The sequence below is a fragment of the Lepisma saccharinum genome, chromosome 5, assembly GCF_977018435.1.
Source record: "Lepisma saccharinum chromosome 5, izLepSacc3.1, whole genome shotgun sequence".
Taxonomy (NCBI): Eukaryota; Metazoa; Arthropoda; class Insecta; order Zygentoma; family Lepismatidae; genus Lepisma; species Lepisma saccharinum.
In genome coordinates, this window is record NC_139233.1 from 34,193,683 (window position 1) to 34,265,771 (window position 72,089).

The 72,089-nt window shown below is 37.8% G+C and overlaps 2 protein-coding genes across 2 annotated transcripts; both read left to right on the forward strand.

Annotated features, from left to right (window-relative positions):
- Positions 1-6,052: 6,052 nt before the first annotated feature.
- Positions 6,053-15,083, forward strand: LOC145988318 (uncharacterized). Its single transcript, XM_083123179.1, has 4 exons — positions 6,053-6,098; positions 7,971-8,044; positions 12,560-12,780; positions 14,873-15,083. The coding sequence occupies exons 1-3, from the start codon at positions 6,087-6,089 to the stop codon at positions 12,777-12,779; spliced, it is 306 nt and encodes a 101-aa protein (XP_082979305.1). The 5' UTR covers positions 6,053-6,086; the 3' UTR covers position 12,780; positions 14,873-15,083.
- A 29,801-nt stretch (positions 15,084-44,884) lies between these two features.
- Positions 44,885-60,507, forward strand: LOC145987983 (uncharacterized). The gene is made up of 4 exons (XM_083122823.1): positions 44,885-45,112; positions 49,935-50,030; positions 58,564-58,678; positions 60,309-60,507. Exons 1-4 carry the CDS (start codon positions 45,034-45,036, stop codon positions 60,505-60,507), a joined length of 489 nt encoding a protein of 162 aa, XP_082978949.1. The 5' UTR covers positions 44,885-45,033.
- Positions 60,508-72,089: the final 11,582 nt, after the last annotated feature.

Sequence of the window (72,089 nt, forward strand, 5' to 3'; positions counted from 1 at the left end):
CTAGCACCCTCTGTAAATGTATTTTAACAGGTAATAACGGACAAAATTATATAAAGAACAGTATCTTGTATTACTTCTCTGCTATTGAAAATTTCCTACAAACCTCTAGCCACAATACAAGAGTAAGCAGTTGATTTTTCACAAACAAGGAGCTTTGCCACCAAAGCCTCTATTCTGACGTCAAATGAGGAGACGGAGATCCAGGCCCTAAAGGCTTTTACAAACATCGCCTACAACTTTCACTTCTTCTTTGATTACTTTTCCTTTGACGAAATCAGGGCGCCCGAAAAAAAAAGTGTAACGATACCAAAGAAAGATAAACAAGACAGGACTGCGCTTACCGTGCCAGCTGCCTGTGTAATTGCAATGCTTCAAGGTAATCACCATTGGCTCTTGTGAGAGTTTTGTTCTGCTCCGCTGGAAACTTAACAGAAATAGTAGAAAAAGGCAAACACCCAAATGTAATATCGAGAGGCCTAAGAAAGCTTTCAGCCCGAAGCAACACGTGAGAGGCGACAAAAGACACTTGTCGCTTGGAAACGAATCCTCAGTAATGAAGGTAACTTTTAGAACCGAAGCGACACAAGCTGCTTGTTGTCTCGACTGTTTTCTCAATAGTGTGCATCGTGTTGCTTTGGTCTGTTGTTCGAGCATGCGCGGTGAATTCTTGACTGGAACCTCCGTGTCGCATGTCACTTGTCGCTTCCATCTGAAAGCTCCATGAAATCCACGTGTCGCTTGTTGCTTCGGACTGAAAGCTCCCTAAAATCCTCGTGTCGCTTGGTGCTTCGGACTGAAAGCCCCCTGAAATCCTCGTGTCGCTTGTTGCCTCGGACTGGAGGCTCCCTGAAATCCCGTGTTGCTTGTCGCTTCGGTCTGAAAGCTGTCCAAGGTTCCAGACCAAGGCAACAAGCTACACGCATCACTTGGTTGATTCATTTCCTTTATTTTAATTCGCTTTTCTGCAGATTTTTGCTAATCGCGAGGATGGTGATGATGTGATGAAATTGATGAATGGACACTCACAAACACCCATGCTCAGGCCGGCACGCATCACTAGGAAGTGAACTTTCAGATATTAATGCAAATGTGCGTACCTGTGTGACACAACAAGCAGTAATTGTCGCTTTGACTGGGCCGTTTTCTCAATATCGTACATCGTGTCGTTTCGGTCTGTTGGTCGCGCATGCGTAATGAACGATTTTCTGTAGACTCGATGGGGGCCGTGTCACTTGTCATTTCAGTGTAAAATGGAGCTTTCAGGCCAAGGCGACACGGTGATTTCACACGAAAGTGACAAGCGACCTCCCCCCCCCCCCCTCCGCTCTATAAAAAACAGTCACTGAAAACTTCCTTACTGCACGCTCTTAGCTCTGTTATTGCAATTATAATCGTAATTTCAATACAAGATCACATGCTCTGTTAAGATATAAAAATCAAAGGAAGTACTTAAAGAGGAGTATTATATTATTTATTTATTTATTTATTTATTTCGTCTTCTTTTACATGGCGAAGTTAAGGCTGTGGAGCATTTTCTTCCACTTGACCATGTTTACAAAAAAAAATGAATATGAAATAATTAAAATATTGAAAAAAGAAAGAAAAAAATATAAAAATTACAGAGAAATAAAAAATACAAAGAAAAATTACGTACAAGAAAGGTAATCTAACCTATTGATACGGGCACACACACTCACACTCACACATTATGACTAGGGCTGGGAAGTTGATGAAATATCATCTTTTTTCTCAGCCTTTAAAACAAAACATGATATCAGTCCGTTTCCCTTCAGTTAGAACAAGAGAACATAGTTTTAATTTTGCATTTTTTTTTTTTTTTTTTTTTTTGCATTTTCGGCCTTTTTTGCATTTATGTCATTTTCAGTATTTCTTTTAACGTTTTTGTTGCATTTCTCTTAATTTTTGAGGTTTCCTTATTTCTTCCACTGTTTAAATGCATTTGCTAGCATAACTTACATATTTAAATTTCCTGACATAGTATGTTTTGGAAGTTCGCTATTAATCGGAAATACGGTCAATGCAAAATCACAATATTAGTTGTAACTGAAATGTTTGGCAACGGAGTAAATAATACTTTGTGTGGAACCTAATTTGAGGTTCCCTTCCTGGCCACTATTATCACTTTCTTCTGACATTTTGAATTAGCCTTATCTAGGACGCCAGGGGTCCCGGGTTCCAATCCCGGCCTGGGCATGGATGTTTGTGAGTGTCCATTCATCAATTTCATCATATCATCATTCATCACCATCTTCGCTAATTAGCCAATAGTGGCACAAAAAGCGAAGTAAAATAAAGCAAATCAACAATAACAACAATATTAATAAATTAGTCTTAAAAATAATTATAAATCTGATGTACGTGAGACACAATTGTATTTTCAGATGCTGACCGATTAGTGTCTCGTGCAAGGCGACTTGGAAAAGAGGTGAATGACTCATACAGAAAAACATACGCGTAGTGTGTATGTAACTTTGAAGCAAAAATAAAGAAAACTACATTAACATTTAATTGCCTTTCCACCTTTGCTTCGGGAGTTGGAACCACCAAACAATGGGTTTCATCGAATTATTCAACTACTCGTGTAGTTTTTGAAAAAAAATCAAGCTTTGATTTTAAGATTGAAAATTATTTTTCATTATTTTTTAAAAAAATGTTAAGTCATTTTTAATAATTTTACGGTCATCAACTTTCGAGCCCTAATTATGACAGTATGAAGCAAGTGAAAAGGGACGATGTTCAGATCTGCTTTGGTATTCAAATGGTATTCGATCAATCTTGAGCTAATACGTTTCAAGAAGACGCTCTCCACACATTTACACTACTACCCTGCTAATTCAACATACTTTGTTCTTTCTCTTTTTAATATGTGGTCAGATTAACGACGGGGTATTTAAATCACTGGGCCCCCGAGTGCCCTCCACGTAACTCACTCAACGATCTGTTTGATTTTTTTGTTGTTGTTGTTTGTATTTTTTGTATGTGTGTTCTCAATAAAGTGTTCACCAAAAGTAGGCCCTATATAAATACTTTGCAATTTTTTATATGAATGAATTTGCAATGACCATCAAGGGGCTACAAGTTTTTTCAAAATGTCAAAAACATGACGGCTTCCTAGACTATTACGTGCCTAATGACCACTCCCGTTCCTTTCCACCTATAAAAGAAAGTGAAAGTCACTTCGTGCCAAAGCACTTGCAAAAAAGATGAGAAACCTTTCAGAAATCACTGCAAATACGAGAAGAGGAGAACAAACAGGGCTCTGTACTCAGAAATCCCGAATGAAAACTTGTATGTGCCCTACAGATTATGCTTTCGTAATGACAACAAGAACGTGAGTAAATGTTGAATCTTCCTACTGTGACAATCGGGTGCAGGATGAAAGTAAGTGAATCTAGGTTAACTGCAATGACAAGGATAGTTGATGATTATATGAAGTAGATATGAAAACAAGTCAAAAGAAATATCCCTGTCCAGTGTTTAAAATCTGTTTCATTGTGCGTTATGCTAGTCACTAGAGCACGAGAGCGGAATGGTGTCTTCCAAAAATGTACGAAAATTTATGTATAAAGTAAAATAAAAAGTAAAGTGCTCCCCTGTGTTTATGCAAGCGTATAGGGGGTGTGAAGTTAGGGCTGGTGGCTCTGAATTAGGTGAAGGGCTAGTAGGAAGAAAATGAGGTAATAGAGAAAATTAAATCAGTAGTTACACATACTTATTAGAAAATGGGTTTTCTAATAAGTGTATAACTATTAATCTAATTTTCTCTATTAGCTCCTTTCTTCCTACTAGCCCCTCACTTAAATCAGAGTCAAGAGCCGTCACTGCTTTTAACCATGCATACCTATTATCTAGCCTAATATACATTTAACAAGCAGTCCCCATATATACGACACACTGAGTTTCTATATATTCTATCCAAATGTTAGTTTGTATGTGAACATAGTATTTTTTATACTGCTGGATTTGTATTAACTCACTTTCCGAGGTAATCACAATGAAAATAACAATACTAATTGCATATTTTTATTAGGGAAAATCACAAGCAATACTATTAGGCAGATTCTCGTCGTCCCAAAATGATCAATATATTGAATAATTTATAAAGATGACAATATTGTTGGGTAACAAGTACTTCTTTATTTCTGTTTAAGTCTTTTCACTACTTTTAGGCTACTCGCGACGATAAATATGAGTGATGATGATATGAGACTGATGAACAGTCTCAAAGAAATATCCATGCCCAGGCCAGGTCTTGAACCCAGAACTTCGGGTGATGAGATTGTAAATCTAACTTCCATAGCCTTCGACCAAGAAGCATCATCAACTTGTCTGTCACAATAATATACACAGAATATCTTTGTATCTTGTATGTTTGTTATTTAGCATCGCTTTTCTGCCACTTTTGAATAATCACACTGTTAAAACGACTTCGCCAAAACTGAATAACAATTTAACATTTCTGATTAAATCGAATTGTCAAAAGTACAACCAGCATTTAGTCATTAAGTTCTTTCTCTAGCACTATATGTACGAGTATCCTCCCGCTTTTATTTCTACCGTACTGTTACTCCGTATGAAAAGATTCCACATTTATTTCAAGCTTACAACAGTTTACGTGATTTGCCTGTCCATATACGGTTCACAAATACGTATATGTGACATGTTATAATCATAAAAAGAAGATTAATTATATTTCATAAATTATGAGAATGCCAAAAAAGTTGATTTTACTTGATTGATTTCTTGCACTTTTGGCTAATCGCGACGGTGAAGATGAGTAATGACATGATGAAACTGATGAATTAACACTGACAAGGAACAGCCATGTACAGGCTAGGGTTCGAACCCGAGACCCCTGGCGTCGTAGCGCGCTGTGATAACCACCCGTATGTGGGTTTAGCGAAGCACATCTTCGCGCTAAAGCAACACGCGAGCATATTGATTTAGTTACGTTTCACTGTCAATTGTAACACTGCACTAGTATGAGGATGAGTGATGATTACATGAACTCGATAAAGGTGCACAACCGCGAGAAACACCAATTCTCTGGCCGGGACTTGAAACCAGGGACTTCGGTGGCGAGTTCAAAGGTCGACCTATTAATGGGCTCGGTCGCCGAGTCGACAATGCGTAAATAATGTTTGTTAGTATTTTATACTCCTCATGATGTACAGCACTATACTAAAGTGTTTGTGAATATTATAGTTCTAAATTAAAATAGGAATATCAGTTGAGAGTATTTGAAAATAAAATCCTTAGAAAATTAAATTAAATTAGAATAGGAATATAAATTGAGAGCATTTGAAAATAAATTTCTTAGGCAAATATTTGGATCTAAAAGGGATGAGGAGACGGGTGAGTGGAGGTTTCATAATGTACAACTGCACGATTTGTGTTCCTGTCCAGATATTATTAGAAGAATTAAATCACGAAAAATTAGGTGGGCAGGCAATGTGGCACGAATTGGAGAGGAAAGAAGAGTTAACAGGATTCTTGTTGAGAAACCTGATGGTAAGAGACCGTAGGAAGGCCAAGATGAAGATGGAGGGATAACGTTGAGATGGACCTAAAGGAAATCGGTAAGAATGGAAAAGATTGGATTGATCTTGCCCAGGGTAAGGACAGATGGAAGGCTTGTGTTGCTGCAGCCATAAACCTTCTGGTTTAGGAATGCTAGTTATTATAGTTCTAATTTTAAAACTAGTAAAAGAAATGCGTGGCTGTTCCTGCAAAATGATGATGCTCTTTCACTTTTCAATAGCCAAGGGCATTTGATCTGCCACCAAGGTAGTGCCTTTGGACAAACGGCCATCGCCTCTCCATCTGCAATTTGGCTCCTGAAATTCCCTGTAATTTGAAACGAATATCACCATTTCTTTCGCTGAAATTAACTGCGAGGTCATAATAACCGTTGTGAGACCCTGTGGAGTGTGGAGAAAGTGGTCCACAGCCTCTCCTCACGCAGCGTGACCTACAACGGCCATCCTCGTATAAAAGACAACTGGTTGAAGTTCAAGGCTACTACGAACGAGGACCCAGTGGCTGTTGGAGGCAAAGTGTTGGCCATGCGGGCGCTGGTGAGTCCTTACGTCATATTTTGTGCCTTGGGGGTGTGCATTTGTGCTTGGGTGGTAAATAATGCACCAAAAAGCAGATGGGTAGGGATCACTGGGACCAAAGTTGCCAACCTTAGATACTTGTCATAACTTGCCACTTGTCATTTTTTTAAAGAAAGAAGCCAAACTTTTTTTATGTAACTAGTGTCATGCACAGCTCTCATTATTGGAGAATTTGTCACAGCATTTAGAGCTCAATGTATATCATCCCAACCCTTGCTATACCAATGAGCTGTAAAACCTGGACTTAAATAAAATGTACATATGGATTCTTCCCAGAGGAGAAGAAGTGAAAATTGAAGAATATACAGCTCAACAGCCAACAGTGGCATTGTAGTGGCATCAGAAAAAGTATGATGACTAATAAATCTTTGTGCATATTTTGTTTGGTTATTGTAGCAAATTATATTCGTCCCTAGGAATGTATATTAATAAACATGGTTTGCAACGCTGTGAGAGTTTATGTACTTTAGTTAGTAATTATAGCGGTGCTTCGCGTTACTTCTGATACTTTAATTAAATTCGAGCTGAATGAATTATTTGCCAGGACAAAATATGTTTTCTTGTGTTGTTTTCAACTTGTTCATGTAAAATTAGACAGGGAAAACATGCACTAAATAGAACAGATGTGGTACTCATGTAGATAGTTATATGTCCTAATTGTGTGACAAAGTAACGGTAATTATAACGTGTTACCTTTTTTAGTAACTTACCTAACTGATTAATTGTAGCAGTCATAGGTGCTTAATGAAGTTTTGTAGCTAATTGTGTTTAGTGATAACGCTTTTGAAAGTTGTATAGACTATATAACAACGTAATGTAGGGAATCTATATGTACATATATAGGTAATATGCTCTATGCAAGTATTGTAAGAGTTAGCAAGTGTGATTCTAGCCTTGATATGAACTATTCAAGGAAAGATGAGACAAATACGTTGCAATTTAAAAATTGAAATTTCTTCCCCATCTTGTCTTCGAATTGATGAAGTGCCAAGTATATTAAAACTTTAGAAATTTATCGTTTTAAGAAGAGTCCGGATTATAATCATACAAATTATAATGTACTTATCTGTATCATTTCATGATTGCTTGTGGAGAGTATATATGATCATTAATTATACTCAAATATAACAGTATTGAGTATTAACGGTGTGTAATGAGGTAAAACAGTAATTCATCAGATAATTATCAATATCAATATAACTCTATTGCACGGATTTACACTGAGATGTGATTTGTGCATGGTTCTATATTGACATATCTTATAAACAATTCTTGTCTGAAAATATTTATTATAAATCTTCGACAAAATCACATTATGCTCAAAAAAACTATTCTCACGTATCGCCTTTCGTCCTGTAATAATTGATAAGCAAGGGAAGGTGGTTGGTTAATTTTGATGAGCATATTTAACGTCACTTATTGTAGCTACTCTTAGGTTAGCCGCAACTAGATGGAAAGTGATAAAAAAATGGGAGACCATCCAGCATCTGCCTTGAGTATCTGAGGAAATTCTTGGTAAATCCTGTAGCCAGACGAGAGAAGTTAATGCCAATATACATACATTTTTTCATGCTTATTTTATTTTGCTCTCAGTTGAACTATGGAAAAACTGTGGACATATTGTTTTTCTTAAAGTTCCAGTCAAGTACAAATCCATTAGTTATATTTATTTATTGATCCAGGTTGCTGCAAAATCTAGGAGCTATTTAGGATTTTTCAAACCTCTATTTACTCACACGTTGCGTAAGCGTTAGGCTCAACTAAATGCATCTCTCTCTTTAATAGTTCAAAGCAAATAGAAACACTGAGGAACTACTTTGTTTCTTTCAGCACATCCTCTGCACACTGCTGGCTGTGATCGTTGTGAGTGAAGCACTCTTCATCCCAGTCTTTTTTAAAAAGTAGTAAGTATTATACAAAATCTTTGTTGCTTTGATAGTCCATAGTCTACGTGACGAACCTATTCACCTAGCAAACAATCCTGACCTTATGCGAGTTAAAAGGGAAAGCTTTCTGTACAATTCGAAAGTTTAGAACTAATATAGTTAGTTCATAATCATTTGAAATTGTTTCAACAATCAATAGAAGGGCCTCCCCGATGGCGCAGTGGTACCGTCGTCGCCTTGTAATCAAGGGGTCCCGGGTTCGATTACCGTTGGAGGCGCATAGTGGTTCGGATCCTACTTTAAAGTGTAGGTCCAGTCCCGATTAGCCTTACTGTGCATAAAGTAGACTTAAAAACATCAACTCAATCAATCAAGAATCAATAGCAACAAATGTTCATTATTTCAGTTATATTTGTGAAAAAACTAAAACTCCGTGTCGCAACAGCCCTTGAAGGGCCAGTTTTCTGACTTTCGTGACAAATTGTCCTCACGACGCTGGGTCAACGCCGAAATGTTTGGGGCATCCACCGGGAATCGAACCCGGAACCACTCGCACCAAAGGCGAGAGGCGCTAACCACTTGGCTACGCGGAAGTCCATATTTGTGAAAAGATATGGCTAATTAATATTACTATAATTTCGTTATTATCACGTTGTGTGTGAAGATTTGTATTATTTATACGTAAATACATATAACATTACCCGCTAGTGGCACCCACGTTTTTCAAAACACCTGTGGCTGTGGTGTTGTCTTGTTACACACGATATCTTTACGAAGTTTTTGTAATATATATATTATTGCAATTTGTAAATGTTTTAAATATTCTGTGCGATTTATCTTCTGAACCTGTTCAGTTGAAATAATTGAATGATTTTGGATGTGATAACATACATTTATTTATAATTTCCTGAATTTACATTCTTTTGAAATATTCATTGAAGGGGAAATGTGGTTTATAATTCAATGTCTTATTGTCAAAGATCATTTTATCAACCACTTATTAAAAAAAAGTTTGTAAACAGTAACTATCACGAATCAAATGTCCTTCTCTCTTTCTATAGGCGATGAATTTTCTTTTGCAATACATTTAATGATAAATTAAGAATTTTATTTCTATACTATTTATTTATAAAAAAGGTAGGGAAGTAGAGCATTGAATCAAGTTGAAGAAAAATATAAAAGAAATAATATTCTATTACGCCATCTTTTATTCGAAACTAAATGAAGAAACTTTATGTCTAGTTAACCAATAGATGGCTGATAGAGACATGCCAATGTTTAGGTGATCATTGTAAACAGAATTGAGGGTGGAGCCATTAATAGAATTATAAATATGAATAGAATTATAATTCTATGTGTCAACCATAAAATATGACTTCATATCATTGTTTACAAAATTTAAGTGCGGGATAAGCCGAACGATAATTATAAATAGAAATGCATCAAGCTTCTGGTAGAAAGGAAGTAGTGAGTTTCAATAACAATCATTCATTGATCAATGAATAATCGAATGATTTAATACTTTTGCATTCGGCGTGGAAAGCCTCAACCTTCTAATGTTGATCCAATATCATGAGGTCAACTACACGCATAGGTTTAGAGCCTTGAGGTGAGAAAAATCTCGAGACGGACTTGTAATAGTCGTGACAAGAACGAGACCAAGACTTAGTAACCCAGACTCTCGGTCTCGTACAAGACTGGTTATCTGTAATAGACGATAACTGAACCTTTTCTCGTGAACCAAAATTAATTTTAGTACTATGCGGAGTCTTCACCATCCCCAATCTACCTGGACATTTACCGATAGCTCATACATTTTGTTTATCGTAATTGAGAATTGATTAATCCATGAGAACTGTGAACCTGTGAAGTGTGATTGCATAAATTCAGCACAAAATTAATTAACCTTTTTGAGGGTTCGTAGTCGTAACGTCGCGTCAAACATAAAAACGTAATTAAGAAAACTTGTTTGCTTATATTAAATATTTCGAGACTCATACGAGACCGAAACTGGACCCTCAAGATCGAAACGAGAATGAGATGGGCATTTACAACCCTAGACGAGACATACCTGTCCATACATGAGGTGAGACGTGACTGCTAAGTTTGCCAACACTGGCAGACCAAACATATTTTATCCCATAATAGTATTGCCCCCTCAAAAAATACTTCCACAGTTTGAAGTCATGTTCCTGCAACGCTCTTCTAATATTAACCAAGTTAATGTGACTGACATTAAATTATATTTGTGAAATATAGTATAATATTAGGTTGACATTCATTTTCCAGGTGGGGCCATGCCATCCTTTGTCCCCCCCTTCCGGACATCGTGATTCTTAAGGATTAAATTAAGAACAAAACTAGATTTCAGTATTCTGTTTTTAAAAAATGATATAAAGAACTTCATCATTTTCTTCCGAGGTTTTGCCTATGTCTGCGTAGACATTACGCTATCTTAGATTGCCAATGCTTTCGTGCATTTCTTGCCGTACAAAAGCAGCTCCATAAATCGACAATACTCAGCCATCTGAATAGAAAGGTCATTGTAAGGTCTCCATGGTTGGTCACTGGGGAAAGTGGTCAAGTGCTCGTTTACCTACTTTCTTCGGTGGGCGTTTCTCTCCTTTCCTTCTTTCTCCTGCCTCTCACTCTCGTTCCACATGGTTAGCGAAAGAGCGTTGTGGACTTTTCAACCAGCTAGATGCGTTTAGTATCATTAACATTTCCGTCGCTAGAAGAATGCTGGCCGAATTCGTTGACTGATTGACTCACAATCCCGCCACGAAAGGCTGGACCATATGTGTTTTTCTGTGAGACTCCATTTATCCTCAGCCCGACCCTGTGGCCGAGTGGTTAGCACATCGCGCTGCGACGCCAAGAGTCCCGGGTTCGAATCCTGGTCGGGCTTGGTTGTTTGTGAATGTCCATTCATCATTTCATCACTCATCCCCATCTTCGCAAATTAGCCAAGAGGCACAAAACGCAAAGTAAAAGGCCATATGCAGGAGATTTGACGCGCACTCTAGTTGCGAAAATGAGGATGAGTGATGAAACTGATGCAGGGGCACTCACAAAGAACACCCATGTCCAGGTCAGGATTGGAACCCGGAACTCCTGATGTAGTGCGCTGTGCTATGCTAAGCACTCCGACACGGATGTTTTCAATACAAATACAAGAATGCACTATTAATAATAATTTGAATTTACAAATAAGAAATTACTTAACAATAAAAAAGTTACTAGACAAAAATAAAACAAGAAAATCAAATCATATCGTATTGAGGCTAGATTAGTATCATGCGGCTTTGAATGCCAGAATCAAATAAGATTTATGGACACTACTACTTAAATAACATTCATCAAATATTAATTAGGAACTTTACTTTTCGTTAACTGAACCTAACATCCTATTCTGTTATTCAAAAAATATTCAATTCTTTACCTTTTTGACATTAATTTCCGTCACGACAGTTTTTTTTTTTTACAAATTTTGGCAATATTTGATACATGTAAGCTAGATAATGAGTACGTTCCACTATACATTTATTTTTATTCCGTCTTATTACTTTTTCATGTATGTAGTATTAACAATACAACATAAATTAGCTTACATATTATTATGAATAAACTTATAAATTATATTAACATATTAATTTAAACATTTATGTTATTATTTCTTTCATACCTTAATATAACTGCATAAAACAATAGTCCAATTCTGGAATATGAGAATGAAGTATAGTTCTTAGCAGCCAAGAGTTACTTTCAAAAAGTAGAATCAGATCAGAAACTTTTTTATCAGATTGCTATGTACGAAGTTTAGAAGAATTACTATGAACAGCACTATTCCGAATGGCTAACACAGTTTAAACTTGAGAAGAAAGAAGAAAATTGAAAACTGTTCTCCCCGATGGCGCAGTGGTAGCGTCGCCTCCTTGTAATCAAAGGGGTCCCGGGTTCGATACCCGGTGGAGACACATAGTGGTTCGGATTCCATTTTAAACTGTTGGTCCAGTCCCGATTAGCCTTACTGTGCACAAAGTGGACTTAAAACACCAACTCAAAACCAAAAGAAAATTGAAAAAGAAAATAAATTGTGTATAAGATGTTGTCTTTTCAATTGGATAGTGAATACTTTTTTAATAATATATCTTATAAAATTCCTATGTGAAATACGACGAATGTCTCAATACTAGTAAATCTAAAAAAGGCCAGATGTTTCATAGCTGAACTTGTGGAAAACTCCAATATGAACTTATGATAGGCTATATAATTTTGTACGATCTATTGTGCAATTTTATATTTGTATGTTCAATTGTGGAATTTTGTTTCTCATATTTTGACTTAGTGATGTACTTGGTTGTCATAGATAATACTAATAATAATAATAATTATTATTATTATCATCATTATTATTATTATTATTTCTGAGACACTTAGTCCAGACTACTCTCGAGATATATTTCTAGATATGTGCTTGATAACTAGTTGTTGACTCTAGACTAGGATAACTAATGAACACATTTCTCGCAGCATTAACAAGATCATCTCGAAGCCTACGGGGGAGTGGAAGAAGAAGCTCTCCTGGAAACCCAAATGGACGAAGGAGTGGAAAGTGGAGAGGGTGTGGAAGCCCGTCTGGAAGAGGGTGTGGAGACCCGTGTGGACGAAAGAGTGGGCTCCATTTGAGTACAAACCACCTGGTTGGGGCAACTTCCATGCAGAAGAACCACCACCTTACGCTGCTCATTAAAGTAAGAATATTTCTTCAACTTATTTATTTTTACAGTGCATAACAGACAAGTCTATTTTTCAGGTATGGTACATTACAGATATGGCGAAGGAAGACAGAGAGGATACCTGGTAGAGGCACATTGCACAGCGGTTCGGCTTCCATTTTAAATTATAGTTCCAGTCCCGATTAGCCTAGCTGTGCTAAAAAAATTCAAACAAGATAGTGGGGGGAGACAAACGTCTGCAAATTCAAGACGAAACCGAGATTTACTGTCCGAGAAGCTTTGACAAAATACAATTTGTTTTACAATTACATTTATTGAGCATACCAAGGGTTGGTCTTAGTACTTATACATAAATTCAGTGTGTTATTTCCTGTGAAGGAAAGAAAGCAGTAACTTGTTACGAACCCCTGAGGTATTATATAAATTATGTACATGTGCCATGCTCCAGGAGCCAAGAATTTACAATCAGAGAAGGAAGATGCAGAAACCAAGATGGAGATTTCCCCTGAACCCCCTTTCAAGTATCGCCATGGATAGATTATATGTATTTCTTCATGTGTAGCATTAATGTTGTCTTGTCTCGGTAACATATGTATATACTACTTTCGTAGGCTCATGTGGGATACTATAATTGAGAAGAATCACAAAATCAGTTTGAGAGTGTACAGTCGTGTACCAAAGTAATTGATCATATGAGACCGAGGCTGTCTTCTATAATATATGGACCTAACTTTCGAGACTTGCCAGATTTTTCCAGAGACTCTTGTAAAACCGAGACTTTCGGTCTCGTTCGAGACTTCAATGTGATATTTTTAAAAAATTACCATTCATTTTCTTCGCACATAGATATAGCCTTTCCATGACTAATAACATAAGATTTCGATAACTTGCACAAAAATTAATATTCTATTTAAACTATCCATTGACATTAAAATTCAATTAACATCTGTTTATTTATAGATAAACCATATACAGTAATTACGAAGTGCCAATAAGCCTGTGCTGTGTGTTGCAAGAAATCAGAATAAACATAATGTTTTTTCTTTTAGGATTTGTAGCGTCGAAACGAGGCGTCAAGCAGTAAAAGAAAATAAGAAACTTTGTTTGCCTTAATGATTTCTAAACTCTGTGAAAGTATGTGTGTTGGCACGATGTATATATTGTTTCTGCTACTTATTTCCAGACTCTAGAATCGAGACGTGACCGAGACTTGCTCTTCAACACTAAGACGAGAACTAAATAGATGTTTATAAATCGAGATCAAACTGAGGACGAGACATTCATTTACAACTCGAAACTCTGTCAAGTATATTCTCATCTTGTCTCGATACCATGCACAACCCACATTGTCAATGCCCAACTTCATCTCCAGCCTCCCGGATAACATAGTGGTAACGCCGTTCGCCTTGTAATCACTGGGTTCCGAGTTCAATACCCGATGGAGACATACAGTGGTTCGGATCCTACTTTATACTGTGGGCCCAGTCCCCATTAGCCTATATGTGCTTAAAGTAGATTTACACAAGCTTTGAGAGAATTTTAATAACATTAATTAGGCTACTTTGGCAAAGAGCTGTTCAAAAATTAAAACCAAATTATCAATAAGAAAGAGCACATTACAGTACAAAACCATCCCATCGAAACGCATATAATGCGGGGGGGGGGGGGGGATGGAAACAGTGATAGACAATTTGTCTCCGTACCTCTGAACTTGAATGTCTACCACACTATAAATATACAAAGACAGAATTGAGCTTGTCAGGTAGAGCATATCTAATATCTTTCTCTTATGAAATTCATGGATATAGCCTACTATTTTTCATGTACCCAAGTCCTTCTATTATTTTTCCTCTGGGTATTTTTACACATTACGAAGATAAAGAAGTAGATAGTGCAATTACGATTACAAATGTGCACACACAACAATAATAATATGAGTATGTTGTCTGGAGATTGCTATCATTATTTTTGGTCTATACAATTTGTTAAACATTTCTAAGTATTTTTGATACTGTAAGTAAGCAAGATGAATGTTCTAGCACCATTATGTTTGTTTTATTAATCGCTTATAAAATCGTCAATCTCAATATTTGTGTTCCTTCAATAGGTAAAAATCGTTGCCAAATAATAAACTACAAAAGCATCATCCTAAAGACTCATTCCACTCTGCAAGACGGGAGATGTTGAAAGAAGTCTACATCATTACTCATCTTCATCAAGCGTCAGCTGTGATTCCAGCATGCTCATGTTGTATATACCTCAGTTTTGTACATACGTTTATATAATTAAATATTTTTCTTAAATAAAGTAAATTATATAATAAACCTTATTTATTTATTCAGACATCCCACGTATCCATAAATTTATTTATTTGGCTTAGTTTGTTGTTAGAAACAGTTTGACGATGTGTTGTCACACTGAATTTGTTTTTCACTTGTCCTGCAAATCGTTAAAAGTTAGCGTTTATGGGTTGTGTGTGATGCGTAAATGTGTCTCCAGTGATTCTTAAACAAAAAGTGGTAAGTACAGCACCGCAAAGTAGCATGGTTTTTCTGTAAGTTGTCTTTGCTGAGAATGAGTGAAGTTTACAATTGCCAATCCTGGATTTTCTAAAAATGACAAGATTGGACAAAATGGTGATGCTTTAAGGCAGTGTGTGAAAAATCTTTCAACGCTTGCCTCTTGAGATCAAGAGAAAATGAAAGATATGATAAGTTAGATGGAATTATGTCCTTGGGAAAAGGTCGGTAGTTTTCCATTTGATAATATATATCGAAGAAAAACGACTTATGTAAAAGCAGGGTTAAATAGTAAAAAGGATATGAACAATTCGAAAATGAACTCGAGGATATATTTCTTCGAGATGATCATTATTCCATTAATATTTAATTTGCCAATTTAGGCAAGGGCCGCGGGCTGCACTTACCTTTCTAAAGATTGTTTTTCGTCTAGATCTAGAATCCTACATTATGTCATCGTTTCCGTAAAATCTCCTGGCACCTTACTTAAGAACTGTCGAAAAACTGTATGCAGATGTTACATAATAACTTGATGACAAACTTAAAGAACTCCAAAATTACACTTTATTATAGCTATATATATATTAATAAGCGTACACAGTTTGTTAACTTATTATGACTGATTATTATAATTAATTCACAGTATTTCAAATACAAAGTAATGTGCAGGTCTACTTTCAGCATAATACATTTTCATCTTCTTCGTCAAAACCCAGACATTCACCTCCAGAGCTAAATGAAGAGTAATTTGAAACCTCTTCGAAATCAGAAACTGAGTCCTCACACAACTGTACGTACATATTGGCATTTTTCTGATTGTATTCATTAGTACATTAAGAGAAAATTAAGTGTTATAATGAATAAAGAAAAATAACAACATATTCTAATTAAAATTTAATGCATTTATCTTATATTTATCGGTTTCATTCTTCCTCAAGTCGTTCATCCATCATTTTTAACTTGTATTCTATGTGCACTGCCTTGTGAGAACAAAACACCTACCAACAAGTTCGGTAGAGGAGAAAACTAGTAAATGAGGAAATATCACACCACTGATCAAAATCCAAGCAGCAGGGGTATGCATCCCTCCCCCACCCCCCTCCCAAAGCAAATGGTGTGTCCCTCCCCAGATCATGTCATAATCCCCATAAAGTATTTAATTACGACAGCGTATCTGCTACTACCTTCTTACTGAAACTCACTTCTTTAAGTGTTCCATCTTCAATTTTATCATACCGGGTGTTTCAACAGAAACGCCGTGATTTCAAATTACCCTAAATATATATTTAGTATATTCACAGTAATCATTTGTATATGTTATGATTGACAAAAGTCAAAAATTTAATTTTTGGCAACCTATAATCCACATGAAACGAAGGAGACACCTCTATACGTACGTACAAAAGGTTTTGGTATGGTGCTGTATCGAAACGTGGCTTGATTGGGCCTTTCTTTTTTTTATGGCTATGTCCCATCAGAAAATTATTTGCAAATGCTGCAGGACTACTTCAATCCTGGTCTTCGACGGAAACGTTGTCCAATTCTTCAGCAATGGTTCCAGCAAGACGGAGCTAGGCCGCATGCAACTGAACCTGTCCTGACAATCGCTACACACATTTATTTCAAAATGGTTTAGAGTGGCCTCCAACTAGCCCTGATTTAAACCCGTGTGACTATTTCTTGTAGGGTTTCCTAAAGCAGGGAGTATTCAAACGAGAAACCGTGATAACTAGATGATTTGAAAGCAAACTTCGAACAGTGTACTACACAAGTTAGTCGTGCAACCCTTGGTCAGGTATTTGACAACATGTGCAACCAGGTGAAAGAAGTGATAAATCGCCAAGTTGAACATTTCGAACATGTTTTCCATTAAACGTTTGGGTTTTCTCTAACAGATTATGTAATTATATTTTTGGGTAGTTATCATAAATATTTTAAAATGTCATTTTGAAATCACGGCGTTTCTCCTGAAACACCCGGTATCATCCCTCATCCTCGCAATTGACCAAAAGTGGCAGAAAAACGACGTTTAATAAAAATATATAAAAAATAGAAAATCAAGGAATTTCATGCTGGCCAAATCCACACACAAACAACCCTCTACTCTCATTCGTTCAGCAGAATGGCATTGTGAACTAAAGATCGTCAATTTCCTGGTTCAACTTGAGGTATTTCAGGTGCTTTATCGAAGCTACCCTTGAGCACTCAGGCTTTCTAACCCACTTCGACGCACACTTGTTCTCGTTCCTACGTATTCCTTTGCTGTTGCTTGTACACCCAACGGCAAAAGAAACAGTAGGCGAATTGTCCTTCACCATTTTCATTTTGCCTGCACAGTGGGATGATAATGAATTGAAATAAAGACGCCAATAAGCAGAGGGTAATATCTGCTTCGAAACATAATATCACTCCTTGAAACAACACAGGATGTAGAATAAAAATAGAACGAAAATAGCGGTGGACAATATGCCTACCATTATCTTTGCCGTTGACTGTACCTCTGTATCTCCGTCCCGGCGCCACTGATAGAGTGATATGTATTAATATTACCATAGCAAAAACTTCTTCACCTTCATTTGCTTTGTTTCTCGAGGGGCTTCCCAGTGTCGTAGTGGTAACATAACATAATCGCCTTGTAATCAAGGGATTCCGAGTTCGATACCCAGTGGAGTCTTATAATTCTGCAGATCCCACTTTATACTGTAGGTCTAGATCCGATTAGCCTATCTGTACATAAATTGGACTTCCGTCATCTGATGCGTCACGGCCTCGGCCATCTTTTGAAGATCTTTGCATATGGACAGTAGTGCGCGCGGAGCTGTCATTTTGTTATATTTCTGTTTCATTTGTGCCACATTGATAGAATCATTATTAATTTTGCCACCAGAGGTAAATAGAATCGGTTACGCAGTGACGTAATAAGGAAGCATCGGTGCAACCTCGCAGCCCTTCAGGCAGCGCATTTTGGATTGACCCAGAGAGAGGAAGTTGTTTTCCTCAAGGTAGACACTTTGTGAAGGTGTCCGAGTAACCACGACATGGAAGAGAAGGATAAGTACTTTCCGTAATGTTCTAAGTTCCGATCTTGCACTCACTCACTCAAGTATATTTTGTTCATCATCTTTCTCGTCTATACTACGTGAAGAAGTGACTTGACACTGACAGTCAAAAGACAGATTTAGTTCATTATTATTAATTAGTTAAAACCAGTGATGTGCGTCTACGCGTAAACAACGATAGTCTACACTCTACACGTAGACTATTTTATACACGTAGATTACGTAATCTATGTAAACAACATGGCGAAAGGTGATAAATTAGCAAAGGGCTCGGTGGAATTAGAAGAAAATTATATTGCGTATCAGTTGCTGATGTGGGAGAAGAAATTTTCATACTCTTTCTTCCAAATTCGAACAATTTCTCACCAAGGAAAAACCTAATATAGGAAATATTCTAGTGTTTTATGGGGAAAAGACCACTTTTGCCTCACGACTGCCATCTGTTGTTGTTTCTTGCATACTATTTATCTTCTTCCATAGTTGATAATAGAAGAGAAGATAAATTTGTTGTAAATAGGATTCTTTTATTTCGTTAGGAACCAATATAGTTGAAAATGTCACTTTGCTTTCATGAAACCCTTGAAAATTAATTTTAATGCACTTTAGATTGTCTACGTAGTCTATGTAAACTACAACCCAATGTAATCTATGCTTAGATTGCGTGTAGACAACGCATGTAGAGGTAAATTTATAGTCTACGGCACATCACTGGTTAAAACTAATATCCATCAAACTGGCCCAAGTGATAAGACAATGTTTATTTCAGCGAGTTCATCATCGAACAATCTTTCTTTATGTAGTCTAATTGTGCTTGCAATGAACTCGCATATTTTGGAACAGTGTTGTATCTGTACATTAGAATAGCATAGCTGCCCCATAGCTAATAAGTAGACCTTTAAGGCGGAAATCTTCCACTGCGCGCTTACATCAAGGTTCGTATGCATTAAACAAGCCACTTTAACTTGCATATGCATTATGAGGAAACTGTACGCCGTGGGACAAGAGTCCGCAGTAACTGTCACCACTTTCGTGGACGTCTCTTGAAGAATACAGTAATCTTAGGTTTCTCTCTTTGTACTCGTCAATTTTGTCGCCTTGAATCGTTCCCTGGGCACCTTTCCTCCTTGCCATATCACTCTGTTCGTCCACTTGTGCACGTTCGTTCGATAAACGCCCTTTTCCAATTTCTCCTTCCGACTGTTGGGCTTCTACGGCTGGCATTAAATCCGCTAACAGTCGTTTCCGGACCAGGGTTCCTTATCTCAAATTGATACATGTGTTCTTCTCCATCATCCCGGAAAGATTGTATCATCAGCTCGGAAACACCCTGTATATGTACTCTGTCTGGTTTGTTGGCTGGCTGTAACAAATAGACTGTGCTGTGTGTAGCATCGCAGTAAATTAATCTGCTAGTGTTGTAATCATATATAAGTTATGAATTGTAATTAGTTCTTCATGGACTTCAAAGTAAATTCAATAAGTATTTTAGGAGCAAAGAAGTATCAATGAAATATAAATATAATGTGCTAACTTAATGTAAACACCACAATCTTCGAACTTTGAATGTTGTGAAGTTTGTTTAATTTAATTGACTAGTTGATACTGGAAGGTATATTTCAAAACCCTACGAGAAAGGTTTCATTAGAATATACAACTTCTATCGTAATATAGGGGTAATGCAACTTTATGCTAGTGTGTCCGCAAAGTGGTACGTATATCAACTTGAAGTAACATATGTTATACACTCACATTCACTGCCACGGGTTACATGTGCTACATTTTCCAACAGTGCCAATGTTATTATCTTATTCTTTTAAGAGAAAACATTATTTTCCCAAATCTTCAGCAGTTACTAGCATCTAAACTTGCGAAGTGGTATACCGTGTTTGTGTAGTCGCCATTTTTAAAGATGCGATTTCAAGGATCGTGTGAGACCCTTTTTGCTGCCTTCGCGAACTGAAGAGGTAAAAAATCTTATGGTAGTTTCGAGTCGGAGGTGGGTAGGGAAGTGGGGACCTACTTAACGACCGTGTGAGACTGGCTTAAGAGCAGGGTTGGCAAAATTTGTGTTTTTTTTAAAAAAAAGAACAAAACAAACTGTTGTTTTTTGTTTAAAACATGTTTTTGTTTAAACTTAGTTTTAAACGTGAGTTTAAAAAAGGTTTTAAACAAAAGAAAGTCAACCTTTTCCCAGTACATTATATCTAAAGTCGTTAAAGAAAAAATACTCATTTTTATGAAACTATATTACTGAAGTACAGTGGCGGCAACGACAGTTTATTTCCCTTTGGAGATAAGGTTTATCATGCTGCAGCGAAGGATGATGCGGGACAGAATATTTTGGGTCGGGACGGGAAATTCTTTAAATCCCGACATTCAGCGGGGAAAATTCTCAATTTTCGGGACGGGATATTTTCGAAATTTCCCGAAGCTCTTGAAATCTCAAATTCTAGACATAATTTTCATCTCAAGTGCTTGTTTTTGCACTTCTGGTATTTCCGATACGTTCCAGACATACATTTACAATGAAGAAAATGTCGAGAATTGACGACTTTTTAAAATGACCATTCGGTATTTTCCTACTGCCTGGGATCCCGAAAAGTAGGGAACTTATTTCCCGGCCCCGACTTTTCTGGATCCCGCACACCTCTACTGCCCTCCTTCTTCCGCCACTGCTGAAGTAGGGTAGGATTCATATTCATCTAAATTTCAAGAAACTAAATATTATAGAATTACTATCCTCGTCCTGGAAAAATCAGCGTGAAATATTTCCTGCTGCCTGAACAGTTCATATAGCAGAAAACAACCTGCAGTGTCATAATAGATTCTCCAGATCAATTTATCTTTCTAAAGTACAAAATTATGTTACCATAAGTAAGCGTTTGCGCTTCATTCAGTTATATTACAAACCAATGAATCGTATCGCAAGAGAAAAATCACGCATTGTGTATTCAGATATTAGTTCCCATCTTCCACCAGTCTTAAACAGGACGGTACGAAACAAAGAACTGAGAAGTTTCGATTTCTACAGTAAAGCACGGGTCCTTCTTGTCACACAACAGTTTTGCTATCTTGTGCATACATAGCTAGCCTGCCTAACCTAACAACGTAAGCATTTAACCTAAAATTAAAAAGCTTTCTCCCGTGACGTCAGAACATAAGGTTGCTCAAGTGTTGTGCGATAAGTGAGACCCGTAAAGAATGAAAAGACAGGGTTGCCAAACAAAAGAAAATCACAGACTATAAACTATCAAGTACCAAAATGTGTTTTAAACACTTCTAAAAAACTGTTTAAAACACATTGTTTTAAACATTTAAAACATTGTAAAAAACAAAGCCGTGTGTTTTAAACGTTTAAAACAAAGTGTTTTAAACACTTTTTGTTTTAAACAAACATGCCAACCCTGCTTAAGAGGCATGCTTTTCACCACAACACAATACGCAGATAAACGATCCACATGCTTGTAACAAAATGCAAGTCGTAAAAATCCCTTCCGGGTATCAATCCTTTCTCGTTCTGCTTGTATCAACAGGTTTCGTCTCTCTACGTCCTTTGAAAACCTACGAAATGATACTTGACTCAATAAATCTGTTCCCGATCGAACTGTGCAACCATATGCTACACAGCTGACACCCTATTTCCTTGTAAAAGAATCTCCACTTTGCCCTTTCCATAGCACCGTAAGCGTAACCGGATGTTCGAGGGGGACCAGACCAGTGCGCATGCTCCGCAGTAGCTCCGCTTGTAACACCGTCTATATCACCCTCTTCCCTTCTATCAGAATTATCTCCTCCATTAATATGGCTTCTCTATGTGTCCCAAAGGTGCAAGACCGTACTTGAAGCGAGCATCCTCCGATTATGTTCTTGGAGTGCGGTCTTGAAGTCGTGGACTGGAAGTGAAAGTCTTTCGAATTGCACTTAGACTGCAGCGCCAAATACGATCAGTAGATAAAACTGAGTACTCGTTGTTTTCCCCACATTATAAACACTTGGTTTTCACCATAGAAATCACGTTGCATTTTCAAATGTTCGCAGGGTTGGCAAAATTTATGTTTTTTTTAAAAAAAAGAACAAACCAAACTGTTTTTTTGTTTTAAACATAGTTTTAAACATGAGTTAAAAGAACATGTTTTAAACATGTTTTAAATATGTTTTAAACAAAAGAAAGTCAACCTTTTCCCGGTAAATTATAGTTAAAGTCGTTATAGAAAAAATACTCATTTTTATGAGTACAATGACGGCAAGGGCAGTTTATTTACCTTTGGAGATAAGGTTTACCATACTGCAGGGTAGCGGTGTGCGGGACAGAATGTTATGGGTCGGGACGGGAAATTCTTTAAATCCAGACATTCGGGACGTGGAAAATTCTCAATTTCCCGAAAAAGTCGAGAACTTTTCGGGACGGGATATGTTCGAAATTTCTCAAGGCTCTTGAAATCTCGAATTCTACACGTAATTTCCATCTTAAGTGCTTGTTTTTGCACTTCTGATACAAAAACTAATAATTTCCGTTAATTTTCAAACATTTACAACGCAGAAAACGTCGAGAATTGACGACTTTTTAAAATGACCATTCGGTATTTCCCGAAAAGTCGGGAAGTCATTTTCCGAAGTCGGGATCGGGACGGGAATCCCCCCCCCCCCCGCCGATCCCGGTTCCGACTTTTTGGGATCCCGCACAGCTCTACTGCAGGGACAAAAGTTGGGGGTAATAGCCCCCTTTTTTCCCCCACTGCTGAAGTATGTTAGGATTCATATTCATCAAAATTTCAAGAAACTAAATATTATAGAATTACTATCCTTGTCCTGTAAAAATCAGGGTGAAATATTTCCTGCTGCCTGAACAGTTTATAAAGGAGAAAACAACCTGCAGTGTCATAATAGATTCTCCAGATCAATTTATATTTCCAAGTAAAAACTTAGGTAGTGTCTGCTGCCACGTTCTTTTTGGGCTAGAACCTCAAAAAAGATGCTCGTGGCAGAATACTCGGTCTTTGTCTTATCGTGATTTCATCATGCTATGTATGCTATTACGTCTGTAACGCATACTGTGAAGTTGTAGCGATTACTTTCACAAAAATGTTTTAAGATTATGTCCCTTAGTATTCTTCTAATAATAAACCTAAATGCTTTCGTAGTTAGGTTAGGTTCTGTTAGCATTAAAATAATATCGCTAAATGCTTTCTAAATAAAAAGGTTCAAAATTACCTGTACATTAACCCTCCAGTACTCGCGCGGGTGACCATTGTCACCCAGCCCCTTTGTTTTCGTTACCGCCAAGCAGTGTGGAGGAGGGGAGTGCAGGGACGTCGTTAGGGGGGGCTGGGGGGGCTTTGGCCCCGGCAGTTGTAACTCCGGCCCCCGCAAACAAAATTTTGATCGATTAAAAATTATCCTAAATTAATACTACATATTATTTTCTGGTAAATTTGTAGCAGAGTTGGAAACACTGTTCCGAAGAAAATCTTCGGAAGCAAATGTAGGACAGCAAAATTCCACCCTTTCCTTGCTTACCAGATTATAACCAAGGTCATAAAATCTGCCTGCTTAGAGGTTATTACCCTTGCCCCAAGTTCCTGGAAACCAGAGATCCGACCCTTTTGTTGCAAATAACCCTTCCAATACAGATGGAATCAAAGACTCCGCCGTGGCCGAGCGGTCAACAGTAGGTGGTCGAGCGACGTAGGCTATGGAGAGAGTTCTCCAGTACTGACATTGTTCTGAGATTTAAAATTGCTCTATGCTTCAGCTTCAGAGCCACAGATTAGCTTTGTGTTCTTGCTTGCGAGGAAGGTCTGCTACAGTGTTGCCACATGAAGGGAAATTTCCCTTTTTGAAGGGAAATTTGGAGCTAATTTTAAGTGAAAAGGGAAAAGGGAAATTCGATGAAAAATAGCGAATTTTCAGGGAAATTTTAAGACAGACTAAACATTAATTATATTAAACATTATAACAGATTCCAGTTTTGAAAGTGAGAATTTTTTTTTATTATTTTGTCGTATACTTTGTTCTGAGAGGAAGGGTGGAATTTGGGTTGACCCACATCTGTCTACCGTTTGGGGCCGGAGGTCTTTGGCCATTCACCCTTATGGTAGTGGGAGTCCGAGGGTATTGTTTATTTAAGCTTTCCCCGGTTCTCTGAATTTTGCCTCAAACACTACACCTGCAAACCATAAAGTTATCTTTGTCGCAAACCTTCATTGGACACTGGGTGGGTTATTCGTTGTGTGCGAGTGTTTGGTGGAAGGCTGTGCCCGTCTTGGACGACGGGAGAACAAGGGAAGCAATGGAGACTATCTGCAACTCCAGAATATATTAGAAAACGTCGTGGAGAATTATCGGAAGACGAAAAAACACCGCAGAAACAAGTTAAAAAATTCCGTGCAGAGTGGCAAAAAATGACCAACAATGGATTAAATTTTAATAAAAAACTTGCTGTGTTTTAGAAGTTTCCACCTAATATGTGAAATTTACCAGAATAGAACATTTGGGGAAACTTTTCATATGTGCGCCTTACTATAACAGCATTTTGTGTAGAATATTTTTAATTTTCTTCTGATGGTGTGATGAAGACAAGGGGCATTGGCCTCCCTAAATCCAATCTCTGTTTGTGTGTTTTGCTTTTTACTGATGGAAATCTTCAGTTGCCAACTATAACATAGTTTTAGCTTTCATCTCAAAACAAAAAAAATAGCTTGGTTTAGAAATAAAATCTAAATCTTCCAAAAAAACATTTAAAAGTTATTGATTTTATTGTTTATGGATTTGGTTTATTTTACTTCGCTTTTCTGCCACTTTTGATTAATTGCAAAGATGGGGATGAGTAATGATATGATTAAATTTATGAATGGATACTCACAAACAGCCATGCCCAGGCCGGGATTCGAACCCGGTACCCAGGGACGTAGCTAGGTTGATCAGTTCGGGGGGGCCAAATCTGAAATTTGTTCCTATGTAAATATTTCCAGACAGTAAAGGTAAATAACTCTGTGTGTGTAATGTACACAGATATATATATATATATATATATATATATATATATATATATATATATATATATAATATTACATTATAATATTGCTACATATATATTGCATTGGTATATTAAACTACTAAGAAGTGTATATAATATACTATATGTGAATACTGGAGGTCAAATAAAAATTAGAGTTCAACAATTTTCAGGAAGCAAATCAATTTATGTAATTACTATTAAACTATTACTTTACAGTTTTCCTTAATGTATTTTACTTTCTGCTTGTCTCAATGACAACCTCTTCTTTTTTATCGAAACTATATCCCCTGTGGAAGTGCTAAACTGATAAATTATTCTGTGTAGGATCTTTCCTATTCATTCTGGAGGATACCGGGATTTTTTTTCACCTGTTCGAGCGGCTCCGGTGCCCACCCAGCGTCGTACGTATAAAGTGGGTACATGGAGGAAACTCTGGCAGGTAAACGAGGCCAGGGACGTGGTGCTGATTGATCACATCACCTCCACCTTCGGCCGTGATCAAGAAAGTGTGGAGCCCTAACTACACACCCCTATACGCTTTCATGGCATAGCGAAAAGCACAGGGGAGCACATTACTTTACTTTTTTCATTATTTGGTATCCAGTACGTCATCATTAACAAATCATATTACATACACGCACACATATACACAGTTTTTTGGGGTAACAATTATAACTTGTTACTTATGAGAAACGCTTATATTGAAAGCGAAGCGAACAAGAAAAATATTGCTAATTTCATACCTTTCATTCTTTCAAACAGGCAATAACAAATACTTTCACGAGTCATCATGTAAGTAAACTGCTACATTTTCTTCGTCCTCTTGCATCTGCCCCTCCTCCCTCCCCAAGCCCTCCTACCTCCTCACTAAAGTTATTGCTTGCTCGAAGGCAGCGAGGTCATTGGACTGTTCTGGTACTTGGCACCCTGGATAGAAGCAAAATCTAGCAGAATGAATCGAAAACAAAGGTTTACTGGGGAAGGGAAAATTTAACCGTATTTGCGTATTGCCTTACAGAAACGGTGCACTGAAACAGCAGGGGTACAATAACTCAACCCAGGGATAAGTCTTCCCTGCCATTTGAATGCCATTTCCTTCCCTTAATTCCTTAAAGCAAGAAAGACCGCTCCCTGCAATTTGTCAGGTTCGACACAAAGGGGTCTAGTCATACAGTGACGACCACAGATTAGAAATAGGTCTCGCAGGAACATTTTATGACGGGCAGTTCAGAGAGTATTTGGGACGCAGTGCCGCCTTTGGTTGTCCGCAACCATCTCGCCAACATTTGTTGAACAAGCTTGTTGTATTGTCTCCATTCAAGCTTTGTGCTGGTCTTAGGGCCGCCTGTCAAGATGTTGCTTTCCTGAAGAAAGAAGATCGCGTTTTATTCTAATTTCTGGGCCTTCCCGATGGCGCAGTGGTACCGTCGTTCCCTTGTAATTAAGGGGTCCCGGGTTCGATACCCGGTGGAGGCACATAGTGGTTCGGATCCCACTTGAAACTGTAGGTCCAGTCCCGATTAACCTTACTGTGCACAAAGTGGTCTTAAAACAACTCAATCAATCAATCTTATTTCTGGCTGTGAATTTAGGCAGGGACGTAATTATAACAATAATAGGACGTTATAAAACATTAATAATAATAATAATAATGACGCTTTTAACATTGAAATTATTGTCAAATTTAAATTCTAGCACATTTAGTAGTATTCCAGCGCAAACAGCACTTTAAATTATGCGATTGATTTGTAACTCTCCTCTAGACACTAACGTGTGCAGGTTTTTTTTCAGAGGGGACGGGGAGAGACAGTATAACATATTTCATAATTAACCACTTTTAAGCTTCCTTTTGAAAGTTGTTCAAAGACAGAAATTTCGGGAGAGTTATAGCCGCATCAGCTCCCTCATGTGTACACCAGTGCCTCGAGATGAAGTAGGAAAAATAAATGCGTGCCACTTTTTTTGCGGCAATTTCGAAAATTGTGCACCTCTTAACTTGCACCCTGCATTCTCGCAAAACGACGTTGATGGTTTGTGCAAGTATCATGCACAAAGACACTGAAGTAGGTGTTTTCACACTTTGTTTATTTCTGTCTTGAGTTCGTGTTATCAGTAGGGAGCGGGTTTATAATAGCCACAAAGCATGCTAAATAGACAGGTAAATTGGCGCCAAAAATGACAAAATTTGACAACTTCAAAAAGCACAAAAAATAGGTAGTAAATATCAACTTGTTATTACCTTTCTTTTTCAGTTTCACACCTATTTTTTTTATTCTACGTATATTATTTTTTTTTAATGTTGTGCCGATTTTCTGTTACTTTTAGTTAATCGCAATGTTGACGATCATGAATGGCAATTAATGAAGGAAAACTCACAAATCGCCATCACAATTATGATATGTAATATGCAGAATATTATTGGCGACTCAAATGTTCTGTTTCTTGTTGTTTTCTAACATTCTCAAGAATAAATTCATGTTTTTGCTTTATATTGCATATTTATTATAACGTCACGTTTACCACGGCGGACCTCCTCGGTGTGGTTTACCACGTTGCCTTGTAACCAAAGAGTGCCAGGTTCAAGTCCCGATGGAGACACATCGGAGTCAAATTTAAATTATAAATCCAGTTCCAATTAATCTATTTGAGCATAAAATGGACTTTAAACTATTTTTGATTACGACGACAATGGGATCAGTTATTGTAATAGTGAAAGAAAATAATATCTCCTTCAGGATTCAAACCTCGGACTCAGTTTTACAGAAATTGTAATCTCTAGACCAGTGGTTCCCAAAGTGTGCGTCGCGGCGCCCTGGGGCGCCCTGGTAGGCGTACGGGGCCGCCGCAAGATGTTCCAATATTTTCACTAAAATTCAGTCATTGATATGATTGTTCCAAATACATGTTCTTATTTAGAACATTTTACATAAAAAATGTTTCTGAATTTGAAATATATGTTTATTTTTTAACTTAAGGAAAGCAACCTATACGCACTAACAGAGCGTTACAAGTGTTTGATAGGGCCTCCCCGGTGGCGTAGTGTTAGAGTTGCCACCTTGTAATAAAGGGGTCACGGGTTCGTTACCCGGTGCAGGCACATGGTGGTTCGGATCCCACTTTAAACTGTAGGTCCAGTTCCGATTAGCCTTATTGTGCATGAAATGGACTTAAAACATCAATTCAATCAATCAATCAATCAAAGCAAGTATTAGATAGGCCTACATTCTGATTTGGACGCCGTGGAAAAATCTTGAAACACTAATGGCGCGGCGAAACGAAAAAGTTTGGAAATTCCTGCTCTAGACCATAGAGATTAGCTTTGTTCCTTCGTTCGTCAGTGCTATATATATTTTTTAAAACAATGCAAATATAGGTAAAGATTATTTCTCCGTTGTGTGAGGTAGCGGTAGACCGTTGCTGGCAATGCCAACAATGCATTAGTGTACATTGTTATTAGATAGGCTTCCACTCTCCCCGACATCCATTCTAAACAACGGCATTACTTATTTCATTTATTCCAGTGTTCGTGGCGGAGTGGTAAGCGTAAAGGGCTACGGAATCAGAGATGTTCAAACCTCCACCAGCCATTGGTGACTCATTCTGTTTGTCTATGCTCCCATCACCTTTCCATCCGTCCATCATTCATCCATCCACATCGACTTGTAAAAATTAACCTACGAGGTAGGAAAAAAGGTAAAATAGCCAAAATGAAAACCTATTGAATTCTAGCCGCATCAGTGGCTGAGCACGTTAGCTACCGAATTACAATTTTGTCCAAAATCGATCTAAGTTCGAGTCCGTGAGTTTTTGTATTAAGTCCTCTTCATGCACAGATAGGCCAATCGGGACTGGACGTACAGTTTAAAGTTGGATTCAAACCACTATGTGCGTCCACTAGATATCGAACGCAGGCCAGGACCTCTTAATTATATGGTGACGACATTACCGCTACGCGATGTCCTCGCCTGGAGAGGCAGGCGCTTTTTTTGTTACTGTCCATGCATTAATTTCTTGTATCACCGTTGCATATCTTTGACATTAGCCAGAAGTGTCAGTAAAGTAATGCAAAATCAGGAAACGAAAATCAAAGTACATCCAGTGTTCAAATTGAAATTTTTAATTTAACTCCTGACCAGGTAAAGAATTTTCCTCTTAAATATTCTCGATCATATTTTGCTATTGCTAAGAATTTGACGTAATTATTTCTTTCAACTTCAAGTAAATATTACATTAATATCAGCATATAAATTGTCAGTTTCTGTACTGAATTTTACATTAAAATTAATACTGTTGTTGGTTTGCAAATTACAATATGTATTTGATGAGAAAATATTTCCTGATTAATTTGCCTTCCTCTAAGAAAAATAATTCTGATATGAATTAAAAGTCCACTGAGACGAGATCAGTGATTACTGAACTCTTGTACATTAATTGGAAAATTTGTGTTATTTACTTTGAACCATCAGTCCGTATGTTTTAGGTACAAATCTCAAAATTTGAAAAGGGAAGCTGATATGACTTTTCTCCTCAGAATTTTTTTCAATTTGAACACTCGATATACATACATATACATATTTCATTATTTAAGTTAAACTACGAACACACACACACATATAATTGTTTTACAAAACTGATTGGTACTCACTTTGTAATTCGCTCACAGTTCCATGCATTTTAGATGATAGGACGTTCCTCCGTTTTCCTTAATTTTTTCACATGGTTTCTTCCAGTTGCGAATCCCTATTTTCCTGAAACTTGATTCTGCATATCCTGAATCTGTGCCAAATTTACGGCATGGAAAACAAAAGCATGCGTCAAGTTCCACACTATATTCTAGCCACGGCGCAGATGCAAACCAGTATTTTTGAAATAATCGCTTTCGCTTTCCGAACGTAGAATTTGGATAGTTTTGCAAAAGTGGTTGCCTAGGATTATCTACCCCAAGATCAGTAATTATTTTCACATTAGTACATTCACTTGTTTTGCCTAACTTTGGAACGTCAGAACTTGGATAAACATCATATTCATTGTCGTCATGTTCCACATGTTTTGAGATAGTTTTAAAATATCCAGTTTTGATAAATTTATCCATTCAAAATGGAAATGCACAACAACGCTAGAACTCTTCCCACACACGAACAAATACACAGTGACCGTAGCAACCCGATAGCAGACCTTCCTCGCAAGCAAGAACACAAAGCTAATCTGTGGCTCTGAAGCTGAAGCAAGGAGCAATTTTAAATCTCAGAACAATGTCAGTACTGGAGAACTCTCTCCATATGTCGCTCGACCCCCTACTGTTGACCGCTCGGCCTCGGCGGAGTCTTTGATTCCATCTGTAACGGAAGGGTCATTTGCAACAAAAGGCAAAAGGTTTTCACAAACTTAGGGTAGGGCAAGGGTAATAACCTCAAAGCATTTTATGCCTTTGGTTATAAACTGGTAAGCAACGAAAGGGTGGAATTTTGCTGTCCTACATTTGCTTCCGAAGATTTTCTTCGGAACAGTGTTTCCAACTCTGCTACAAATTTACCAGAAAATAATATGTAGTATTAATTTAGGATAATTTTTAATGGATCAAAATTTTGTTTGCGGGGGCCAGAGTTACAACTGCCGGGGCCAAAGCCCCCCCAGGCCCCCCCCTAACGACGTCCCTGCCGGTACCCCTGGCGTCGTAGCATTTAAAAGTTAAATTGATTAACATTTTATACATACATACGAACATGGGTCAATGATAGTATTTAATTATTATTATTATTATTAATAATAATAATAATAATTCTTTAGATGAAGGGAAAAAATGGGCGAAAAAGGGAAATTTTACCCCTTGGAAAGGGAAATTGTGCTTACAGATTGTGGCAACACTGGTCTGCTATCGGGTTCCTACGGTCACTGTGTATTTGTTCGTGTGTGGGAAGAGTTCTAGCGTTGTTGTGCATTTCCATCTTGAATGGATAAATTTATCAAAACCGGATATTTTAAAACTATCTCAAAACATGTGGAAGATGACGGCAATGAAGAGGGTGTTGGTCCAAGTTCTGACGTTCGAAAGTTAGACAAAACAAGTGAATGTACTAATGTGAAAACAATTACTGATCTTGGGGTAGATAATCCTAGGCAACCACTTTTGCAAAACTATCCAAATACTACGTTCGGAAAGCGAAAGCGGTCATTTCAAAAACACTGGTTTGCATCTGCGCCGTGGCTAGAATATAGTGTGGAACTTGACGCATGCTTTTGTTTTCCATGCTGTAAATTTGGCACAGATTCAGGATATGCAGAACCAAATTTCAGGAAAATAGGGATGCGCAACTGGAAGAAAGCATGTAAAAAAATCAAGGAACGCAAAGGAACGTCATACCATCTAAAATGCATGGAACTGTGGGCGAATTACAAAGTGAGTACCAATTAGTTTTGTAAAACTTATATATATATATATGTGTGTGTGTGTGTGTGTGTGTGTGTGTGTGTGTGTGTGTGTGTTCGTAGATTAAATTTAGAAAATGAAATATGTGTATGTCTGTATGCAGTGTTCAAATTGAAAAAATGCTGAGGGAAAAATTTCACAGCTTCCCTATTCTAATTTTGAGAATTGTACCTGATAGAAAGCCAACTGCGTTGGCAGAAATTTCTCTAGGGGAGGGGTTTCAAGAATCCCGTATCTAAAACATACGGACTGATTTATATAAATTTCTTGGGTTCAAAGTAAATAACACAAATTTTCCAATTAGTGTACAAAGTTTCAGTAATCACTGATCTCGTCTCAGTGGACTTTTATTTAATATCAGAATTATTTTCCTTAGAGGAAGGCAAATTAATCAGGAAATATTTTCTCATTAAATATATATATTGTAATTTGCAAACCTACAACAGTATTAATTTTAATGTAAAATTTAGTTCAGAAACTGACAATATATATGTTGATATTAATGTAACATTTACTTGAAATTGAAAGAAATGATTGCGTCAAATTCTGAGCAATGGCAAAATATGATCTAGAATATACTTATGAGGGTAAATTCTTTACATGGTCAGGAGTTAAATTAAAAACTCCCCCCCCCCCATTTTAATTCGAACACTGGATGTACTTTGATTTTCGTCAAAGATGATACAAGAAATTAATGAATGGACAGTAACAAAAGACATGCCTGCCTGTCCAGGGGAGGACATCGCGTAGTGGTAATGTCGTCACCATATAATTCCATATATATCCTTGGTTCGATATCTAGTGGACGCACATAGTGGTTCGGATCAAACTTTAAACTGTACGTCCAGTCCCGATTGGCCTCCTATTTGTGCATGAAGAGGACATAGAACATTTGGGGACAAAATCGTAATTCGGGAGCTAACGTGCTCAGCCACTGAGGTGGCTAAAATTCAATAGGTTTCCATTTTGGCTATTTTACCTTTTTTCCTACCTCGTAGGTTAATTTTTACGACAAGTCGATGTGGATTGATGAATGATGGACGGATGGAAAAGTGATGGGACCACAGACAAACAGAATGAGTCACCAATGGCTGGTGGAGGTTTGAACATGGGATCTCTGATTTCGTAGCCCTTTACGCTTACCACTCCGCCACGAACACTGGAATAAATTAAATAAGTAATGCCATGGTTTAGAATGAATGTCGGAGAGAGTGGAAGCCGAGATAATAACATGTACACTAATGCATTGTTGGCATTGTTAGCAGATGTTAACGGTCTACCGATACCTCGCAGAACGGAGAAATAATTTTTACCTATATTTGCATTGTTTTAAAAAATATATACAGCACTGACGAACGAAGGAACAAAGCTAATTTCCACTGTCTAGAGCAGGGGTTCCCAAACATTTTCGTTTCACGGCGCCCTTCGTGTTTCAAGATTTTTCCACAGCGCCTACGTCATGAATGTAGGCCTATCTAGTACTTGCTTTGATTGACTGAATTGATGTTTTAAGTCCATGCATAGTAAGGCTAATTGGGACTGGACCTACAGTTTAAAGTGGGATCCGAACCACTATGTGACTCCACCGGGTAACGAACCCGGGACCCCTTAATTACAAGGTGGCGAACTCTAACACTACGCCACCGGGGAGGCCCTATCTAACACTTGTAACGCTCTGTTAGTGTGCTTACGTTGCTTGCCTTAAGTTAAAAAATAAACATATTTAAAATTCAGAAACATTTTTTATGTAACAAGTACAAAATAAGAACATGTATTTGGAACAATCATATCGATGACTGAATTTCATTGAAAATATTGGAACATCACGCGACGGCCCCGTAAGCCTACCAGGGCGCCGCGGCGCACACTTTGGGAACCACTGGACTAGAGATTACAATTTCTGTAAAACTGAGTCCTAGGTTTGAATCCTGAAGGAGATATTATTTTCTTCTATTATTACAATAACTTGTCATCGTAATCAAAAATAGTTTAAAGTCCATTTTATGCTCAAATATATTAATTGGAACTGGATTTATAATGTCAATTGGACTCCGACCCATTGTGTAATGTGCCTCCATCGGGACTTGATCCTGGCACTCTTTGGTTATAAGGGAACGTGGTAAACCACACCTGGGAGGCCCGCCGTGGTGAACGTGTGCAATATAAGGCAAAAATGTGAATTTATTCTTGAGAATGTTAAAAAACAACAAGAAAAACCAGAATATTTGAGTCGCTAATAATATTCTGCATATTACATATAATTGTGATGGCCGTTTGCGAGTTTCCCTTCATTAATTGCCATTCATAATCGTCAACATTGCGATTAACTAAAAGTAACAAAAAAGCGGTACAAAATTTGAAAAATAAAATATACATAGAATAAAAGTAAATGGCAATTAATGAAGGAAAACTCACAAATGAACTGAAAAGAAAGGTAATAACAAGTTGATATTTACTACCTACTTTTGGGCTTTTTGAAGTTGTCATTGGCGCCAATTTACCTGTCTATTTAGCATGGTTTGTGGCTATTATAAACGCGCTCCCTACTGATAACACGAACTGAGACAGAAATAAACAAAGTGTGAAAATACCTAAGTCAGTGTCTTCATGACACTTGTACAAACCACCAACGTCGTTTTGCGATAATGCAGGGTGCAAGTTTAGAGGTGCACAATTTTCGAAAGAAAAGTGGCACGCGTCCTATTTTTCCTATTACATCTCGAGGCATTGGTGTACACATGGGGGAGCTGATGAGGCTACAACTCTCCCGAAACTTTGAGAAAAACAAAATTTTGAAATGAAATCTGTAAAAAACTCGGGGAAAAAAACAAATTGGTAAGTGCAACCCCCACACCCCCTAAAATGACCCTAGATACCATTTCTCTCTTTGAACAACTTTAAAAAGGAATCCCAAAAGTGGTAATTACCAAATATTTTATATTGTCTCTCTCCACCTCCCCTCCGAAAGAAAATCCTGCGTACGTTTGTGTCTGGAGGAGAGTTACAAATCACTCGCGTAATGTAAAGTGCTGCTTGCGATGGAATACTGCTAGAATTTAAATTTGAAAATAATTTCAATGTTAAAGGCGTCATCATTATTACTATTATTAATATGATTTTGTAACGTCCTATTATTGTTATCATTACGTCCCTGCCTAAATTCGCAGCCAGAAATACGATTGATTGATTGAGTTATTGTTTTAAGTCCACTTTATGCAAAGTAAGGCTAATGGGGACTGGACCTACAGTTTAAAGTGGGGTCCGAACCACTATGTGCCTCCACCGGGTATCGAACCCGGGAGCCCTTAATTACAAGGCAACGACGCTACCACTGCGCCATCGAGGAGGCCCAGAAATACGAATAAAACGCGATCTTCTATCTTCAGGAAAGCAACGTCTTGACACGGCACAAGGCGATCCTAAGACCAGCACAAAGCTTGAATGGAGACAATACAACAAGCTTGTTCAACAAATGTTGGCGCGAAGGTTGCGGACAACCAAAGGCGGCACTGCGTCCCAAATACTCTCTGAACTGCCTGTCATAAAATATTCCTGCGAGAGGACAGTCGTCACCTGTCGAACCTGACAAATTGCAAGGAGCTGTCTTTCTTGCTTTAAGGGAACAAGGGAAAGATGGAGAAGATAAAGGGAAGGAAATGACAATCAAATGGTAGAGAAGACTTATCCCTGGGTTGTACCCCTGCTGTTTGAGAGCACAGTTTCTGAAAGGCAATACGCAAATATGGTTAAATTTTCCCTTCCCCAGTAAATCTTTGTTTCCGATTCATTTTGTTCATTCTGCTAGATTTTGCTTCTATCCAGGGTGCCAAGCAGGGGCGGCCGCTCATAAGGACGATACGGACGCCGCACTGCCGTGTGTAACCACAAGTGAACAAACATTACATTAACATTTATATATTAGCTTTTACATTGTCTGAATTGAAAATATTCCATTGCTTATAGATCGTTGGTTAGTCGGTTCTGTATTCCTTCTTCCGCGACAATTGCGAAGTTTGCACGCCACCGTTCGGGGGAATACGGAACTTCGAGAGAAATCTGGCGGGGCGCCGTCCTCCCACTTTACGAGACGTAAAGCATTCTCAGGCGCGGCTGCGAGGGGTATAAGGCGAGGAAACTGGCTGAATAACACGCGCTGGATCTGTGCCTGGGAGGACGGAGGGTTTGTCGTCCGAAACTCACCCCTTAGGCGAAACTGGCCTTCTCTCTGGAGAACGGTAAACAATGAAGAGTTGCCAGAAGCAACGAAGTTAACAGAAGATAGAAAATTACCAACAGTTGAAAAAAATCATTCTGTATTCCATAATCTTATTCTCTTATGACATAAGAGTAGAGAAATAAATAACGCAATTTCCAAGGAGGAAAGAAAATATCGGTAACTGAAAATGTACAGACTCTTGCTTGATTTTTGTTATTTACCGTCGCTTTCTGCTACTTTTCGGTAATCACGACGATGAGGATGAACGATGATATAATGAAATTGATGGAAGAGCACTCACAAAGAACACACATACCCATGCCGGGATTCGAACCCAGGAGTCCTGGCTTTGTAATGCGGTATGCTAGCCACGGAAGTCGGCTATAGATTCTTGTTACACGCAAAATTATCGTATAAATGTGTTGTATTTTTTCTGAGTTTAGTGAAAAGTACATTTGGATTACAATGATGTGGAGTACATCATGTAGATTTAATTACATGTTTTGATTAGCACGTTTGAAAAAAATCCCGATAATGTGACAAAGTTCTCCAATTTATTTTCAAGGCGGATGTTAAATAAATTAGAAACTCGTCATCTAAACTCACCAAGAGCCGCTACAGGAACCTGTGAACTACAAATTTCTGAAAATTTGGCAAAATTGCCTGGCAACCCCGAAGCAATAAAACGACGGGATGGTTGGGAAGACTATAGTATTGACACTTGTTGTTTTTCGTTTTCCATGGAAAAGTGAAGCTTTTTCGGTAGTTGTGTATTTGTCGCGATGAACAGTGTGGAGAAATTGTTGGTGTGAAGTTTTTCTACCAGAAGTCTGAAGTCTTGATGAAAAAATAAACATAAAAAAACCTAGGCCGAATTTGAATCTAGAACAAGTGTCAAAGAAGGGAGGTCGTGAGTTCATTCTCAAATTTCGCGTTGAAGGACAGAAGGATGAATTTCAGTTACAAGCATGACTGAAGATTTCTGGTAAGTTTGAAGTTTTTACTTTAGAGCTTCTGGTAACGCAGATATCACCTTTCCAGTGAGATATTTATTTTGGTGCCCTATTTCACATATCAATTAGTAATGTTGGACAGGAAACTTTTTCTGTGTAACTTTTTTACTAGAACTTTTCACCATCAATGCACGTAAATATTCGTAATTGTGCTTATCAAGTTGTGTAAAAATTAATATCCTTTCTTCTGAATTTTCCCCTCTGTTAAACGACTAAATCTGTTAGAATTCTATTTCTTCTTCCATCTTCTTCGCATTACTGTAAAATAATTATTAATTTATTATAATATGTGCAAACGTGTAAAACATGATATTCGGTAAACACGAACGTATCAGTTTCTTATCACGTTGGCTGTTATACGAAATTCACCATTTAAACTCACATTACTAGTAGAGCAAATTTGTGTCGGCCCCCGTGGCTGAGTGGAGTCGACCTCCGTGGCGGAGTGGTTAGCAGAGCGCGCTACAACGCCAGGGGTTCCAGGTTAGAGTCCCGGGTAAGGCATGGGTATTTGTGTTTGTCTAGATGATAAGAAACTGAGAAACTGTAACAATTGAAAAGTGTAAAGGAGAGAAAAAGTGTAAATGGTGGGGGATACCTCCGTGTAAGGGGTATTTCCTTTTTTTTTTAAAAAAAAAGTGGTTAGCACATCGCGCTACGACGCCGGCCGGGGGTCTCGGGTTCGAATCCTGCCTGGGTATGGATGTTTGTGAGTACCCATTCATCAATTTCATCATATCACACATCCCCATCTTCGCAAATTAGCCAAATGTAGCACAAAAGGCAAAGTAAAATAAAGCAAATCAATAGAGCAAATTTGTGAGTTATCGCCCCTCCACTTTGGTTCACCACGAGCCGCCACTGGTGTCAAGTACCAGAACGGTCCAATGACCTCGGTGCCCTCGAGCAAGGAATAACTTGAGTGAGGAGGCAGGAGGGCTTTGGCGAAGGGAGGCGGGGCAGATGCAAGAGAACGAAGAAAATGTAGCAGTTTACTTACATGATGACTCGTGAAAGTAAAATTGTTATTGCTTGCTTGAAAGAATGAAAGATATGAAGTTAGTAATATTTTTCAAGTTTGCTTCGCTCTCAATATAAGCGTTTCTAATAAGTAACAAATTATAATTGTTATCCCAAAAAACTGTGTATGTGTGTGTGCGTGTATGTAATATGTTTTGTTAATGATGACATACTGGATACCCAATAATGTAAAAAGTAAAGTGCTCCCTTGTGCTTTTCACCACGCCATGTAGGCGTATAGAGAGTGTGGAGTTGGGGCTCCATACTTTCTTGATCAGGGCCGAAGGTGGCCGCCTTTACTCGCCAGAGTTCCCTCCATGTGCCCACTTTATACGACGCTGGGTGGGCGCCCGTGCCGCTTGAACAGATGGGAAAAAATCCCGGTTCACTTCCGCCGGGGATCGAACCCGGGTCTTTCTCATGGTAGTCAGACGCCCTAACTATTGAGTTCTAGGACACCAAATAATGACTAAAACTATATGCGGCAGTGCTCTGAAAATACTAAATAGTTAAAATCTGAAAATGTGTTGTGCTTATTGATACATAGAAATTATTCTCAGTTGTAATTAATAATGGTAATTATGAAAATATTTCATTGTGGAATTGTATTACAATTAAAGAACAGGTATAACAGTTTTTTCAGTGATTTTATAGTAAAAACAGTATGCTATTCAGCGCAGCTTTGTGTTTGTGTGAATTCACTGAAAACCGCAAAAGTAGCTTCTCTACGCCTAGCTGTATCTTTTCTTCGTGTTATTATTGCTGGAGCCAGAAGTGTTTTTTTTTGTTTGTTTTTTTGCATGTCTCAGCAGAGAGGAATTTTCAAAAACATCTCTCCTCTGAAAGTGCTAAGCAGATTTCGTAAATTCTGAAAAATGAATATGTGTAAGACTTCATCTGTAGGTTTGTTTGTTTGATTTGTTGTCTTCACTTTATGCACAGAAATGCTAATCAGGACTGGACCTACAGTTTAAAGTGGGATCCGAACCACTGTGCCATTATCTCCACCTGATATTGAACCCGGGACCCATTGATTACAAGGCGATGACCTTACCACTACACCATCGGCGAGGACCTTTCACATGTAGGTTTGGAAGAATCCTCATGATGGTTGCATTTGTAGCTGTGTTGAAAATAAATGTAGTAGTTTTGTCTTTCCGGAAACTTAATATCAAATATCTTGACAGACAATAATGCAATCCACAGGAGGATTCTCCAGAATAGCTAAATAGGAAAAATCCTGCACAGAATAATTTATCAGATGTCAAGAAATCAGCTTAGCACTTCCACAGTAGTTTCGATAAAAAAGAAGAAGTTGTCATTGAGACAGGCAGAAAGTAAAATACATTAAGAAAACTGTAAAGTAATAGTTTAATAGTAGTACTTTCATAACTTGATTTGCTTCCTGAAAATTCTTGAACTCTAATGTTTATTTGACCTCCAGTATTCACATATATATTATATACACTTCGTAGTAGTTTTATATACCAATGCACTATATATGTAGCAATATTATAATGTAATATAATGTACATATAAAACACACACACACACACACACACACACACACATATATATATATATATATGTGTGTGTGTTAGTGTGTGTGTGTGTGTGTGTGTGTGTGTGTGTATCACACAGAGTTGTTTAACTTTACTGTCTGGTAATATTTGCATAGGAACAAATTTTAGATTTGGCCGCCCCGAACTGATCAACCTAGCTACTTCCCGGGGGGAGTGGTAGGGGCTTCAGTATCTTCCGCCTACATTTCCAGCTACCTGACTAGTGTGCGTTTGTATGTTGTAATGAGGAGTGTTATTGCGCTTGAAAGTCGGTTGGGTGACACTTGTCCCCCGCGCGATTAATGGCGTTATGAATGCACCAAAGCGTCCACAACTCTGTAATAGCTCTCTTATTTTGGACTTATTGCTTGGTGAGAGTTCCGATGAGGACGATGTTGTGGAAAATGATAGTGACGATGGTGGAGATGACCATTTAGATGTCCAGGACGATCTCTTTGACACGGAAGAAGAAGGTAAGCCACAAATGGACCAAGTGAAAAATGTCGAAAATGACCTGGCGCAAAATGCGGAAGAAGAATCCAGTGATGAAAAGGACATCCCATTTGCAAATTTATGCATGGTAAGAGAGCAGTTTAAAAATGTAATGAAGTGGAAGAACTATCCCCTCAGCCGAGAAATGTACGAACCAGAGCTGACAACATTATTTTGCGGCTCCCAGGACCAACTGGACAGGGTAGGGAAGCACGCAGTGCACTTGATTGCTTTGTACTTTTTAACGTTATTGGAACTATAGCTTCATCAACTAATATTTATATTGACCATATAAAGGAGCATTTTAGCCGAGACAGGGACGCCAAACACACGAATGTTTATTGAAATTCGTGCTTTCATAGGCATTTTGCTACTAACCGGCTGTTTGGGGAGTGACAGGAAAAAAACTAAGCAGGTGCGGGACAACTCTGCAGGGACAGGTGTGGAAGTCTGTTATCTTGCCATGAGTGAGAATAGATTTCATTTTCTCATGCCATGTCTTCGTTTTGATAACATCAGAGATCGTCACGTCAGCAGCGAAAAGAAATTGATCGGCTTGCGCCTATCAGAGAAGTCCTAGAACTTGTGGGGCAAAACTTGTGGTCAAGGCGTCAATCATTTACAAGTTCAACTATGATGCAGCTAAACCACCTGCAAGACGAGATTTCCTGAAAAGTTTGTCTTTGGAACTCATAAAACCTCTTATTGAGAGTCTAATCCAGTTTTTTTTCATCCCTGTACATCTGAAGAGAAGAGGAAAGGCCCTTCTTGTGATCGAAGAAATTCTTCAGCCTGAGCGCAGACAACAAGGTAACAGTAGAGATCACTGCTATCTGTGTGGGAGGGCGAGAGACAAAACGACCAGAAAACATTGTGAAAAATGTGACCGTCATATCTGTAATGATCATTCATCAATTGTTTGTACTCAATGCTTGGAATGGGACTAAGGTAATACAAACATTGCAACTGTAAAATATTGCTGACTTCTTAGTATTCTTATGTACAAATGTATTTCTGTAGTTAAACATTCATTTCAATCTTGATATCCAAAATGTGAAACAAAATAAGGACATTATAGGCCTAGTTATTACATTGAAATTTTCAACCTACAATATGCGTAAAAAAAATATTACGAGCAACAAACATTGTTGTGACTATACTCTTTCTATATGTAAAATGCAGGGTACGCTTTAGCGATTTCTTTTGCCTTGTAATATTAGCCAAAAATATGTTAATATACCTATATGTTTGTGGATTCCCAATAAAGCTGTCTTTCAGATGAGCAAGGAATTTTACAATGTTACCCTGCATTAAAAAAAAAAGTTATGGTAGCCTAAAGTTTAATATATTTTTTCCATGCAAAATTTTGTTAAAGAACGATTTGGTAATTTTTTTCTTACAACACCTGTTTGATACAAGAATAATACAAAAACCACTTTTAAGTGTCACTAGAATAGATTGTAAATATAACAAAACAAAAAAATCCACCATGCTATAATTAGTCTTTTCGAAATAAATAAAATACCTTATGGGTGACAACTGTCACCCGCGCGAGTATCCGTGTTACGGGATGCCACGCGAGTACTCGAGGGTTAATTCCCACAAATCATAAACTTGCATGCCTCTCGTCTTCATCTGTTCTTAAGATTTGTAACATCCTCTTAGCAGAAGAATTACGTGGCAGGAGCAAATATGAAGCTTATTCTTACTGCTGACACGTGCGTGGCAGCAGACTCGGCCAAAAAATTATGTCACCAAAAGTAAGCATCTGCGCTTCATTCAGTTATACAAACCAATGAATCATATCGAAATAGAAAAAAAAATGCACGTCATTATCTAAATCACGCATTGTGTATTCAGATATTAGTTTCCAGCTTCCACCATTCTCAAACTTACAGGGCGGTAGGAAACGAAGAACTAAGAAGTTTCGATTTCTACAGTAAAGCACGGGTCTTTCTTGTCGCACAACAATTTTGCTACCTTGTGCATACATAGCTAGCCTGCCTAACCTAACAACGTAGGCATTTAGTATAAAATTAAAAAGCTTTCTCCCATGATGTCAGTACATAAGGTTGCTCAAGTGTTGTGCGATAAGTGAGACACGTAAAGCACGAATTAATTTACACAGATTTAATGAAAAGACATGGTTGCCAAACAAAAAATTATCACAGACTATAAAATATCAAGTACCAATATGCGTTTTAAACAATTCTAAAAAAAACATGTTTAAAACACATTGTTTTAAACGTTTAAAACATTTGTAAAAAAAACAAAGCCGTGTGTTTTAAACGTTTGAAACAAAGTGTTTTAAACACTTTTGTTTTAAACATGCCAACCCTGAATGTTCGTACACATACATTTCCACACATTAGAAGCACTTTATCCATCAACTTGCTGACCCATAACGTATATTTAACCTGTGTTGCTGGCTTTCTACCTCCGCGATTTTCAACAAACGAACAACGTGTGTGGAAATCACATGACCGAGTCAGCTTCCATCTGCACTGCGAGTATGCCCTTTCGTACTCCTGTTCTTGGCGCTTTCAAATTGTACTAGTTGACGTCACTTCCGCCAAAACCATGCTTCAAATACGTACTTCGTACCTTTCGGACAGAGCTGTATGCTCGAAAATGTAATCTTGAATTATGAGTTATATGCAATGAAATCTATGAGAAAGGGGATTGGCCACAAGATTTCACGGAGACTGTTTTGGTAGCTCTGCAGAAGAAAAGCAATGCCAGAAAATGTTCTGAGTACAGGACAATCAGTTTGATATCTCACTCGGCAAAAATTCTTCTAAGAATTCTGAACAGACGCCTATACTCGAAGGTCAGTGGCGAGTTAGAGGAAGAACAGTTTGGTTTCAGGAAAGGAAGAGGTACAAGGGATGCAATTGGTTTACTGAGGACCATTGGGGAAAGATATTTAGAGAAAGGAAAGGAGGTGTTTGTAGTATTTGTAGACCTGGAGAAAGCCTTTGATAGAGTGAATTGGGTTAAACTTTTAGAAATTCTGAAGAAAATTGGTGTAGATTGGAAAGAGAGAAGACTTCTAAGCAACTTATACATGAATCAACGAGTTAAAGTGAGAACAGGAGACGAAATGACAGAAGGCTGTTAAATTGGAAGAGGAGTACGACAAGGATGCTGCCTATCGCCTACTTTGTTTAATATTTATTTAGAAGATATAGTGAAAACTTGTTTCCAGAGCACAGGAGGTGTCAAATTAGGAGGAAGAAGAATAAACTGCATAAGATTTGCTGATGACATGGCATTATTCGCTGAGGATGAAATAACCATAAATAGTATGTTAGAAGAGTTAAACAGCAGCTGTGAGCAGTATGGGATGAAGATTAATGTAAAGAAGACAAAGGCAATGGTTATAGGACGGAAACCAAGGAATATTAATGTGAGAGCAAACAGTGAAAGAATCCAGCAAGTGGATAGCTTCAAGTACCTCGGATGCACTATAAGCAGTGACATGAGCTGCAACCAAGAAGTGAAAATGAGAATCGCAATAGCAAAAGAAGCTTTCAATAGAAGAAAAAATGTTTTTTGTGGACCCATGGACATAGGTCTAAGGAAGAGATTAGTGAAATGTTTTGTGTGGAGTGTAGCACTATATGGTGCAGAAACCTGGACGTTGAGAAGAAATGAAGAGAAACGACTCGAAGCTTTTGAAATGTGGACATGGCGAAAAATGGAGCGTGTAAAATGGACGGACAAGGTAAGAAACGAAGCCGTACTGAAAAGACTTGGTGAAAAAAGATCTATACTGGAGACCATCAAGAAGAGGAAAAGAAACTGGTTAGGACACTGTCTAAGAAGAAACTGCCTGCTAAGAGATGCCTTGGAGGGAATGGTTGAAGGAAGAAAAGTCCGTGGAAGAAAGAGATATCAGCTTATGGATGATATTAAATTAACTGGGTCGTATGCTATTACGAAGCGTAAGGCAGAGAACAGGGAAAGCTGGAGATTGCAGTGAAAAACCTGCCAATTAGGCAGAAAACATTGAATGAATGAATGAATGAATGAATATATATATATATATATTAAAAAGACAGCAAAAGGACATAAGTGATTTATTCATATAATCGCATATGATACTGGTGAACTAGAGTGACGAATTTCAGAAGGAAAACTTAAAACTATGGGTGCGTTCCGAAAGTCTTAACGAAACGAACGCATTCAACGAAAATAACTGGGCTCGTGAATCTGGTGAAACCAGTTATTTTACAGACTTATGGGACACGCTAGGCGAAAGCGCAGGCGCAGCGTTTTGTTTAGAGAAAGTTTCCGCATGGCGTCAGCGGAAGGGATGTCCTTATGGCAAAAATAAACTCTTATTATGGCCACTGTTACTCATTTTAATCACATTCTAAGAACGGTCAAGGCATACTTATCTTGTGCATGTTGCTTCATATCGCTATCTGTTAAAATTATAATACATTTTCCGAACTAGTGCAGTTTGAATCCATCAGCACGCGCTTTGTCTGCAAGGAGCAGACGATTTTCACGGAACAAACCAGCATCCTGGCCCGTGCGTTTGGTGAATCTCGTTCTTGCACGAAACGCACGGAATGCGACTTTTGGGACAGCATAATGAAACTCACGAAACGCACGGAAGTACTTATGGAACGGCCAGTTACCATAACTCGTTTAACGCGTTAAACTCGTGCGACTTTCGGAACGGGCCCATAGCAGAAAGAGAAACGATGTCCTAAGTCGACAAGTTTTTGTTGACAGGGTCATGAAGAAGAAGAAGAACGATGGCTATTGGCTGGCAACTCTGTCAAAACCGTTAACGCTGGACTGTGTTGGAAGCGTTGAAGAGAGGGAAGTTTGAGATATAATAATAACAATATCGAATATTTGTTTTGTGCATGTTATTAAGCTTACAACGAAGTTGACTAGTGTAATTTTTTGGACACACATATAAAATATGTCGTATTTGTATGATGCTCCACAACATTGCGACTTCATAAGTGGCGATCTTAGTGACCAAGGTGATGAATATTTTGGTAAGTTTGGTTCCCATGAAATAGTTGTGCGTAATTATGGTTTATTTGTTTATATTGCATCCAAACTTTAAGTATTTCACGTTAATTAAGATACTTGGTACCTCGTTTCATATTTGTGCATGCAACTAAGGAGATTCGATCTAATACGCCGAAATTTTAACTCTCGGTACCTCAAATTGTGAAGTGACCACATTTGTAAAACAACTTAACGTGTCAGATACACATTGTAGTATAAAAATTGTTTCGTCATAATTACTTATGTGTGAAGATTAAATAAAGGTTCAAGTTCCTTTTGTTTTATTGCGATTTCATCATGCTACGAATAAATTTTGGAGCGAATTTACAATACCCGAAGTATCTTCAATTGCTTTCAAATTCGGTATACTCACTAATTTTGGCCTCGTAATCACGAATCTGCAGTTAAAATTTGGCGGTCACGTCTAAAAATTGCAATATAAGCCAAAATAAGTGGGTCCGCGAATGGAGTAAACACCAGTATCTATTCGATCTTGGCAGAACACCCCTCACTTGTTTATTTCCTCATTTTTCACATTGGTACTTACCTATTCTGCATTTCGAAAGATTCTTTAAGGTGTAATTTTGCTTTTTTCACGAAAATAATTTGAATTTATCACATTAAGAGTAATTATTGTTCTTCCTTTCTTTCGGTTGCGTAACACACAATATGGCGGGCGCAGCTTGAGTAGCGTGGTGGAACATCTGGGTATGAATTGTTTCCAACCTTCGTAAACGAAAAATACCTCAATAGCCCCACAAACCATTTCCGGCAAGGTTAGGTTAGGCAAGCATAGTTAAAATTTTGTTCGTAAAACAATGCGATACAGCTTTTTTTTTAAAAAAAATAACGTACATCACCTTCACTTCTTGCAAAACAACAGCGTGGTTGGAAACATTGACAGGGGGTTACATCATGAAACGTACGGAACATCCGGTTCACGTAGGGGAAGCAAATATAAGCAACGGCAATTGTGTGTCGGAAAGATATTTTTCTTCAAAAATACACGAATTCCTGATCGAATAGATTACACGATGTAGGAAAATACGTCCAAGAACTTTCAGAATGCTACAGAAACTCATTTCCGTAAGTAGTTTCTTCTGTAAAAATGAAGAAATCCGTTCAGCCGAGATCGTATAGTTACCAACATTTTTCCACGTTATGCAAGACGCCATTTTCTCAGACCGTAACGAATAGCGAACTTCACTTGTTCACATCATCAAACATGGGTACCATATTAGTGTATCGACAAACGTAGCAATAATATCGTCGTGCTTGTGTTTTATCGATTTTTATTGTATATGCAATGTTTCCAAGCTTCTTCACCCAAAAAATACAAACATAGTTAACCATTGACGATAGCCCCAAGCAACATTATGTAAGGTTAGGTTTGGTTAGGTTAGGCAAACATAGTTAAAATTCGTTCCATCCCCAAGAAATATTACGTTAGGTTAGGTAAGCATTGTTAAAGAATCATCTTTTCGGAAAACAATGGCGTGGTTGGAAACAGTGACAGTAGGTTACGTCATCAAATGCACACAACATCCTCTTTACGTACAGAAAGCAAAGGCTATTGTGCGTCTGAGAATTAATTTTCACAAAAATAAAAATCCGCTATGATACATTCACACATGACAGAAACACCTTCCAGATGTTAGACAATGTTACAGGAACTTATTTCCATAAGTAATTTCTTCTGTAAAAATGAAGAAATCTGTTTGTGCGATAGTAAATGTTTACCGGATCAGTCATTTAGCTGCTGGAGTTCTCACTTGTGGATTGAAGAGGCTTTCCGCTTGAGACTATATGATGTTATTTTAAAACTAAGAGCCCTAAACCTACCCACCTAACCTGAATATGAAAGCTGGAAGCAACAAGGTAACGGTTCAGATTGTTTTGTGATTTTTTCAAATTCTCACAGTAGAAAGACTAATTATCATAGAATTTTGGCAATCATTGAACTTTCCTTAAAGTAATGAGCACTGTTTGAATTTAGAAAAAAAGGTTATTTATGTTGGAGAAAGGCACTTAAAAAATACCTTTCGCAAGCATGCGTGCTCGCCATGGACAAAGCCTTCTCTGTTGACAGCAAGTATCGTAGAATAGTGAGGATGAATGTAGAAGAAATTTGGAACCTTCCTGAAACTAATGAGCACATTTTACGTTTTGAAAAATCCAAATTTATGTGTAAAAATAAGATGCTGTAGGTACCTTGCGCAAAACTCCCCATTTCGCACTCTTGATGCATTACACGGACTAACACTTAACGTAACTATGAAAGCCATTAGGGATATTATTTTAATGCTAAGAGAAAACCTGACCTGCCTAATCTAACCACAAAAGCATTTTGGGTTGTTATTAAAATTCTAAGGGAACTACTCCTGACCCACCTAACCTAACTGCGAAAGCATCTATTGAACGAAAACTTTTCGCATTTTGGCAGCAAGAATTATCTAGAAGTATGTGGAAGTAAAAAGTCAGTGTCATGGAAACAATAAGTAATTTCTAGAAGTCTGGGTAACATTATCGTATGAGGGAAACTGATTCCTTCAAATTTACAGGAGAAAGTACTTACGGAAATCATTTTCTATAGCGTTGTGGAAGTTCCTGAATGTAGATTTGATCCATTTTAATGTGAATGAGTGTTGTTTTCTGTGAAAATCTCTGTCCGACATGCTGTTTCTGCTCCCGCCATCCGCTTTCTGCACGAGAGTGCAATGTTCCGTGTGTTAAGATGATGCAACCCCGTAGCCAGTGTTTCAGCCTCGCCGTGTTTTCACTAGAACGACGTGTCGAGTTTTTTAATTTTTTTTTAACTATGCTTGCCTAACTTAACCTAACCTAACCTTACAGAAAATGTTTTTTGGGGCTAACGTCAATGGTTTGCGACGTATTGGCATAATTTCAAATCCGGGCATGAAAGTCGATATTTTCCAGTGAACTGGGTTGCAACACTGCATAAATCGACAAAACACTCTCAGAATGCCCCCTAAACCAGTACGCTATCACGGCCATAATGTGTTACAGAATCGAAACAGCAAGTAACAGTAAGTACTCGTAATAGAAGAAATAGACATTATTTTAGTTAGAAATGCATTATTTCACCGTAAGAAATGTTCCGCATTCGAAAATAACACGTTAGCAATGTAAAGTAGTCCGAAATATATGATTCGTAGGTGTTTTCCTCATACTATAATAGTACCAAAGTCTGTACTATGTGTTAACGTAAATCAAAATCGAACCATACAGAAAATGTATACGTATCATGATGAAATAGCAATAAAACAATACAAACTTGGGCCTAACAAAATATCAGTTGGTAATTTCCAAGATGATAGTAATTGAATTAGTGCTTGCAAAGAAATACATATATTAAAGTATTTGGAATGGAAAAGTTAATCTCCACAAAACATGCAGTAAGTAATCAGTGTTTGAACTGCCGTGAATAGAAATTGAACCATGTATGTGTGTGGTGATTAGTTCAGGATTAAGCATTTGGAACTTTCATCTGAAGTATGTCCAGTATATGTCTCTTCCCCTCTCATATATCTGTATTTTTTTTCAAATTAAAATTAACTGTTATTAAGATATCAGAAGTTATTAGAGTAGAAGAACATATATTTACGTAGTTGTGGAGGTTCGCAGTATGTTTTCACACAATTGTACTGTAAAATGACAATTTTCATGTCTTCATTGAAATCTTTCACATACATTGAGAAATACTGTTTTTTTTTCTGTAAACCTGCAGTTGATATTTGTAATGTGATTGTAATTCTTATAAATTACTTCACTATTTTTTTCCCCATGGCAGGTTAGTAATGTACCTTTAACATGGATAGAACATTACAGGGTGCTCAGTTGCCATTTTTTTTACGTAACTAGTAGAGTGTAGATTTTTTATGTTTTCTTGTTTTTTTGTATCATGCGTAACATTAAATCAGAATAAGAAACATGCCAAAATGTTTGCACTGTTGCTAGCCGAATTTTAAAATTACACTACAGTGATATGGTAGTCGACCATATAAAATGTTTTGCCTAGTTTTTATGATATTGCCGGTAGAAGCTTTTTTTAGAATTAATTACTCTTAACCCAATGTTGCATTAATATATGTTTTAAGGTCACATTTTCAAATGTTTATCTTTATCTTAGTTGGATTCGTAGTTTTCTTAGCCTGTATTTGAAATAAATAAATAAAAATACTTGCACCTGAATTATTTTTAATTTTGTCTACCCCTGACCATTACATTGTCATACTTTGTACACATGCATCACATTACTCCGCTTGTGATAAATCACATACAGAATGATGATAGAACTTAGGTTGTGCTGTATCGCCTTGAGAAAGTGAAATATTTATGAATATTATGTTGTTTATGAATGTTTTCCGTTGTTTTTAGCCTGCGGAGATGTGTTATTGTGAAATAAAGTTTTGTCTGTCTGTTACTTTAGCGTGTTACCTTACCATGAAGCAGAACAGCCTGAAAACTTCGCTCTTAATTATAATGGAAAACTGCCAGGTTCGATACCCGGTGGAGGCACATAGTGGTTCGGATCCCACTTCAACCTGTAGGTCCAGTCCCGATTAGCCTTACTGTGCATAAAGTGGACTTAAATCACCAAATCAATCAATCAATAATAGAAAACTGTAAGAAGAATCATGTTAACTGTGCTTTAAACCAACGAACTCTGGTCTCTGTAAATTGGGTCTTTTACTTAATAAAACTGAATTGTCTGAGCTAATATTTTGTTTTTTTAATGTAGACTAAGTGTTATGCAGTAAGTTAAATAACATCTCTCTTTTCTAGATTATGATCATGAAAGTGGCCAGCCAGTGAATCAAGAAAACAAGGATGAAAATGTTGATAACAAAGAAAACTTGGTTAATAGTCAGACAAGGACAGGTACTGTACCACATAATCAACCATGTTAATCAATTACCAGTGCTCGAAAAATCTTCTTCAGAGCTAGTCGACAGTTCTGAAAATCAGGTGCGAGGAAACCACCTACTAGCAATTGTGCATACTATAAAAAGCTGAGCATCACCGTATTCAAAACATAGCTAAATCATGTCAGAGAGCAGGAAATGAGGGTTTGAGTAAGAGTAAGAAATTGTTACTGAATCTATTTAATGTTCACAACATTGATAAAAAATCATTTGCTAACTTATGCTGTACTGCAATTTGAACTTAGAATCTTCAAGTTTTGTACATGCAAACTTAAAAAACTACAATATTACAGCAAAAGTTCACAGTCGCCAGCCTGAAATTTTTAGTCACCATGGCGACGGGGATTTTTTGAGCCCTGGCAATTACCTATAAAGTTATACAAGACAATGTTACCAACACTTACCTGCATTTGGTTGTCTTAATGGATAGACTTAATCTTTCTTCAGGGATGGAGAGCTTAGCAAAAATGGCAAGGAGTTAAAACCAGTATAAAATTGTCAAAAGGTCGCATTAAAGTAGCCCAAAGTAAAATTTTGTCTTGTAAATAACAGTGCTGGTGACGCTTCATACACCTGTGAGAAAGTGGTTGTACTGTTTATGAATTTTTAGTTAAATATGAATGTTTTCTGTTGTTTTTAGTGAAATGTTTTAGCGGTATAATGGATGGTTTTTATGTGCTACCACTTATCACATCATGACACCCTGCTGATCATAATTTTAGTTTGTTTTTTTAATTATAGGTTAGTCAGCCTCTGTGGCAAGGAGTTCGCACACATAGTCAGGGGTCCAGGGTTCGAATCCCAGCCTGCCATTGTGGTTGTTTGTGTTTACCTTCATCATATTATCACTCATTCTCATCTTCGTGATTAGCCGAAAGTGGCAGAAATGCAAAGTAAAGTAAATCAAATCAATCATGAATATACTCTTTGTGTCTGCAGTTACTTAGTGGAAAATGTAATTTTTCCAGGTAGTCTTGGATTAAATGGTGTTGGTAATTGTATATTGCTGAGTTGGGAGTGTTAGGTGAAATGTTAGATTTTGATTTCTTCGTGTGTGTGCATGCAACGATATTTTGTTGAAAAAAACTGCGAAACTTCTAGGATATGAGGAATTGAGAAAATGCTTCTACACTGCAGTTTAAATATCTCCGTTGTTTATGGTTTCCCTATCTTGAAATAAATTTTGTTCCATAAAACACTGAAATCCGTTGAGTAGATCAAAAAAGAAGTAAAATGGTGTATGGTCGGTCGGAAGACTGTCTCAAAATAACTTTTACTTGCAGTTGTGCTCTTGTGCTTGTTATTCCACAGATTGCTTTAATTGGCCGGATGACCACACACCTACCAAGAACACATCAATATTTGAACATGCCATTAAATTGAAGGGCTACTTTTATGTGACTCCAAATCATGTCTTTGGAATGGCCTCCCGTTAGCCACTACTGATGCAATCTTGCATTTTTTTTTTACTTTACTTCCTCAATTTTTACCCCCATTTCTAACCCTTTACCATGTTTGCTAATAACCTTCTTGTTTCTGAAGAAGGGTTGAAAATTTGGGCAACCAACAGGTGCGTATTTTGACTGTTGCTTTGGTTAATTTTATGAAGTTGATGACATAATATCATCAACTTATGACATGAAATATCACCTTTTTGATTATTACGGATAAGTTATAGGCTGAATAATTGCAGACGTCATGCATCACAATGTATTTATAAAATGATTATCTATGCCAGATTTCACTAATTGAAGGGCTTGAGTGTAAAACATGGTGACATTTTGGTCTTTTTTGAGTTACAAAGTAAAATGTGCCGTCCTTCAATTTTCGAGTGAAATTGCATGTCATACAATTTGCACTGGACTCAGTGAAGCCTTCTGAAATTGATAAACACAACATGAAAACAATTTATCTAAAGTAAAGCTTCTAGTAACTCAGAAATAACCAAAAATGTCACTTACCGTTTTTCAATTAAAAGCAAAATAACCTTTAGAATACTGGAGCCCCTCCCACGTGTAAGCATCTATGGATGGTCACTTTTCAAGCTTGGCGGGAAGTACAAAAGAAATCATAACATGAGAACTAATGGTCATAGAGCATCGTTTCTCAACCTATAGGGTGTGACCCACTGCTGGGTCTCGAGAGGGCATTTGGTGGGTTGCGTAGTTGAGCTCGAACATTTTCTGCGTCATAAGAACCTATTCCATTGGGGACTCCCCGATGGCATGGTGGTATCGTCATCGCCTTGTAATCAAGGGGTCCCGGGTTCGATACCCAGTGGAGGCACATAGTGGTTTGGATTCCAATTTAAACTTAGGTCCAGTCCTGATTAGCCTTACTGTACATAAAGTGGACTTAAAACAACAAACTAAAAATTAGTCACATTAGTTTGGTGAGTAAAAAAATTGTTTTAAATTTCAGCATGTGTGTTTAGTTCATGTTAGACTACAGTAAATAAGTCTTTTAAATTACATATTTACTTTTTGTAGATAGAAGTATGTGTAATTTGTTTTTAAGCAAGCGTAAAAGAGAGCTTCTTAAAGTATTCGATGTTAGCAATAGTATGATTATAAACTGGGTTCAAATCCCTATAAGTAATTATGCCAGCACAATGCTTATGGGTCCCATCCTTCAAGGTGGGCCCTGGACTGAAAAAGGTTGAGAACCACTATCGTAGAAGAAAGTTTTTTTTTTTTATGAGACACCTTTCAGCGAATGTGAAATTTATATAATTTACCTCCCAATGATGACAAAAAGGAGAAAATCTAAATTGTTCAAAAAAAAGACCAAAGATAATGAAAAATGTAGAAAGTGGTGTTGAAAATAGATTGATACTTCTTGAGTGTAGAAAATATCAATGTGTAAGGAGAGCAGTTTTTCCAGCGTTTGAAAAAAAAAGTATGGAAAATCACTTCTAGTGTTTGCACTATGGATGCTGAAAAGACTAACTTTGCAGGGAAGCATGACGAAATACCATTCTTTGAGGAGATGTAATACCCTTTTCACAATTAAAATAAATTTCAAGACATGCCAAATTTAAGAAAAACTGAATTTTTCGGAAAATTTCGAAAACTGGGCTTTTCCCGCTAGATGCCTAATTGTCACATGTTGTGAACATGTTCTTTTGTTTTCATTATTACATGTAAAAATAAAATATATCAACAAAAAGTTGTGGTTGAAGAGTAATAATCCATTTATAAATTCTATTCCAGAATACTCAAACTTACTTTGTTAATAATAGTAACAATGAATGTATTGTTTTTAGATTTGTGTATATCATACCTTCATGTGTGTACAAATGGACAAAATAGGCAGAACTGAAATATCATGTTTGAAGTTTTGAAGTAATTGCATGTTAATTGTGGTGCTGAGAGATTTATCTGCCATTAAGGGTGTGGAGGTTAGAGGTATATTTATTGAGAAAATTTTAGATACAGCACGTAGCCATTTTACACTGAAATCAGTAACAATGAAAATAACAAAAAAGAACAAAAATAAAAATAGCAAAATAAGACAAAATATTAATATAAATAAGTCAAGATAGCACAATTAAATATTATTTAGCAACATATCTTCTGATGGTTGACCGAAAGGCATATTCTGTGGAAAATACATCAGCACTTGATGGGAGGTCGTTATATTGAGTGGGAAGTCTGTGGAAGAGCGATCTTTTTTGAATTTCCAGTCTTGGCTTTTTTGTGTAAAATAGATTTGTGTTGCGTGTTGAGCGCATAGGCACTCGAAAGTGGAATTCCTGGAGGAGTGTGTTGCAACGGATTTTGCCATTGACAATTTTGTAAAGATACCTAAAATCGTTCAGTAAATGGCGCTGATAGGGAGTCTGTAGGTTTAGAAAGGCCAGGAGATGTGGTGTTGGAAAGTTGCGTAATGAGGGAACCCTGTAACGAACTATAGCCAGGAAAAAGTTAAGAACAGAATCAATTCTGGAGAGCTGAGTGGGACATGCCATGGACCAGACGGGAGAGCAGTATTCTATTATTGGGGAGATGAATGATTTATAGTACAAGGTGAGGGCTGAGATGTCATTAATTTCGGTGAAACGGTAGAGTAAACCTAAGAGACGCATAGCCTTTTTTGTCGTGCCTGTAATATGTTCTTCAAATGTGAGCTTTTGGTCGAAAACAATGCCTAGGTCTTTATGAGAGGATACTGCTTTGATGTTATTGCCAAAGATGGAGTAAGATGACTTTAACAGGTTCTTTTTGAGAGAGATGGTGAGAGTAGTACATTTTTCAGGATTTAAAGTAAGTTTCCATGTCAGGCACCATGAAAAAAACGTTGTTATGTCATTCTGGAGAAGATGAGCATCGTTGGAAGTGGAGATTTCTCTGAAGATCTTACAGTCATCTGCGAAGAGAAGGTAATTACTAGAGGCGGCTGTGAGATGGTCGGTAAGGTCATCGACGAATAATATGAACAATAGGGGTCCTAGAACACTGCCCTGTGGTACTCCAGAAAGGACGGGAAGAAAGTTAGATAGAGTTCCTGGAAGGACTACACGTTGTTGGCGATCGCTAAGGTAATCTGTGAGCAAGTTAAGAAAGTTACCATGAATGTTGAATCTATTGCATAATTTATGAATCAAAAGACGATGACTGACAGTATCGAAAGCTTTGGCTAGATCAATATATATAACGTCCAGTTGTGAATTGTAAGAAATACATTTCATAGCATGTGAGAGAAAAACAGACAGGTTCGTAAGACAGGAACTACCAGAAGGAAAACCATGTTGATTTGAGCTAAGGTACGGAGAAACAAATTTATATAGCCTGTGTTTGATGATTTTTTCACAAATGATGGACAGAGGAGAGAGTAACGAGATTGGCCTATAGGAAGAAGCACGGTTTTTGTTGCCATTTTTGTGAATGGGAGTGATGTTAGCTTGCTTCCAAGCATGAGGAAAGACGCCCTCCGAGAAACATCTATTCAGAAGAATGCAGAGGGGATAAGAAAGGGATTCCCCAGTTTTCTTCAGGAACATGGTGGTGATATTGTCCGGCGCTAGGGCACGGTGAGCTGGGAGAGACGACAATAGACTTTCCACTTCATCAGTTGTAGTGGCAAGCTTTGTTAGAGAGGAAGAACAGACTGATCTTACGTTTGGTAACGTTGCAAGGGGGGCAGGCGGACAGAAGTTGCCGTGGAAATAAGCATTTAAGAGTTCAGCCCTTCGGTCACCTTTCGCACTTTCACTATTGTGTGTAATTTCAAGAGGAATTCTGCTGTTGTTTCTTCTCGAGTTTATTAGACTGAAGAAGTTCTTTGGATTTTCCTGGATTGTTGCATTGATACTGTTTATGTATTCTTTGTATTTGTTTCGGAGAAGGTACTTTGAGTGCCGTCGAAGAACAGCGAAAGTATTGTAAGTGTGTTCACTCGGGAAGTCCTTCCAAACTTGCCAGGCTCGATTCTTGTTAGCCAGTACAGCACGCACTTCGGAGTCGAACCAACTTGGAAATCGGCGAGATGCTATTCTTTCCGAAGGAACAAGGTCGTTCACCGTTGCATGAATGGCAGCTGTAAATAGCTCACCTGCGTCGTCGACTGTCCCGTCTTCCAAAAGCCCCCAGGGGAAGCATTCGAGGGTACGTCTTATCTCCTCCCACGGTGCTCGGTTCCATAGGTGGCGCTTCTTCTGGATCGATGGGCGATGACCTCTTTTAGTAGGTGGGGGGATGGAAATGGACACGTCCAAACTATCGTGGTCAGAACTGAGGAGATTCTTACGCGGCGTAATGTTTACATTGTTCAATGTGGACACAACATAATCTAGATTACTGTCATTCCTGGTGTTGAATAAATTATGCTGCCTTAGCTTTAAACCAGAAATGAAAGTTTCGATGAACCATAGGTCATTTGCACACTTCGCGATTCCATGACCAGGATCTTGCCACTCAATAGACAGGTTGAAGTCTCCGAAAAGTGCAACGTACCCCAAGGCAATTGCTGCAAGTAACGAATCTCGACATTCTTCGAGAAGGTACAGTGGACTATTTTTATTCGGTCTATAGTACGAACCAAGGAGAAGATTATTTGCATTGGATACTGAAACCTCGACCCACAGTAATTCACAGTTCCGCTTTAGGTCATTGCGTACTTTACTGGCCCATTTTGTGCTAACACATATTATTACGCCACCCCCTCGAGTCGCACGATCTTTTCTATATATGTTAAAATGGCTTGCGAATGGTAGTTCACTGTCACTAACATTTTCAGTTAACCACGTTTCCCTAAATATCAAGCAATCGTATGTCATTAGCTCACACACAAAAGCAGCACAGTCAGAAAGCTTGTTCTTAATGCTCTGTGTATTTTGGTAATACACAGAGAAATTTGCCAACGTTTTCACAGGTCCCGGATTCACTTGTATGTCCCCACAGTTAAAAGCCATGCATAGGAAGTGAAAGTACCGGGCTGGGGTCCCCTTACCTGCCGAGCGCTGCTCCCTGCTGCTGGGAGAAGCCATGGCGGAGACACGCATACCTGTTGCCGCGAGTGCCGAAAATGAAAAGTCTCTCTCAGCACATCTCCATCGCAATAGATTATGAAAATCCTTTGATGGTTGCTTAAAATATTTAATTCTGTGCAGGTCATTTGTTGCCAAGCTCTCATCAGATGAAATTTCACAGTGCCTAATTTTGACACAGTAACTTTAACAAATGTCTTTAGGGATACTGTTAAACTGATACATTTTTATTTAGTTCGATTTAAAGAAACTAATATTTCACGATGTATCAGGATGTCTTTTTTTTGTATGAGTTTGATTGGGTAACATTGCACAAGACACAGACTGGATGTTATTCTTTTGTGAAGATGAGTTTTGGATTTTAACTTTTGCAAATGATTCTTTGAAGCTTCGAGGTCTATTTCATCTCCATACTTGATGATGAAATACTATGGTGGGGAGACAGACTATTTTTAAAATATACAGTATTTGATTGGTAAAATTATTGACCATGCTATAATATGAGCATTTTAGAGAGTGCAGGCTTTCTTGTGATCTTGAATTCCTCGGCTTACACTAAGTTCTAAAAACCACTTTAAGACATACATACATGGTTGGACATTTTTTTTCAGTAAATATATATTTTTGTGGGTTTTCCCAAGAAATAGAAAAAAGGTTGTTTCTCAAAGAGTAGTATTTTGTTGTACCTAAACTCAAGTAACTAGCCATAGCTTGAACCAATAGCCTACTTAAGAATAATTGACAATGCTACTATTTTGCTATTGCGTAAGAGGTGTTAATTATTATTGTTTTAATGATAAGCTATGGAAGAATTTTAAAGTAAGCACGATTGCTGCTAAATAGTAATGCTACAGTTCAATACTGGGTGGAGTCACATGTTGGTTCAGGTTCCACTTTAAACTGTCTTATTCAAAATAAGACAAACTCCAGTTCTTTTCGACAATGGTTCTCATTCTGTGGATTTGAAAAGCCCATGCTTTACAACTTTTAAGAAATGCAAAATAAATTCAGCTTTTGATAAACTTCAAATACTGGTAGTTCGAGTGTGCCAACATGGACAACAACCAAAAAGGCTGGCTTCCGTGGCGGAATGATTAGCACATCACACTACGATGCCAGGGGTTCCGGGTTCGAATCCCAGCCTGGGCATGGATATTTGTGAGTGACCGTTCATCATCCCCATTTTCGCAAATTACCCAAAAGTTGTACAAGAGCAAAGTAAAATAAAACAAATCAATAAACAACTAAAAAAGGGGGGGGAGAGAGAAAAGCAGGGTTCAAATATCATCTCTGATTTTCGAGAATGACTTTTGATTTACCACAATGTGATGCTAGTTCATGTGTTGGCCATACATACTGTTATTAACCAGGAGAATAACATGGCTGTTTTTCTTCTGTTTTCCAGTAACTGCTTTCATCAACCGTGTGTGTTGTTGCAAGATGAGAATAAAAAGCAAGTAATAAAAGATAAATGTGTCTGCATTGTTATTAATTCCCATCTTTACTATTTATTTTGTTTATTACCCTGTTCATGTTCAAAACGTGTGTGATGTGTATGACGTTTTTCATTTTTTTATCTGTGTTTGTTATTTATATGACTAATAATAATAAAAACAACCCATGGCTCTACAGCCTTCAAGAGCCTTGGCCTATCTCCTGACTGCCAGTCTTCCTCCCACAGTCCTACCTAGAGGTGTGAAGATCTTCAACCAGTAATGGGGTGATGTGGAGTTAGCACCTCGAACCTCCAGCCGTTATAGGAAATATCTGTGACCGGGTTTCACTAGTCACTTGTAGCTCCCCAATTTCCTCACGATGGTGGGTTTCCACCGGTCCTATACACAGGCCGAAAACCCAGGGGACTATTTATATGACTATAATCAGTGCTTATTTTTCCAATTTAATTACATATGTAATGTAAAAGTATATTGAGTTAAGTCAATTATTTTCGTTTTTAATTCACTGCTTGTTCATAATTTACATTGCATATATTTTTCAACAGGTGGAAAACGCAAAAGGGTGTCATCGGTGCAGACACCAGGAAGTAACAGAAGGGATGAAGTGTTTGAAGACACAGAGGATGACGAAAGTCTTGGAAGCTGTAGTTTCATCATGAGGTAAATGTTGTACTGATGCCTTTTTTAATAAAAACTTTTTTGTACACTCCTGTTCAGATAAAGTGACACATTCTTCAACTATTGAACCCTATTAACCTCTTGAGTAGGTTCATTTATGTTTCCGTGTGACTTACTCACTCACTATCATAAATAAGCATAAAATTGAAATTCGTTAATTTACTTACGTAAAGTGAGTATAAAGTTGTCGTAGACGAAGTTTCGGTGGCAACTGCCCCCTTCTTCAGGTCATGAAGTCGGCTATTGCGTGCCTACGTAAAGCTTCGTCATTTAGAAAGGATCAAGGTATATGTATTGACAGATTGAATGTCAAACAAGGAGTTGCGTATGATACTTGCCTCCCGCTCATCGTCTGGGTTAACCTTGAAACAGATTTCTTTACATTTTTGATTATTCCATTTCTTCAACATCTCTAACCAAATTTCATGAATATATCCCATCATCCCTATTCAGATTATTTTCTCTATCTTTACATATAAATGAGGCCTCGTAAACATTCCTGCTTAATAATTTGTCTTCCTTGCGTATAACTTCCCGAGTGATTATCTCATGCTCCGATAATCCCATGCGGGAGTTTCCATCTCTAATATCTTTAGCGTGCTCTTACCATCTGACCCCCATACTCCTGCCAGGCACGTAGGCACGTAATAGCAAACTTCATGACCTGAAGAAGGGGGCAGTTGCCACCGAAACGTCGTCTACAACAACTTTATACTCACTTTACGTAAGTAAAGTAATAAAAAGAAGTGTCAAATGGGGATGATTAATAGTTGCATAAGAGAAGCGTATGGTACGGTGCATAAACTAAATAGACAATGTTTAGAACTACATTTAGAGCTAAGCTCAACATTGGACGGGATAACCTGGAATTGAATAGAAGAAAGACACCACAAATATGTGGAGGCGACTAAGAATGAGAATAGGATAAGAATTCAAAACAAGTTAACTAGAATAAGGAAGAATATAAAGGTAGGAGATATAAGGAAAGTGGATAGGCGAGAGGAAGCAGGCGATATGAAAAGCAATGTACTTAATTTAACTGATAAGGAATTTGGATCCGGATTTGATTATGGAAAAAGGCCAAAAATTCGCGATAGGAAAGGCAGAAATAGATAAAGAAGAGTTTATGATCGCTGCGGAAAGAATAGGGGCGATCCAGGATGATAAAGATGACAAAAGGGAATTAAGGAGTAAGATACATGACATTATAGAACAACAAATCGGAAAGAGAATGGAAAAGGGTTTGATAAAGGAGGGGGCAAAAATAGCAAGAGATACAGAAAGAGATTAGACAAGGTCAAAAAATGACATTTATAATAAGATCAGACAAAGAAAATAGGATGGTTGCCATAAGTAAAGAAGACTATAGGAATAAATTAGAAGAGTGTTTTACAGGCGATGACTACATAGAGATAAGTAAGGACCCCATTAATAAGATTAGGAGGGATACAAAAAGAGAGATTGAAATTAGCTTGACTTTGAGTAGGAGTGAGAACAAAAGGCTAATAGGAGATTGTAAAAAAGGAACTATCGCTGTGGCATTCGGCATTCCTAAAATGCATAAAGTTGGCATCCCTTTAAGACCAATAACACCCACGTATTCCCACCCCAGTTACGGAATAGCTAAGATCTTGGTGGGAAGAACTAAGGAAGTGCGGAAAAACACGGCTTTCAGCATGATGCATGCGTGGGAGGTTAAGGGGGAAATTGAAAACACTGAATTAGAAAATGAAGACAGAATTGCTAGTTTTGATATAGTCAACCTTTACCCCAGCGTACCACGAGAGAAGGCTGCTGATTGCTTACATTGATGGTTGGTGGGGAATGGTACGGATGTAATAGCCACATGGGAGTACGTGAGGTGGTTTAACGTAAGTACAGGTCATAATTATTTTTACTGCAATGATAAAATCTTTATATAAAAGGAACGTCTAGCAATGGGAAACCCCATATCAGGGATAGTTTCAAGTATTTGTGCATTTTATTGAGAATTAATTTTTAAAATTACCTACCATGGAAGAGATTTGGCATTTGCAAATTACCTACTCAAGAGGTAACCATAAAATCGAAATTCGTTAATTTACTTACGTAAAGTGAGTATAAAGTTGTCGTAGACGAAGTTTCGGTGGCAACTGCCCCTTCTTCAGGTCATGAAGTCGGCTATTGCGTGCCTACGTAAAGCTTCGTCATTTAGAAAGGATCAAGGTATATGTATGGACAGATTGAATGTCAAACAAGGAGTTGCGTATGATACTTGCCTCCCGCTCATCGTCTGGGTTAACCTTGAAACAGATTTCTTTATATTCTTGATTATTCCATTTCTTCAACATCTCTAACCAAATTTCATGAATATTCCTATCATCCCTATTCAGATTATTTTCTCTATCTTTACATATAAATGAGGCCTCGTAAACATTCCTGCTTAATAATTTGTCTTCCTTGCGTATAACTTCCCGAGTGATTATCTCATGCTCCGATAATCCCATGCGGGGGTTTCCATCTCTAATATCTTTAGCGTGCTCTTACCATCTGACCCCCAGTTTGCCCCACATACTCTTTCTTACACTGACATTTGATTCTATATATGCCATTTTTTCCTTCTAATTCATCGCCTTTTCTTTTCCCCTCTTTTTTATAACTATTAAAGTGTTTTTCTATGCATTTAGGGGTTTTCATCCCACATTTAATTTTGTATGTTTTTGTTACTCTTTCCACTTTTTGCGATACCCCTGAAGTATGGAATAGCCACATACCTATATTCCCCTTTTTCCTCATTTACATTCTCCCCCTTATTTACTTTGTCTTTATTTTCATCCTTGGAGCATTTCTTTCTCGCCCTACGTAAATTCCTACGCATTTCTTCATTTTTGTACCCATTCTTTCTACCGGTTTAAAAAATCCATGCTATTTCATCTTCCAGCATCGTCTTACTATTGCATAGTCTTAGGGCTCGGATAAAAAAGTTTAAGAAGGCATTGTATTTGGTCCTCATAGCGTGTGCAGATTCCTTATTTATATACGTATCTCCTGATAAGGGTTTATGGAAGACGCCCGTTTCGATTTTCCTATCTGTCTTGTTGATCTTAAAGTCTAAAAACCTAATCCTATTATCCTTCATGTCCTCTCTTGTAAACTTAATCCGTGCCTCTTCTTCTCCTAAATTCGCATACAGGCAATTCAGCACCTTATCTTTCCCAATTACTAAGATGTCGTCTACGTATCTCCCGTAGTATTTGACTCCATTGCTTACTGTGTTTAAAGCTGCATTCTCAATAAAATGCACAAATACTTGAAACTATCCCTGATATGGGGTTTCCCATTGCTAGACATTCCTTTTGTATAAAGATTTTATCATTGCAGTAAAAATAATTATGACCTGTACTTACGTTAAACCACCTCACGTACTCCCACGTGGTTATTACATCCGTACCATTCCCCACCAACCATCAATGTAAGCAATCAGCAGCCTTCTCTCGTGGTACGCTGGGGTAAAGGTTGACTATATCAAAACTAGCAATTCTGTCTTCATTTTCTAATTCAGTGTTTTCAATTTCCCCCTTAACCTCCCACGCATGCATCATGCTGAAAGCCGTGTTTTTCCGCACTTCCTTAATTCTTCCCACCAAGATCTTAGCTATTACGTAACTGGGGTGGGAATACGTGGGTATTATTGGTCTTAAAGGGATGCCATCTTTATGCATTTTAGGAATGCCGAATGCCACAGGGATAGTTCCTTTTTTACAATCTCCTATTAGCCTTTTGTTCTCACTCCTACTCAAAGTCAAGCTAATTTCAATCTCTCTTTTTGTATCCCTCCTAATCTTATTAATGGGGTCCTTACTTATCTCTATGTAGTCATCGCCTGTAAAACACTCTTCTAATTTATTCCTATAGTCTTCTTTACTTATGGCGACCATCCTATTTTCTTTGTCTGATCTTATTATAAATGTCATTTTTTGACCTTGTCTAATCTCTTTCTGTATCTTTTGCTATTTTTGCCCCCTCCTTTATCAAACCCTTTTCCATTCTTTTTCCGATTTGTTGTTCTATAATGTCATGTATCTTACTCCTTAATTCCCTTTTGTCATCTTTATCATCCTGGATCGCCCCTATTCTTTCCGCAGCGATCATAAACTCTTCTTTATCTATTTCTGCCTTTCCTATCGCGAATTTTTGGCCTTTTTCCATAATCAAATCCGGATGCAATTCCTTATCAGTTAAATTAAGTACATTGCTTTTCATATCGCCTGCTTCCTCTCGCCTATCCACTTTCCTTATATCTCCTACCTTTATATTCTTCCTTATTCTAGTTAACTTGTTTTGAATTCTTATCCTATTCTCATTCTTAGTCGCCTCCACATATTTGTGGTGTCTTTCTTCTATTCAATTCCAGGTTATCCCGTCCAATGTTGAGCTTAGCTCTAAATGTAGTTCTAAACATTGTCTATTTAGTTTATGCACCGTACCATACGCTTCTCTTATGCAACTATTAATCATCCCCATTTGACACTTCTTTTTATTACTTTACTTACGTAAAGTGAGTATAAAGTTGTTGTAGACGACGTTTCGGTGGCAACTGCCCCCTTCTTCAGGTCATGAAGTTTGCTATTACGTGCCTACGTGCCTGGCAGGAGTATGGGGGTCAGATGGTAAGAGCACGCTAAAGATATTAGAGATGGAAACTCCCGCATGGGATTATCGGAGCATGAGATAATCACTCGGGAAGTTATACGCAAGGAAGACAAATTATTAAGCAGGAATGTTTACGAGGCCTCATTTATATGTAAAGATAGAGAAAATAATCTGAATAGGGATGATGGGAAATATTCATGAAATTTGGTTAGAGATGTTGAAGAAATGGAATAATCAAAAATGTAAAGAAATCTGTTTCAAGGTTAACCCAGACGATGAGCGGGAGGCAAGTATCATACGCAACTCCTTGTTTGACATTCAATCTGTCCATACATATACCTTGATCCTTTCTAAATGACGAAGCTTTACGTAGGCACGCAATAGCCGACTTCATGACCTGAAGAAGGGGCAGTTGCCACCGAAACTTCGTCTACGACAAATTTATACTCACTTTACGTAAGTAAATTAACGAATTTCGATTTTATGGTTACCTCTTGAGTAGGTAATTTGCAAATGCCAAATCTCTTCCATGGTAGGTAATTTTAAAAATTACCACTCCTCATCAGTCTCCAAAAGTGCAAATTCTATACTCAAAGAAGATGAACTTATCCTTTCGCTGCTTTGAGTCATTGTGGGAAAATGCAAGACTTCAAAATGCATGAAGCCAGGGATCCTGTTTTCAAATCCCAGCCTGGGCATGGGTGTTCTTTTTGAGTGCCCCTTCCTCGAATTCGTCATGTCAGAATTCATCTTCATCATCGTGATTAGCCAAAAGTGGCAGGGCCTTGTAATCAAGGATTCCCGGTTTCAATACCCGGTGGAGGCACAAGTGGTTCAGATCCTACTTTAAACTGTAGGTCCAGTACCAATTAGCCTTACTGTTCATAAAGTGGACTTAAAACACCAGCTCAAACCAATCAAACCAAACCAAAAGTGGCAGGAAAGCAACCGTAATAAACCTAATTCAATCAATCTAAAAAAAACACTCACGGCTCCTGAATTGGCACACATGTCAGCTATAAGAAAGATTATGTACTATATTATGTACAAATATAAAATAAGCACAGCTAGTAGTGTCTCCTTCTCAAGGTGATTATGCCAAGTTAAATACTCTTGGAGGCTCTCATGGCAGGTCCGTATCTTTTCATCTGCATGAGACATAGTATGTCAAGGGTGGATATATACGTCATACCCACTTACGGGGTTAAGTGTACCAGTTTATGTGAACAGGAGTGTACATAAACTATGCCAACTGTATTTTCCAAAGTTTTTTTATACTGTGTGTTGTAAGTCTGCCATATTTAATCACCTTACTGATTTCCAGAGCAGTCCTTCAAAGTATTTGAATGTGGTGAAAATTTTAAATCAAGACATCTAATTTTAGGGCATTGGCGATTTACCACTCCATCTTGGCCTCTGAAAAACACACTTTATTTGGAAGCTACTATTACACCCCAAAATTGCTACTAAACATGTTTCATAATCCTCAGAAATGTAGACAAGGCAGAGATTTCAAAATGGAAGGATTTGAAATATTTGAAACAAAAAAAAATTCAATATTTTTGCCTGCCATCTTGAAATGTGAGTGAGGCTAATTGATTGTAGCTTTGTCTTCCATATTCAGACATTCAATAGTCGAATTCAGTTGCATGAAACTTCTTACACACCTGTTGTAAATTAAGTTTTTGTGTGAATGATTCTTGTCAATGTGGAAATATTCCTGTCACATATAGTATTGGCTATTGCTATATTTTGTGGGACAGTTACAGTTAATGTCTCATTCCAATGTTGCATTCCCAGCAATGTGCAATACACATTCAAATGATGCACATCATGTAAAAATTTAGTTTCCATATGTCATCCTTGCATGTTGTTCAAATGGTCTCATTAGTTTGGTTTGAGTTGATGTTTTAAGTCCACTTTATGCACAGTAAGGCTAATCGGGACTGGACCTACAGTTTAAAGTGGGATCCGAACCACTTGTGCCTCCACCGGGGATCGAACCCGGGACCCCTTGATTACAAGGCAATGACGCTACCACTGCACCATGGGGGAGGCCGGTCTCATTAGTGTGAATGCAGGAGTAGGAAGTGTGCTTTGCTGCCAAATGTCACTCACCTGCCCTTTAAATTCCATGTCCAGCCTGAAGCTTGACAAGAAAAGTGACTAGAAATTTGAATAAATTAAATGCTTTGCGTAAATTCAGCACCACGTACATCCATGTAATCCTTATACTTTCACTAAAGATTCTAACCTCTACCATATATAGTGGCCCCATGGTGGAGTGGTTTGCACAAAGTGATATGATGCCAGGGGTCCCAGGTTTGAATCCCGCCCTCGGCATGGATGTTTGCGAGTGTCAATTCATCATATCATCACTCATTCCCATCTTCGCAAATTAGTCAGAAGTGGCACAAGAAGCGAAGTAAAATAAAGCAAATCAATCAACCTCTGTTATATATTGTTTGCATGTGTTAGATTTAAAAATAGGTCTTCTGTGTTCAAATGCCAAAGCTGGTTTGGGGATGACATATAGTCATTAGTTAAATTCACAGTGCCTAATGGTAAATTAGTTTGAGGGTGAACCTTGAACATATGCCGAATAATTCAACAAGGAAGCATTGCTTATTGACATGACAACTGTACAGTGGTGGAAAAAAGTTCTTCCCCATAAGACTTTAATGGCAGTAAATAATGCCGGAAAGGTAGGCAACACACATTGCACCTTTAGGTGATCGGGTGATTCAGTCTGTCTCAAGGAGCAACTCGTCTTTCATGCAATAGCCAACAGACACAGGAAATGTAGAAAAGTCACGTGACTTGTCAGGTGGAATGTTGCTCGTCATAAAATCGCCTTTTCTCAAGCCAGGTCGCAGAACCGACAAGAGTTATAGCCTATGTCCGAAAATCATTCCCCTAAAACCGTCGAACGAAATGCTAAAATAATTCTTGCCTTTTTTATAAGGCTACTATACTATATGTGCCGCAGTAGCTCGGTCGTTAGGGAGTTTGATTACCATGCGAGAGATCTGAGTTCGATCCCCGACTGGGGAGAATTGGAATTTTGTCCACCTGTTCAAGTGGCTCCGGCGCCCACCCAGCGTCGTATAAAATGGGTACCTGTAGGAAGCTTGGGGGGGGGGAGGAGGTAAAGGCGGCCAGGGGCGTGGTGCTGATCACATTATTACCACCTTCGGCCGTAACAAGAAAGTGTGGGACCCTAACTCCGCACCCCCTACATGCCTTCATGGCTTGGTTCAAAGCACAAGGTAGCACTTTGCTTTTTCATTTACTATACGTCCCGATTTTATCGGAACAGAACTTTCTAATTTCTACGTGGACATTCTTCCAAGTTCCGTAGGGATGTGAATAGGCTCCAGTTTTCTTGACACAATTCATCCATGTTATATTTCATTATAAAAACCACGGCCGATATCCTGTGTGTGTGTGTGTGTGTGTGTGTGTGGAGGGGGGACGCTAAAATTCAAACATGTGAGGTGATACTTTTCTCACTACTCCATTCTCAGATTCTTCGTATCAGAAATAAATCTTAATTCCACACACTGAAAATGTATCACTTCCTACATCTTAGCACGCAAATATCTAGCAGCAGGTAGGCAAACTGTAGGTGCATTCGCGATTAGTCTTACTGTGCATAAAGTGGACTTAGACACCATATCAACCAACCATCACAATCCCGTTATTGTCCAGATTATTGAAATAAGAAGCTTCGTCGCGAATAACATAAGCAGGAAGACAATGTGAAATTACCGAACAGAAACAGAACCTAAAACCTAGAACGGCTAGATTGGATTAAATCGACGATACAGCACGCGTTCTGAAATGAAGAAGAATACGAAAGTTGAAGGACCTCGATATACACACACACTTTTCCTCCCCTCAATGGTAAGATATCTTTCTTTCAGAGAAGGCTTAACGTAGGCCTTCAAGGCCACGACGAGAAAGCGTTTTACATGCAATGGCGGAACCGAAACACAGGTCTAGTTTGATATGAAAGCTGTGTTCCTCCTTATTTCGTACGTCAATGATAACAGGAACACGGGCCTCGCCTGCTCACCCTAGTTTCGTAGAGCAGACGCCTGTTTGCCACCCTTTGGTTCAGTGACCTTCGCTCATAGTTAGCAAGAGTGAATGACTCACCAGATAACTGTTGCCTGTGAGCTTATACAAGAATAGATATTTCGTTAGCGTCTGTAAGTATTGTTTCATCTTCAGTTATTATCAGTTAACGTTCGAATTGTTTCCTAATTGTTACGTTATTTATAAATTAGTTCTCGAGAGTGAGCTTTCTATCTATTTGCACGGGGGGGGGGGGGGGGTATACAGCCTGCATGTATTATTTTTTCCTGAAACAAGAAGATATTCAAAGAAAAAAAAAAGAAAAAAGAGTCGTAGAAGAGTAGTTAACAAAAAAAAAAGAAGAAAACGAAAATGTAAATGTTTAAATAAATTATTGTATAGATCGAGTGAATAATATTTTCTCACGGGGCCTCCTCGATGGCGTAATGACGTAATGATAACGTCGTCACCTTATAATCAAGGGATCCCGGGTTCGATACACGGTGGATGCACGTAGTAGTTCGTATGCCATTTTAAACTGAAGGTCCAGTCCAGATTAGCTTATCTGTGCAGAAAAAATAAAAAAGAAATTGTCACAGTGTAAGAAAATTTAATGTTCAACCACATACAAAAGGGAATAATTTATTCCATGTTGGAGTTCACAATTATGGATCGCAACGTATTTTCTAAGATCCATTTTAATTATACGTGCATGATAAAATAACAGAAGTTGAGGAAAGAGAAAGTCAAGTGAAACACAGATGTCTTCTCCAGAATTTCAAATCTCGTTACGTAAGGTTCTGGGTTGAAGTCCCGGGCCGGCATGACTTTCTTGTTCTTGCCGTTTTATCTGCTTTATTTCATCATAAATCGTCGTTATGGTTTACCTACAGGGGAAGAATAATGACAATTGCCAATACAAAGCCAATAACGAACAGAACAACACAGTAGCGTACGCAGGATTTCATCAAGGGGGTGTTATATATAAAACTTGTTCGAAATTCACATTACCATTGTTTTATGATACTTTAATTAAATAATAATTCTCATAATTAAATAATAATACTTATAATTAATTAATTGAATTACTACTAATAATACTACTAATACCACTACTACTATTAAGTAGTAGAGATCTACATAAATATAGTATTTATGAAAGCAATAAAACGAAATTAATTTCTAGTAATTCGATTTTTAACAAATTCTAGAGCATTTTTTTCTTTCTTACGAAATAATTGTCTACTCAACGAGATGAGACATTTTAAGTGTGAAGAAAATCCATAAAAACAAGAAAATATATTAAAATAAATTGAAATAATCAAAGTACGGAACTCATCCAAGAAGCTGCGGGGGGTCTGGTCAGTAGGGCATCTGACAACCATGCGGGAGATCCGGATTCGATTCCCGGAATTGGTTGGAATTTTTCCGGCTTTGTCGCCGCATAAATATCCCCGATAATTCAAATTTGGATTGTCTCACTGTTGTTACCAACATAACATTTTACAATAGTTAAGCTTATTGTCGTTCGAATTCAGAAATTCAAACGTGCCGCGGGAAGGCGGACTGGTGACTGAGTTATTCTTGTCGGCCTAGCCATTGTCTATACATTAGCCAAGTTCAACGAACCAAGAACTTTCTTTAGTTAATGCTCATTGTTCACACACAAAAATACATGATCATTGAACATTGTTGCAGCCGAGATACAAAACAACTTTTTTGCTCTTTAAAATCATAGTTGCCCTTATATATTATTTTCAAGAATTCGTGTTTATTTTCAAGGCATTCACTCTTAAAGACGCGTGTTTGGAATGCTGTGCTTTTCTCCGTGCCGCATGGGAATAATAATTCAAATTATTATTATATTATTATTATTAGTAGTAGTAGTACTGCCGCAGGTCCTTGACAGTGATAAATTGGTCATTTTTATTTTTTCCACAGCATTTTTCATAATATTTCAAAAGCTCAAGGGGGGTTTAAACCCCGTAACCACCCCTTGCGTACGCCACTGGCACTCAATTAGGCAGATGTCAAGAAAGAAACAAGACTTTACAGTGTCTCCGTCTCTCGGTTTCTCGAATTGAAAATTGGTCTCCCGTTCTCGGTCTCGGCTAGTTAAATATAGAAATCGAAAAAAGTATGTGAAGATACATATATTTCATATATCCCGGTTTTATAGGAGATTTCGTGAGAGATGAAATAAGTACTCTTCGATCATGTTTATTTTTATTAGTTTTGTTACGTAACATCACTTTTCTTCCTAGTCGCGGACGAGTGACCATTACATGAAATTAATGACGAAATACTCAAACACCTGTGACAAGGACGGTACTCAAATCCGGGAACTTTGGTGACGAGATCGAAGGTTGACCACTTAATGAGCTTGCCCACCAAGTCTGCTTAATGTTGCTCGTGTCAGGTAATTCGAAATAACTGTCAATATCCCACATTCATTATCATTTGTTTCATAATTTATCTTATTGATGTTATTAACCTGAAGTCGAAGAAATTGTTGAAAGGCAATAATGATAGATGGAATGTCTCTGATGTTACTTCGTGTCGAATAATATGACGTGATATTATGATATGAATATATTAATAATATAATATGTCTAGTCATTCCATTGATTGATCCCAATTACGCACACAAAATATGGTATAATGTCCACTCCTAACCAACCTCCGTGGCGGAGTGGTTAGCACAGCGCGCTACGACAGCATGGGTCCCTGGTTCGAATCTCGGCTTTGCCATGGGTGTTCTTGGTGAGTGTCCGTTAGTCAATGTCATCATATCATCACTCATTACTCATCTTCATCGTCGCTATTTGCAAAAAGTGAAAGAATAGCAACACTAAATAACAAAAATCCAATCAGATTGAACATCTTCACCGATTTAATTCTATATCGTACCAAATTCCCAGTTTATTACTGCATCTTGCTTCATTTTACAGCATCTCAATTGTTTTCCGATTCGAAAAAAAGTGGAATGTTGATCAGTTGATTGTGCATTGTTTCGTTGTTTCGATTGTTTAATTAACGTCGCATTGATTAGTTTTAGACCAATCGTGACAGAGGGAATCGAGAGCACAAAGGAAGGGGAAAAGACAAGTTAGAGACCACGCCTCTCTTTAAAGGTAGCATTCCGTGAATACGACTGAAGTGACTGCAGAATATTGTGGATAAAATTTGTTTAGCTTTTTTCTTTTATTTCTGTTTCAGTTATTTTACTTCGCTTTTCTTCTATCACTCGTGTTAAATGTGTCTGTGAGTAAACTCGTGAAATGGACGATGGGACAAAAAAATCTATGCCTCTCCCACGGTTCGAAACTGTGACCACAAAATATTGTCTTATTTTTAAAATTTACGCTAAATATGGTTTCACTCGTGTCTTTCTCAAGGCGTTCCATTACCTCTCCGATGGCGTAGTGGTAACGTCTTCGACATGCAATCAAAGGCTTCCGAATTCAATACCAGATAGAGAAACAATTAGCGTGTGGCAGATCTTGTTAAGAAAACAGTTGCTAAAATGTTCTTCTTGAGGCCACGTAGCACCCAGCTGTTGTTTGTTGTTGCTGGGGCATGAGTCATGTGACTCATGCTATCAATGCTCAATCCTTCCCGAGAACTCAGATCCACCAGACAAACTTAAGCGAATAATTTGTTATTTGGGTTGCATAAACAACAGGCTTTAAGACGTTACGAAATTCTAGGTCCCGTGGCCCAGGTAATTCTTTCTCCGACTGTACATGGGATCTTATGATCTCTGTTGTAGAAAACTTGACCCTTCATGTTTGGCCATGCTTGTTTATCTTTATTTATTTATTTATTTATTTACGACTTTGTTTACATGGCGAAGTTAAGGCATTAATGCCTTCTCTTCCACTTAACCATTAATTACAGGGATCATTTTTTTCTTTGCAGTAAATTGTATACAATTAAAAAATTAAAAAAGATAAATGAAAAATAAAATTATAAAGAAAAGTAAAGTAGTGAAAGTAAAATGAAACTAAAAATGAAAGCAATACAGTTTGAATACGAGCAGTCAAGCCCTGGATTAACCATTAATTACGTACATTGCTCATTATTTTTACTAACACAATGAAAAAAAGTAGCTTAGAAGAAATTAAAAATAAAAGCAATACAGTTTCTACATGCACACACAAACACACATTCACACACAAGTACCTACATAGAAAGCATATTTCGTGGGCTAAATGTATAACGTATTTCTTTCTGGGAATTTAATCTAGGTCCAATTGTTTAGCATGTATAATTTTAATTGTCTTTTGAATGTTACAATTGAGGAGGAGGCTTGGATTTCGGGGGGCAGTCTGTTCCAGTGTCCTGCAGAGGTAACGGTAAACGAATTGGCGTAGAAGTTAGATCTGTGGATAGGGATGGATAACAGAGATTTTTCACGTGATCTGGTGTTGCGGGAGTGAAAGTCCGAAAGATATTGAAACCGCCCGGAAAGGTATTTTGGATCTTTTATTTCTAGGGCTTTGTACAGTAGGACAAGGTTGTGGTAAATCCGTTTATCACTTAATTTCAGCCACTCGACCTTCGCATAATACGGTGTCAAATGTTCTGAATATTTTATGTCGAAAACGAAGCGGACACAGGCGTTCTGGATTCGCTGAAGGCGTTTAGCTTGCTCACAATTTACGTCCGAGTAAACAGT

Bases quoted from the DNA above. Each gene is read 5' to 3' on its own strand.
- LOC145988318 (XM_083123179.1), top strand. The intron at 8,045-12,559 runs GTAAGTATTATA...CATTTCTCGCAG, and splicing joins CCAGTCTTTTTTAAAAAGTA to CATTAACAAGATCATCTCGA.
- LOC145987983 (XM_083122823.1), top strand. From the start codon at position 45,034: ATGTCGTATTTGTATGATGCTCCACAACATTGCGACTTCATAAGTGGC. The intron at 45,113-49,934 runs GTAAGTTTGGTT...TCTCTTTTCTAG, and splicing joins CCAAGGTGATGAATATTTTG to ATTATGATCATGAAAGTGGC. The intron at 50,031-58,563 runs GTACTGTACCAC...ATTTTTCAACAG, and splicing joins TAATAGTCAGACAAGGACAG to GTGGAAAACGCAAAAGGGTG.